Consider the following 54,054-nt stretch of genomic DNA (forward strand, 5'->3'; position numbering starts at 1 on the left):
GACAGAAATTCCACTCAATTGTTGTTGTTTTCATACTATTCTCCTTCCTTTCTCTCTAGAAACTTCATTACTTCTCACATTCGCTATTATTTACTGACTCTTGCATCATCCTCCCATGTTTCTCAATGATTTTACCTACCTGCTTACTGTCATTCTCTTCAAAAGTTCTCCTCTGTTAGTTCTTTGAATTGTCGACAGATGTGTAGACAGTCCTACCAACAGCCTGGCCATTCAGTTCCCTGAACGCTCCTCGTCCTCTGAGGATCTTGAACTCCGCTCTCCTTCAGCCAGTCACTCCTGCAATCACCACGTAGACCTGCACCACGAGTGCAGTAGCCATTAGCCACATACGACTATCGAGCACCTGAAATGTGCTTGGTCCAAATAGAGATGTGAGTGCAGAATATACATCAGATTTCAAAAACCAAGCACTAAAAGAAGAATGGAAAATATCTCCTTAACAATTCTTATATTGATTATAAGTCAAAATAATACTTTTATTTATTTGTTTAAATAAAATCTGCTACTAAAATTAATTTCGCCTATTTCTACTTTTTTGCATCTGCAAGAAAATTGAAAATTACAAGTGTGCCTTGTACTTGTGCCACACCGTAGATTCACTTTAAAATCTTAACCACGAACCTCTAGGGGGCTTTTCACATTGCCAGGAAGCTGCATGAAACATTCCTAGACCATTCATTTTACCACTTTTCGCACCTTCTCCTTTCTCCTCTACCCCTACACTCAGCTGCTGATTTTGATTTGATTCTCATGGAGAAATTTGAAACCATCAGAAGAGTATTTGCATTTTGACTTCCATCACCTCTCGGCATGGGTACATGTACTCCCATGTGCTCTGTGTTTCTGTTCGTTAGCAAAAATGAACTATCCATACCAAACTCTCCATTTGTACATTGCATCATGATCCATCTTGACTCCTCAAGAGGTTTGCTCCAATGGTTATGCCCTCTTCCTCCTACAGATTCACATTTTCACTCTTAAATGCACTGCATTTATAAGGATACAAACATACTATTATTTCTGAAACTTGTGAAAATTTTTATTACTCACATTTTGTGTGCCAGCACTATTTTATTGTTCCACTTAATAGCAAAAATCCTCAAGAGCTGTTTATATACACTATCTCAAACTTCCTTTCTTGAATTCTTTCTTAAACCACGTGAATATTTTCCCCCACCACTCCTCTAATGCTGCCACACTGCTAAATCCAATGGTCAATTTTCAGGCTTCATCCTGCTTGAACCATCAGCGGCATTTGACACAGTTAATTACTCTTCTTCTCTAATTGACTTTCTTCACTTGTACAAGGATATCTCACTTTCTTGATTTTTCTCCTTTCTCACTCTCACTGGTCATTCCATAGAGTCTTCCCTTTTCCTGTAGCTTTTAAAATTGAAGATTCAGAGGTCAGTCCTTGATCATCTTCTCTTCTCTAGCTATACTCCCTGTCTTGGTGACTCATTCTAATAATCTTAAATCCACTTGCTACTGATTCCAAAATGTCTATCTCCAGCTCACACCTCCTTTCTCAACTCCAGACTTTTATCTCCAAGTGCCTACTCGACATCTCTATTTGGATGGCTAATAAACATTGCAAACTCAAAAAAATCTAGAACTGAGCTAATCTTTTCCCTTCCACAAAATCTACTCTACAGAAAACCTTCCTTATTTCATTTAATAGCAATTCCATCTTTCTGGTTAGTGAGATCAAAATCCTACAGTCATCCTTAACTACAAGCTACATATAATCCACTGGAAAATCCTTTTGGCTTTATCTTTAAAAATGTATGAAGAATCCAACAACTTCTTTCAACCTTTCCACCACCCACTCACCTCCCCTCAACACACTATTCTCAATATTTTAAGCAAGAGTAAACGTAAATTGGATTATATCACTCCTCTTTAAACAAACTTTCAAAAATTCTCAATTTTATTAAAATAAAAGACAAAATCCTTACAGGAGTCTACAAACCCAGTATTATACGTCCTCCATTACCTTCTGATCTCTACTCTCTTTCCCTTACTACAGTCCAGCTATACTGGCTTCTTTGCTCCTCCACAAAAGCAAGTAGCTTCTACCTATGACCTTGTCTCTAGCTATGCAGAGTGCCTAGAATGTTCTTCTCCTTTTAAGTAATTCCTTCACCGCTTTCAAAACTATTCAAATTCCACCTATGAAAATGGTGAAAGTATGCCTACACTGACTACCCCATTTCTTACCATAATCCACCCCATCTCTTCAAACTGAAGACTCTTGATCTTTCTTGTCATGTTTTCCTTCTTTTTCTTCTCTAGCACATTTCATCTTCTAACTCTCGGGTAACTTACTTACTGATTAGCTTTATTGTCATCTCCTTTTAAACTAGAAGCTCCATGAAAATATGGATCTTTGCTTTGTTCATTGATGCATCCTGCACAGCTAGAAGTAGCACCTGGACCACATTCTATCTTTGTTGAATGAAGATAATTATCTCTGGGAATTTAGTGCTAAACCCAAGTAGAGTGTAAAAATATTTCTCATCGTTCTTCATTTACTGAAAACATTCCAAAGATTTTGGCCTTAGATTGTGATGTAGATATTCATGAATTATTTTTTACTATTGGAATAATGTTTATCTAAAATCTTCTACGTCTATCCTGGCATTCATCTAGATTGTTCCATTTGCTTTGCCATAGAGCTGCAAGAGTTCCCTCTTACATATAACCTCAGTGGTCACCTTCGAAAGACACAGCAAAACTAGCCTAAATCATCAGTCTTAAAATTCTTGTAGGTGCAAGAGAATCTCACAACTTTTTATGAATCCTCAGTTAAAATCTGATTGCTCTTCAGTGTGTATATTGGTTTCCTAGGATTGCTATAACAAATTACCAAAAGCTTTGTGGCTTAGAACAACAAAAATTTATTCTCTCACAGTTCTCCAGAAGTCCTAAATCAAGGTGCTTCCAGGACCATACTCCCACCAAAGGCTCTAGGGGAGAATTCTTCCTTGCCTCTTCCACCTTCTGGAGACTCCTGGAGTTCCTTGGTTTATAGCTTCCTAACTCCAATCTCTGCCTCTGTCTTCACACGGCCTTCCTCTCTGTATGTCTCCATCTCCAAATCTCCTTCTCTTCTCTATAAAGACAGCAGTCATTGGATTTGGAGCCCACCCTAAATCCAGGATGATTTTATCTTGAGATCCTTAACTAATCACATCTACAAAGACTTTCTTTCCCAATAAAGTCACATTGAAGTTCTGGGTGGACACGAATTTTGGGCACAATATTTATTCCACTGTAGTGTGTAAAAATTTAAAACTTTTTAAATCATTTATATTAATTATCCCTCATGATTTGTGCCTCTTGAATGTTCAGTTTTTAAATTTTGCCATCTTTGAGTTGTTTGTTTTGCTTTCTTTTTTGTAAGACACACTAAGCACATGACTTATAACCCTCCTTTGGAATAGTTCCCAAAGGTATGGAAATAATGACAAATCAATATTTGTGTTCTAAGTAGTTGGAGGCACGTAAGTTTCTCCCAAATGTCCTATTGCACAAAGAGATAAAAGATCAGAGTTGAGAAAACAGGAACATAGAATCGCAAGTAGAATGTTTGGATAATTTGACCCTGTCCAGGTGACCTTGACCCTCAATGTCATGTACGGTATGGACATGTAATTTTGCAACCTGCTGGGCCCTGCAAGTTAAGCATTAGTGGAGTCCTTCCCCTTGCCTTGAGCAATAACAAGAACACTTTCACTACTATGAGGAAAACCACAGAGGTGTTTAAACAGAGGCTGTTCTGATGACGATGTGGCTGCAGCTGAGTGACAAACAGTAACCTCCCACACACTGAGCCAATAGCAGATCACAGCAGCCAACTGTGTATATTACTCCTATGTGTATTACAAAACAGTTACTTCCTAAATTTAAAGATCTAAGGATGAGCATTTCATTCAATCAGTACATGAGAACACAAATTGGAAGAATTCTATTTGGATCATAAGTTCAACAACTTATTAGATATCGTCAGGTAATGAGAAATAGATTAAAGAAATAGAAAATATGTGACTCACTTTTGTTTTGATACAAGAAGTTTGGTGTCTAGTATAGCTGCTAGAAAAGTATAAAATAAATACAGCACAAGTGAATTTTTGAGTTATTTAAAAGGAACTTGCAGAAGTTAGCAATGCTATGTACTGCCTTAGCATTCTTTTCATAACCACCCGAATAACTGAGAACTAAAGTGATCAAGAGCCCTATCTCCTCTTCTACAACTAAGTATTTTGGTGCTTTAAATTGATTAATCTAAGTCTAAAGCATCACGAGTTTTTATTCTCAAATTAGCAATGTTTTTCTACTAAAATATATTTTGAGTCACTAACTTCTAACAGATAATTATGGAAAATGAGATAGCAGTAAGCACAGTAAACTTATTTTAATTAGTCTTTCCAGAAAAGGTGCCAATTTCAAGAATTCCCTAAATGAGTAACCATGGGAATGTTTTACTGTATTTACTTAAAGTAATTCATTAATTTTTTTTTTTTAAAAACAGGGAGATCAGAAGTTACAGCTCTTCTTTACAGAAGAATGCCAACAAAAAAATGAGAAAAATGATAGAAAGGGAATATCATCATTTTGTAAACACCGTGCAATAATTAACTCAGGTAAGATTAATTGATTTATGCTAAACTCATTGCATGAAAGGTTGGGTATAAGATATTCCGATCACAAAGAATTGTTCCCACAGATTGCTTGTTATAGTCATGTGCTGCCTAACAATGTTGTTGTCAATGAAAGAGTGCATATACAACAGTGGTCCCCTAAGATTAGCACCATATAGCCTATGTGTGTAGTAGGCTATACTGTCTAGGTTTGTGTAAGTACACTCTATGATGTTCACACAGCAACAAAATTGCCTAATGATGCATTTCTCAGAACGTATCCCTGTAGTTAATTACAAAAGGGAAAAGGTCCATTTACAAAGGAGAAATATGACAGACACTGCTTTAACCAAGAGATCAAATTTATTGTCACTAATAATAAGAGAACTAAGATCACAAAAATCTTTTGATGCTTTGTGAAGGACATGCATCACCTATGTGGTACTCCAATAACTTTAAATATTTGACCTGAACCTAATCATGAAGAAGAAACTGCACAACCCTGAATTAAGAGGCATTCTTCAAAACATGTGATGTGGCTTCTTCAAAAATAGTAATGCAACAAGAAGATAAAAAAACAAGAACTAAATTAATGGCTAGGGAAATGTTCTTGATTAAAGGAGACTAAAAGGACATGACAACTGAACACAGTCTATGATCTTTGATGGGATTCTGGGTTGGGCAAATAAATCATTATAGGGCTCCTTTTAGGAAGAATTTGGAAATTTTGAATTTGGAATGTATAATAAATAATAGCGCTGTATCAAAGTTAAGTTTCTCTTTCGTTTTTAAAGATTGGTACCTGAGCTAACAACTGTTGCCAATCTTCTTTTTTTTTCCCTGTTTTTTTTTTTTCTCCCCAAATCCCCCGAATACATAATTGCATATTTTAGTTGTGGGTCCTTCTAGTTGTGGCATGTCGGACACAGCCTCAACATGGCCTAATGAGCAGTGCCATGTCCGTGCCCAGGATCCGAACCCTGGGCCGCAGAAGCGCAGCACGCCAACTTAACCGCTGCGCCAACTGGACCGGCCCCCAAACTTAAGTTTCTAGAGTGAGATTTTTATATTGTATTTATGCAGCAGGATATTCTTTTTTTATAAGCATAAGAGGATGGTGCCTTTAGAGGTGAAGATAAAGCAAATGAAGGAAAACATTGAGTCAGTGAACTACAGAAAAGAGTATATAGGTATTTCATTGCAAAATTTTTGCAACTTTATTGTAAGTTTGCACTTTTCAAAATAAAAAGCTGGAAAAAATGCATTTTCTTTAAATGTCATAAGAGTGTGTATAATGAAAAAGTACAAGGCTAGCACAAACTTTTTATTCATTCAACAAATATTTACTCACTGCCTCCTATCTGCTAAACATTTTCCTACCCAGTCGGATGGATCAGCAAATGAATCAGGCGAAGAGCCCTGCCTCGTGGAATTTACATTCTCTCTCCTCAGGTCTGTGCTTCCTCCTCTGTTAAAGGGGTGAGGGCGGTGGATAGCAATAAGAGTTGGGGTTTGTGATTTTGTAAGGTCTCTTTCTACATGAAATGCTATCATTTTAGATGCGTGAATTTCTTTGCTTTGAATAGATATGGTACAGTGGCTAATTTCTTCCACTTAGTGTTTTATAAAAAGAATATATTGTAATGGATACAAAGACACTAACCAACAATGCTTACACACAGGGCATAACAGAAAATAGCAGTATTGGTTCTGCTTTTTATATTATTACAAACCCAAAGCAAGACACCATTGACGTATTTATTTAAAAAATGCTAAATTGTGTGTTTGCTTTGGCTTTTCTTTCCAAGATTATTAAGGAAAAAAATCTAATTTCAATAAAAGAAAAAGTATTCTTTACATTGTCTTCTTTTACAGACCCTGTAGTCTTTATCAAATCTGTCTAAATCAAAAAGAGAAATTGCGTCACTACTAATGGTTATACATTGCCCCAAACAGAAGGTAAAATACCAAGTTTTAATTCAAAGCTAAATTTAAAAATAGTACCCATAGATGACCTTTTTTCATACCTTTACATATATGCCAATACAATAGAATCAAAATTTTTATTAAAAACACATAAGACTTTTTGAAAAGTACAACAAATAGGAAATACTTAAATAAGACACATTTATGTGCCTGCCTAACTGGTACTGAGCCAGAATATACTTCTCTAGGCACTGCATAAAATTCTTAATGTTGCTTATGCTCTGAATTCAAATGTAAGGTCAGATAACAGGGTGTTTTTTTTTTCCTATCCAATCTTTTATTTCATCTTTTGCATTTATCAGCAGTAATGAGTGATTTTTCTGCCACTGATGCTACGTGTGCAAGGGTTTCAGATAACGATAATTCAGAACGCTCTTGATTCTCCTTGGATTTGGTTTTGTCACTTAATTACCCATTTTTATGTTTGTGTGCATGTTGGGATTGGTGATGGAAGGGATTTGTAAATCTATGTTTTGCCAAACGCACTTGCTGTGTGCACCAACTGCAATGAGCTGGGGGAAAGAAGGAAGGAAAGTGAGAGCTTCCGCATTTAGTTTTAAAGAGATACCTTAGAGAGTTAAGAAAGTTGAGGTCACAAAGGGGAAAGAAGAGATGACTGGGACAAGGATGCCAGGCTTTGATTTCAAACAGGGAAGATAAGGGCAAATGGGAGGGAGATTTCCTCACTAGACAGAGAAGATGAAATTCAAATTTACTAAACGTCACTAACAGAATGGAGATGAGAGTGAAATATTTGTAAAACTGAAGAGCAAGGAAGAAAAGGAAACACCATTGGAAAGTTCATTTTAAGCAGAAGAGAGCTGAGAAGTTATGAGATCAGTACAACAAGAGTAAACATATTCAGCACTTTAAAATACCGCAGAGGAGAGGAACAAGCTTGGGCAGCTGAAAATAAGAAGATGTCTTCTTTTCTTTTATCCTTTATCTAGTAAAGGATAGATAAGACAGAGCAAGATCTTGCCTGCGTGCCTTTCTATCTGTTTCGCTCTTTTTTTCTCTAAGGCACGCACAAAGGCACTGTGGGGAAGTCACTAAAGGGTGTGGACAAGGGGAAAGAGGAAGTGAAAACGTCAAATGAACTTTAAGAAAATTTCTAGTTATGCCTGAGCCTTGGTTAAATTATGAAGCAGAGAAACAATGGCTTTGGAAGGTTCTTTGCCTGTTTTTTCTCTTGATTTTTCTTCCTGAACTTCCCCCGACAGGAGCCCCCTCTCCTCACTGTCTTTATCTTGTCCTGTTCCCCCAGCCTGGCCTGGATCCTTCTGCACTAGCCCTACCAGTCTGTCCCCAGACAAATCAGCTAACAACTGACTCTGTCCTTAGAAGCTCTCCCAGCGGAGAACTGATAACTAGGCCTACTTAGCCCACTGAAAGGTAAACTTGTTCATCGTCAGGGCTCCACAAAGCTGTGGAAAGATGGTAGGAGGAAAGAAGGAGGACTAGCAAGGGACGGAAGGGTGAATAGGTATGTTGGCTGGTATTTCTCTCAGAAGAATTTTAAACTAACTGAAATTGTGAATTAACTGAAGTTGCAGTTTCACCCGGAAGAAAAGATCTTTGTTGGAGAGATTCACACATCTTGAGATTGACCCTCTTCTTGAAATTTTTAATTTGGTGATTGGGAAATTATTCCCAGGACTTTTGTTTACGTTGCTTGATATTTCTCAGTTTGCCTCCGTATAAGACTAGTTTCAACTTAGAGTACCGAGTTTCCGAGTTTCCAAGAAAATCTATGTAAAATCTACATGACAATGTTAATGGTTAGTGGTTATTTACTTGTAAAATGTTACCATGGCAATTCTAAGAGGCTCTAAGTAGAGATATATGCAATTTCTCAGTTGTGTCAAGAGATGGTGCCATTTATACACAATAATGCATATTCTCCTTTTTATTATTTAATATAATAAATTCTAATAATTTTTCAAAAGTGTTACTATGAACAAATAATTGGATTTTGTGCTTTATTGAATTTGCATGCTTTCAGTAATCATTTCTTCTTGAGGAGATATTTTGTGGTGTTTTGTTTTGTCATTTTCATTGATTACCATTTCTGTTTAAAACAGCTTCATCTGCTACAAAGAAACTTCATTGGGAAAAGACATCTTTACCCTGCAAATTTCTACATTTTGATCAAAACTTTATAAGAATAGGTAGAAATAAAAGCTAAGGAGACTTTACCTGGTAGGTCCCCAGAGTGTCAACTTGCCTGGTCAGGGCTAACTCTAAAACCACAGATATTTGTAGGAATTGTCCCTTTAATTCTGAAAAAATGATTTCCTAATGATATTTTTTGATTTCACTTTACACTTGCTTCTCAACAGTCCATAAATGCCCATCACTGGTTCTATCAGCGTCTTTGGTTTGGAGATTACGTGCTTCATGAGGCAAAACATGGCAACATAAACATTTAAATTGCCCCGTGTTTTACAACCTCAACTGCTGTATTTTATATAAAGGCCACAAAATGAATAAGGTTTTATTGGTGAAAATTGAATTATACCTCAAGGACTCTTTCTTACTGAATAATGCGAATGGAGAAGGTTGAGACATCAAAAGCACATGCTGAGAAAGGTGGGTAAGGAGTAAAAGCCTCAGAATAGTTACAATTTTCATTTCTAAAGGCTAGAAATTAGCAAACAGAAAAGGGGATTTTTTTTTTCATTTGGGAAAGTTGATTTCTAATATTATTTGTATATAATATAAGTAATACAGTTTTTCTTACTTAGGAAAAGACCAATTTGTATGAGAGAATTGAAAATAGTTTTAAAATATTACTATATGCTAGGAACTGGTCTTTGGTTTTATTTTGTTTTGTTTTTTTGATTTCTGTTTATCATATGCCTAACGTTTTACTTCTAAAATACAGCAAAATTGGTTTGCTCTTCCTCAAAATGCTTCTATAAAGATCAGTATTGAAGGGCCACTTGCCGTAAGTCCATAGCACGTACTCCAGTGCCGTTTCCTTATGGCTCGTGGGTCATTTATTAAGCCCATTGTCATCTTCCTGACAGTAATACACCACCTCATTTCTCACTATTCATCTAAAATAGTATTTTAGGAAAAAACTATTTTGAAACTCTAGCAGGTGGATGATTACTCCAGTAAAGCCAAAGCAATTGTCAAGGAGTAAATTTATATTAAATGGGTTTATTTTTGACAGATAAACTTGAAACATATTTTTCAGGGTAATGCTCGCAACCAGCACTACTTGCTAGGTCAGTGACTGACTACCAGATTATTCTTCCCTTCTGAAAGCTTTGGTCCCTGTAGCAAGACAAGGGCCCAGTGCCCAGAGACGAGCTCCTTCTGTCAGAGTTGCTTCTTCATATGTGTTTGTAACTAACGACTAAATAATATGAGATAGAGCATTATTAAATTTATCTTGCTGATAAGAAATAACAGCAATAGCTTGTCTTATACTTCTGATTTTGCCTTATGACTATGCCAGTTACTTTATACATATGTACATATATATAAATAACCTAATTTGATATTAAAAACAACAGTATGTGGTGCATTTTGTCAAATTTATTCAAAAAATGAGCTAACTAGATTAACACAAACTTTCCTGTTTAGCATACAGTCTCTGTAAAATAATCACAATATAATTTGTAACTGGGTCTTAACATTTTGCAAATGAAATTGACTCCCTTAGAAAACGTTCGTAGGTGCCTTCTATCTATTATTATATACCCCATGACTTAAGCGTAGCTCAATGATTGAAGATTTATGAAGTATTAAATAATGATTTAATGATAAGTTACACTTGAAACCTTTTAGAGGTAAATTAATACTGTTAGTTGACAAAAATAATACTTTTTTGTAATAGTGAGATAAAAGTACTTTAAGGATCATGAATAAAATATATGTATGTACATATTTTTTCTAACGCAAACATTTTTTCACCATTCCCCATGCAAGTGTGTCTAACCATATGGCCACTTGATCTCCATTGATTTCTCAGCTTTATCACGTTCCCATAGCCTCCCACACATCTGGTTCCCCCCCTCAATCTCCACAGATATCCTTACTTCTTGAATACTTCTTGAATTGAAGCAATAAAAGTGGATTCATCTAATTATGAACATTTATGAGGCCAGTGAGAATTCATTTCTTACATGAGAAGTTTAGACAGTGTTCAAAAGTCCCTGAATATTTTACCATTTACCACATCACTACTAAATTGTAGAAAAGCAACAAAAGTAGCTAATATTAATTGAGTTCTTATCAAGGTCCAGGTAATGTGCCAATCTGTCCCCAGGTATTATCTTATTTAACACTCACAACAAACTGAGGAGGCAGAGACTATTGCTCCCATTTGACAAAAGAGGAACAAAGTATTAGAAAGATTAAGAAACTTGCCTAAAAGTCACACAGGTTACAAGATGCAAGGGCTGAACGAGAAGCAATATCTTTTCATTTCAAAGGCCGTCTCATTCTCTGAACTGTATTGTAGCCTTCGCTTGGCAAAGGAATTCTCCATGTCTTCTTCTACAAAAAAAAGAAAACAAATTAAACCCAAAGAGAATTCTGAATATGTTACAGATTGCCATAAAAATTTTAAGGCCACCCCTACTGGTCCTTATCAATCAATATCAATAAACATGATTTGATTGATTATTGATGATCTTAAAAGGGTAAATTTACTTTTGAAAGAGGCAGACAATAGATTACTTAACTAATAATGCAACTTTAAACATTCTGACTAAACACCAACTGCAGTAAAATAGTTGTTTATCAAAGCATATGAAGCTATGAAAGTTACATTCAGCCATAAAATATCCTACCACAAGACTAAGATTAATTCAAGAACAGAGTTCTTTTTAGCCCCACTTATGACTTTCAGAAGAATCAGCCTGATTTTGCTTATGACAGCTACGGAAATTCATGATTCTTCAGGGAAAAAGAGTATTTTAAACATTAGAGTTAATTTTTAAAAGACTGTGAGTTGTTGTAAGCAACTTATTCAAAGTGGGTTCCTTTCAAAATTGGAAGTAACAACATATTAATGTGATTGCACTAATACATTTGCACTAACAAGAGGCACTCTCTACATAGCATTAGCATATTCTCCTTAGATGCATTTAGTCAACAGTTCTATTTCTTGATTCCTGGATAAACCATGCAACTCAAGGTGAATACTGAGTCCTTACGCATGACACATAGAAAGGGAAACCTGTTTATACTTACGTTAGTTGTGTTGTTTACAGACAGCATGGATTTCCTAACTCATTACCTTTTTTGGTTTAATTATATTATGGGCAAAACCTTAAGGACTTTTGGAAAAGATAAAGCTTTGCCTTTCAAAGAAACCGCTGCCATCTCCCACTGACCAAAAGAAGTTTCACCACGATTTTGCCATCTCTACTTCCTTTCATGGGGTACATAATGTTGTACGGAACCGGAGCAAAATTCGCAAGGCGATCTGGTTGATGGTGGTCCTGGGCTCGGTCTTACTCGTGGTGTGGCAGATCTACAGTCGCTTGGTCAACTACTTCACGTGGCCAACCACGACATCTATAGAAGTTCAGTATGTGGAAAAGATAGAGTTCCCGGCTGTGACATTTTGTAATCTGAACAGGTAAGAATTACCCTTTAATAATAATAAGTCTTCATAACTTTGCTCTTATAACCTTCCTCAGATGACTGAAATAGAGTCCTACTGTGCGATAGTTAACATATGTGACACTATCGAAGTTCTTAAATTGTACTTAAAAACACAAATTTGGGGAAGCAAAGAAGCACATTGATTTCTTCTTTCATTTGTTTTCCTTCTGCTTTTCCTTCCTTCCACAATCATATGCCAGGCAACACGTCAATTCCTGTGGTTAAATGGATGTAAAAGTCCTGATCTCTTTACTTAAAACATTTGTTAATTAGCAAAAAAGAGAGAAACATAAAAAATCACAATGTAATGTGTATGGTGATTCTGCAGTACAACAAAGATATATGCAAAGGCTCTGAAAGCACAAAAGACACAGTGACAGTCTCTGTCAGGGTTGCCATGGAAATCTGAGTATTAAGGATGCCCAGGCAGTTTCTAGGTGGAGATATGCAAGAACTGGAAGAGGAAGCTACTGTGCAAAAGTGTGGAGAGATGAAATGCCCTGGTGTGTACCTGACGAGATATTTAATGTAATAGAGGCAGGGCCAGCTTCGTGGATGCATGATGTGTGCAGTCAAACAGGGCCCTGTGCTTAAAAGAGCCTCACACTTGGTTTAATGCTCTGTTGTCACAGTCTTGAGTCTTTGACTACCAATCCCTCCAGAAAACTGCAATTCACTGGCTGTGCACCAAGTTGACTACAGGAATGGCACCTTTCTCTCAGGAGGCCTTCCAGGAAAAGCCTTGTAATTGCCTATTGTCGAGTGTGAAAGATTGCACAAAGGATTTTCACCCTGGATGGGAGTATTGGGGATGGTTTCCTTACGATCCACCACTTATCAGCCATTTGACCATAGACAACCCACTTAACATTCGTAGCTTCAATTTTTATATGTATAAGATGATGAGATATCATCTACTTCGCACATTTGCTGTTACATTAGATGAAGTAATATATACACCATTTGTCTCATTCCTGGGGCATTCCTTGGACGGTGCTCACAATACAGCATATATTATAGCATGTTTCTGCAACTGTTAGATATGCATCAAGGTCCCAAAAAATAAAAGCAAATAACCCTCCCAAAAGATTTTCAATACTATTGCCTTGTACTACTTTAAATGGTATATGTTCTAACAAAAGCAAAAATTGGTTAAAGACATTCTTTGTTAAAAGAAAACATATATCTCATTTCCAGAATGGCAGTATAAGGAGATCCAAAGACCCTTTCCCCAGAGAAATAACTATAACTGCTAAAAATTTATTTTAAGAATTCACCGAGTTAGGGGTTAATCTCCAAAATATGTATGGAACTCCTACCACTCAATAGCAAAAAAACCTAATAACTCAATTAAAAAATATACTAAGGACTTGAGTAGACATTTCTTTAAAGAAGACATACAAATGGTCAAGGTATATAAAAAAAAGCTGTGTCACTAAGCATCAGGGAAGTGTAAATCAACACTACAATTAGATATCACCTCACACCTGTCAGGATGGCTATTATCAAAACAACACAAAACAAAACAAAGGCAACAAGTGTTGGTAAGGATGTGAAGAAATTGAAACCCTTGTACACTGTTAATGGGAATGCAAAATGGTGCTTCTGCTGTGGAAAACAGTATGGAGGTTCCTCAAAAAATTAAAAATAGATCTATCATATCATCTAGCAAGCTTACTCCTAATATTTGTCCAAAAGAATTTAAATCAGGATCTTGAAGAGATATTAGCACTCCCATGTTCATTGCAGCACTCTTCACAATAGCTTAGCTGTGGAAACAAGATAAAGGCGCATGGGTAGACAAATGAATAAAGAAAATGTGTTATAAATCTACAATGGAATATTACTCAGCCTTAAAAAATAAGCAAATTCTGCAACATAAAAGAACGTGAATGAATCTTGAGGATATTATGCGAAGTGAAATAAATCAGTCACAGAAAGGCAACCATTGCATGTTTCCTCTTATATGAAGTATCTGAAAAGTCAAATTTACAGAATCAAAGAGTGGAATGGTAGTTGCCAGGGGCTCAGGGAGGGAGAAATGGGAATGAGGAGTTACTAATCAACAGGCACAAAGTTTCAGCTTTGCAAGATGAATAAGTTCTACAGATCTGCTGCACAGCATAGTACCTACAGTCAACAATACTGTATTGTACACTTAAATTTGTTAAGAGAATAGATCTCATGTTATATTTTCTTACCATATAAAAAATATTTTTAAAAAATTAGCAGAAAATCATTGTATCTACTATAATAAATAGAATACAGCCATGTGCTACTTAATGATAGAGATATATTCTGAGAAATTATCATTAGGTGATTTTGTCATTGTGTGACCATCACAGAATGTACTTACACAAACCTAGATGGTATAGCCTACTACCCACCTAGGCTATATGGTACTAATCTAATGGGACCACCATCTTATATGCCATCCATCACTGACCAAAATATCATTGCGAAGTGCATGACTGTGTAAGAAAATGTACTTAAATATATTTTAAAAAGCAACAATTTAAAGTATCTGGAAATTGTCCTAGGGAATGTAGTGCTTATTCAAGTATTTATTCAAGAAAATCCACTGTTTTAGTAGAAACAGCAAGAATATGTAGAACTTGAGCCAAAAACTACTCTCTCTGTCTCCCTTTCTGTCTCAGCATGACAGAAACTATACTCTATGTGGGTTTGACCAAGAAGACCAGGCTCCTTCTCCTCGCAGTTTCCAGTCAAGGGCTAGAGCATACTCCAGGAGATGCACGCTGCCAACATTTCTCATCCAATCCAGCTCCATGTTGCAGAGACCAAATTTCAGATGAGAACAGTTAAGAGGTTGGCAGTTCCCTTCCTCCGTGTGACCCCCTCTGGAAGCTCTACCTCAGGCATGGTGAGCTGAGATACTCAATTGCCCTCACGCGAGCCTGCTCAAAGATGGAGGTTTCATATTGAGAGAAGAAAGATCAGAAGAACAGAAACCACTGCCCTTCCCAGAATTCTGCTCGTGAAGATTTTGCCCAATGGGAGAGGCAGGCCATAGGCACAAAGAATTCTGAAGCTCTCCTTAATGTAACTCTGCTTGTAACAGTGTGGTGAACTTCAATTTTGCTCGTATCAGGGTATGGTAAAGTTCAAGCCTAAGGATGCTCTCCAAAACAACATAGATTTTGGTGGTAAGCAATTAAGAGGTTAGTAGGTCCATGAGAACAGCAAGCTAGACTGTAGGTCAGCTAGTTTTCCAGTGAGAAATGAATGAAGAAAAATGAACAGAGCCTTAGAGGAATGAGGGGTACTATTAAACATAAAAACATACGGAAAACGGGAGTACCCAAAGAAGAGAGAAAGAAATAGAAAAAACATTTTAAAAATATAATGGCCCCAAACTCCCTAAATATGCAGAAAAGCGTTAATCTACGCATTCAAAATTTCAATAAACTTTAAATAGGACAAATGCAAAGAAATTAACAGCTGGACATATCATAGTGAAGACACTGAGAGCCAAAGAAAAAGAAAAGAAATCTTGAAAGTAGCAAAAGAAAATCAACTCATCACATATAAAGAAATCCAATAAGACTAAGATCTAACTTCTCATTATAAACAATGGAGGCCACAAAGCTGTGGGATGACATATTCAAAGCAATGAAAGAAAAATAACTGCCAACCAAATATCTTAACTCTACTGACAAAAGCTTTTAAATGTGAAAGCAAAATAAAGACATCCAGAGAGAAACAAAAACTGAGAGAATTCATTGCCAGCAGACCCATCATACAAGAAATACTAAAAGGAAGTTCTTCAGGCTGAAAGCAAGTGAACTCAGAGAGTAATTCAAATCCACATGAAAAATCAAAGAGTGTGACTAAAGACAATTTTGTAATTATAAAAGACATTATAGATGCATATTTCTTACTTTTCTTCTCTTACCTGATTTAAAAGGCAATTGTATACTACTTAGGCTTAAAATGCATAGAAATGTAATATACTTAAAAACAGCAAAAAAGATGGAAGCAAAGCTGCATTAGAGTAATGAAATGACACCAGATGGTAACTTAAATCCACAGGAACAAATGAAGAGAACCAGATAAATAAAAAGGTTAATATAACATTGTCTATAAATATATACTTGATTTGTTTTCATCTCTCAACTTCTTTAAAAGACATAAAATTATACAAAACATGGGGCTGGCCCGGTGGGGCAGTGGTTAAGTTTCTACATTCCACTTCAGTGGCCCAGGGTTCACCGGTTTGGATCCTGGGTGCAGACATGGCACTGCTTGGCAAGCCATGCTGTGGTAGGTGTCCCACATATAAAGTAGAGGAAGATGGGCACAGATGTTAGCTCAGGGCCAGTCTTCCTCAGCAAAAAGAGGAGGCTTGGCAGCAGATGTTAGTTCAGGGCTAATCTTCCTCAAAAAAAAAAAAATTATACAAAATAGTGATAAAATATAGTACTTAACACATCTATGTAAATAACACATTTATAACATAAATAGCAAAAAATAGTGAGAAGAAGAAAAGACTGTATAGGAATAATGTCTCTATATCTCACTGGAATCGAATTAGTATAAATCTGAAATTAATTCTGTTAAGTTAATGGTAAGTCCCAGAACAACTACTAAGAAAATAATTTAAAAATGGTATATTGAAAAATTATTAAAGGAATTCAAATTTTACACTAGAAAATAAAGACAATGCAAAAATATCAGTAAATAAAGAATATAGGAACAAAAGACATGAGATATATAGAACAAACAGTAGAAATAGTAGATGTAAATCTAACCATGTTAGTAAGAAAATTAAATTTGAGTAGATTAAACAATAAAATAAAAAGGCAGAGGTTATCAGATTGGATTTAAAAAATACGCATATTAGATTGAAAAATGCAGACAGGGTTAAAGGAAAAGGATGGAAAAAGATATATCATGCAATGAACAATTATCATTAAGCTGGAGTAGATATCCTAATATTAGAAAAAAATTAAAACAAAATATATCACTAGAGATAAAGAGGGTTATTTTATAATGATAAAAGGGGTGGTCTATCAGGAAGGTATAATGCAACATCTATAGTTGGATACTCCAGTACTCCACATTTGGAAATCAGTAGAACAACTGGGTAGAGAATAAACAAAGATGTAAACTTGAATTTAGAAAACTTGAACTTCCATATAAACCAATTAGACTTAAAATATATCTATAGGCCACTCTACCCAACAACAGGGGAATGCACACTCTTCTCATGTGCACGTGGAACATTTTCGAGTACAGCTCATATGCAAGACCATAAAATAAGCTTAAATAAATTTAAAAGATTTGAAATCATTCAGGGTATTTTCATCAATCACAATAGAATGAAATTAGAAATTAATAATAGAAAGAAATTCAGGATATTCACAAATATATGGATATTAAACAGCACTCACCTAAATAACCAACAAGTCAAAGAAGAAATCACAAATGATATTAGACAATACTCTGAGCTGAATGAAAATAAAGACACAACATACCAAAACTTATGGGATGCAGCTGAAGCAAGGTTTATAGGAAATTTATAGCTGTAAACACCTGTATTAAAAATGAAAAAAGCTCTCAAAGAAAATATTTAATACTCTATAATTTAAGTACTTTCATAATTTTTAGTATGAAAATTTTGTTCCTTTTACATAGCTCAAATCTCAAATCAATGGCTTTTGTGCTAGCTGGTATCATTGTGAGCAACTGATAGTGTATCCTAGCTCAGTTAGATACAGTGAATACTCAGATGAAAAAGGGGATTCAATATTCTAGAAACTATAATTGTAGGCTAGAGAAATTCTTAATTATAAGAGCATTATTCTTCCTTAGGTGACAAAGAACTAAGGCATCATTAGTACCGTAGGGGTTAGAGACATCTTCAACTACCAATGTTTAATTTTACAGCTGGATTCTTTCCATATCAGGTCATGAGTATCTTACCCAACAATGTTCAGCAAGTTATTGACAGATCCTGAAAGAACTCAAGCTATCTACTGTCTGGTTCTTCAGATCACGTACTCTATCAGTCTATCTTCAAGTTGCTGATTCTTTCTTCAGCCGGTTCAAATCTATTGTTGAACACCTCTACTGGACCTAGTGAAATTTTAATTTCAGTTGTATTTTCAGCACAAGAATTTCCATTTGGTTCTTTTTTATCATTTTTATGTCCTTATTGACGTTCTTTATTTGATGGGACATTGTCATCATAGCTTCCTTTACGTCTTTAAACATGGTTTCTCATAGTTCGTTGAACATATTTATAATAGCTGCTTTGGTGTCTTTGTCTGATAAGTTTGATATCTGTGCTGGGCAGTTTCTGTTGCCTGCTTTATTTTTTTCTGTGTTGGAGTCATAATTTCTTTTTACTTGATGTATCCTAATTTTTTTGTTGAAAATTTTATATTTTATGTAATATACAGTAGCAAGTCTGGATACCAATTGTTTTAGTTTACTAGGGCTACCATAAAAAAAATTTCCATAAACTTACTGTCTTAAAACAACAGAAATTTGTTCATTCACAGTTCAGTAGGCCAGATGTCTGAAATCAAGGTGTCAGCAGGCCTATGCTCCATCCAAAGTCTCTGGAGAAGCCTTCCTTGCTTTTCCTAGATTCTAGCAACCTCAAATATTCCTCAGTTTGTGGCAGAATAATGCCAAATTCTGCTTTCTCCTTCTGTATCTCTGTGTGTCCTCTCCTCTCCTTATAGGGACACTAGTCATTGGATTTAGGACTCACTCTAATGCAGTATAATCTCATTTTAACTACTTACATCTGCAATGACTTTGTTTTCAAATAAGGTCACTCTGAGTTTCTGAGTAGATATGAAATTTGGCGAGACACTATTCCACCACTATACTAATCCCCTCCTCTGGAATGTTGTTGTTTTTTGATTTTTTAAATTTTCTTAATGACTTGGATGGACTATTCTGGCAAACTCTGTTCGTCTCCTCCACCCACTCCATGTGGTGTGAATTCTCTGATGTCACACCCAGAAGGCACAATCTTGGGCACAAGTACAGTCATCTTTTGATGGTAGTTGTTTTAGCAGGTCTATCTGAATGTCTCTTTCCTAATCTCCCTGTTAGGCCATCTACTTCTGTTGGTATCACATCCAAGTGTTTGGCTCCACTAATTGCTGGTTCAACTATTTTTTATAGGCTTCACTGTTTTTAGAAAAGTTTTAGATTTTACAGCAATTTGAGCAGAAGTTACAAAGATTTCCCATACACTCCCTACTCCCACATGTGCTTAGCATCGCCCATCATCAGCGTCTCCCACCAGAGTGGTACATTCATTATAATTAATGAACCTGAATTGACACATCATCATCCAAAGTCTATAGTTTACATTAGGATTCACTCTTGGTGGTGTACATTCTATGGGTTTCAGCAAATGTGTAATGACTTGTATCCATCATGCTAGTGTCATCAGAGTATTTTCACTGCCTTTAAAAGTCCTCTGTGCACTGCCTATTCATCCCACCGTCTCCCTTAATCCATGGCAACCACTGATCTTTTTACTGTTTTCCTTGTTTTGCCTTTCCCAGAATGTCCTGTAGTTGGAATCATACAGTTAGGAACTGGAACAGAGGTCTGCTGTTAGATCCCAATTCCTATACTCCTTCTGCTAAACTACTTTGTCAGCAGGAGTGGATACCCGAGAAGAGGGAACTTTGTTGAGGGACCTCAGCTTATTAGGAAAGGTTTCCTTTGTATTGTGGGTATCAGGACCTACCCATTGTATACGACAGTAGAGTAGATCATTTTTTAACATTCCCCTCCTCCTTAGGCCAAAATTATTTCTGGTTACAAGTATGAAATTAGACAAATTATAATAATGCCCTATAAGTATTTGTTCCACTAAAATGTAAAATAAATATTAATGAAAATAGGAAAGAAGTAATGCATTAATACTTTTTAACATTAATGTATTTTTGAAATGAAAAGGAAAGACTTTAATTTGGATCTGTTATGATGATGAATAATAGCACTGTCATTTCCATTTTTCAGCCTTTTGTAAATTTGTCAATGGTTTTGTCAAAATTAATCTTTATGTATTTGTGTTTCATAGCACAGCTAGACGGCATCGCTCACAGTTGATTGAAGAATACTTATTAATTTTAATTTTGACAAGTTTCTTTCACATGAAGAAATGGCTATTCAAAGGAAGACAAACTCTTAAGGGTACACTTGACAGAGATTTATAAGAATCATGTCTCACAAGAAATTCTGAGAATTGCAGGACTCTTCATAACTTTGTTTCTTTGGGATCAATCCTAGTGACTTTCAAATATCTCTGTCAAAAATTTCCACTAAAATATCTTCACCATAAAATTCATCATAAATTTCCATTATATTTGGTAAAAACTTCTGAAATTTGTTTTCTTCTACTAAAATCAGAGATAATGGCTGGATATAGTGAGTACTGATATTATTTGATCCATTGTTCTATGGCAACTAACTCCAGTTCTGTTTCTTCATCTTTACAGTAATTACTGTGCTTCTTTGTTTTTTCAAAATCTACTGTTTAAATGCAAAAAAGAAATGTTAAAGGATTTTAAATAAAAGATAAAATCATGACTCATAGAAATATAAAACAAACATTTGTCAAGGATTTTATTAATTAATGAATTGTAAGACATTAAAATTGGTTCATAGGAAAATCCAAAGAGCAGACATTCTGTGCCATTTTCCATCTCCATAAAATGGTCTGTAAAATATACCTTTCTTGTAAATACATGGTAGACTTAGATCTGTTTGGATGGGATTCAATGAAGAGCTGAGTCAGGTGTCAACTTCGGCACCAAATGAAACTTGCTCATTTGGGTCATATAATTTGGGAAAGTGTAGTTAGAGCCATTAATCTACTTAAGGAGGACAGATTTAATAACTGGTTATCGGTTATTAAATTTTTTAAACAAATCAATGTATTTTTATTATCTTCTTTTACTTGTCTCTTACCAGTATATGTTAAATAAAAGAGTAGGGCAAGCTTTAATCAAGCAAGTTTCTGAAAAAAAAAAGAAGGGTTATTGGAAGCGTTTTGAAGTTTGAATTAACCCAGAGCAAAACACTTTGGTTTTATACTGAACAATACGTCTCACAAAATTTGTCACTTCCTTTGTTCCAAATATTGTTAGACTCTATTCATTAAATTTAATTTATCTACCTTAATTACCCTCATGGTCTCAACTATTATTCTTATAATAATAAAAGTTTTAAAAGAATATTTTAAAATGCCCTTCCCTTTAACCTTTTTATCTATTGTATTCAGACCTCCTACACATGTGATAATGTTTCCATTTCTCTGCATAATCATTTTGAGAAGAATCGAGCGAGCATGGTGCGAGGCAGCACTGACTCTGAGTCTGTGTGAGGTCCCAAAGCTGCAGAGTGTTGGAGCAGATCCTTGGCACCCTGTCAGTCATTCAGGGAGTTAGGAAGCTGAAGAAAGTTAAAGATCCATCCTTCAATTTAAGGCTAGCATCATTCTTCTCCCCCAAATCTGCTGCTAATGTAGACTATTAACTCCTCTAAAGATCACTTAAAACACTTTTGACGAAGAAAATGAAGGTCGTTAGATATACTGTAGTTAGTAGAACACACCATGATAAAAAGCTTAATAGTTTCTCTAAAGAAAGGAGCAGTTGAAGGAGGATATTTATATGTTTCTAAAACCTGGGCTCATGGTTTGACGACAGGCCTTGCAAGGCTCAGAGCTGGTTAAGTAAGGTATTATATTAGGAGCTGATCGTGAAAACAGTTTCTCACCTCTGAAAGAGGATATGATGCTGGTTTCGTTTTTTTTTTCTCATTTTTTGTTGTGTGTATGCTCTACCTTGACCCAGAATGGGTTTAATGTGGCTTGTATGAGAAAGAAAATGTACATGAATGATAATATAAAGGAAAGTGAAAATAAAATACAAAATCTGGGACATACAGGAAGTCCAGGAGAGAGGTTATGTACAAACCATGTACCACATGGCCCTGGACACTTACCAAGAGTGGATACACATTTCATTCTATGCTTCATAGCATTCCATTTGAAGAGAGAAAGTTTGTTCAGTCTTAAGGTTTGTAATGTCCAAAATATGAAAATACTAATCACATTTTGAAAGAAACGTAAGGTACGCACATAAAAAGCCATACATAATGCAAGGCAGAGATTGCTCAGCAAAATACAAGAATTACAAAGTACTCACAGTAGTTAGGGCAAATAGATTACTCCTGCTTTGATTGCCAGGAAAATATTCTGACAATAAGGAGGCATTTATTTAATGAATATTTACCTAACACTCACTATATTCCAGGCACCCTTCTAAATGTTTTAGAAAAAATAACTTAATCATCAAAATAACATTTTGAGGTAGGTTATATTAACATTAGCAGTTTTGCAAGTGAGGAAACTTTAGTCACAGGGAGATGAAGAAATTTGCTAAGTGGCACCATTAAGTGGCCATGACATTCAGGGCTCGACTGGAGAAATGGAACCACTGTGAGCGACAGAGAATAAGGGATATATTATAAAGATTGAGCCTCACTAAATTACAGGGGCTGCTTAAGTAGTCTTCGTAAGTCTGTTGCCTCTATTTCTGGTTCTGGGCCTGAAATCAGCAATCAGAAAGGAAGGTGGATTTGAAGTGAAGGAAGCAAATACAAGTGGAAATGTGTGTTTCTCTTTTTCACTTCCACCAATCTTGATGGTGCTGGTGACCTGCAGGGTAAGTTGGACCTTCTCCACGTCGCAGTCTTGCTTGACCCAGTGTTTGAAGGAGATGAAGGAAGGCATTAGACAGGAGCTGGAGGAGCTATAGTCCTGGCTATTGCCCCATACAAAGTTGAGTCAAGAAATCAAGCACAGTGTATGTGAGTGACCATAGCTCTTGTCTTACAATGAACTTCGGATTGTAATCAGATACATACAAGGAAGGAGATGTTGGGAATTATAGTTCCAGCATAACCAGGCAGATGCAGTACAAAGCCACAACAATGGCACAGCTGGGATTTGAACCCAGGAAGTCTGGCTCCTACGTCTATATTCTTAATAACTATGCATTCCCACCTCTATGTTTGGTCTTAAAGATCCATTAAGATGTATCCAGAGCAAGGTCTGGGAGCTATTCTAGATATATGAAACTTATGTACAATTACAAGGTAAATTGCAGGAAGTGACAAAGATCTCTTAGGAATCCAATTTTGCTTTAATGTATTATGAATGAGGGAGAGTATACGAGATGAGCTGGAAAAGCTGAGAGGGTCCAGATGTTTGGTCTCTGACCTCTGGATAATGACAAGTTTTTATTATTCTACAACTACTTTTATTCCTACTAATAGGTTCCAAACAGAGGCTGCAGCCAAATTTGGTGTTATTTTTTTCTTATGGAATGTTGTATCCAAAGTCCTCCATCTTCAGGAAATCAATGCCAATTCCACCGGTTCTAAAGAGGCTATCGATTTTCTTGCAAGTCACCAAAACTTTAGCATTACAGAGTTCGTCAAGAAACATGGTTTTTATCTCAACAACAGCACTTTGTTGGACTGTGACTTTTTTGGAAAGCCATGTGGCCCACAGGTAATGATTTTGATATTTCTTCAAATATCATCAATATAATAAGCTGCTTCATTGTACTGTTTCACACTGAGATAAAATTTACTCTCATGAGGAATCAATCTAAATTTGCTCAAAGATTATATTTCATTAGCTCAGCCTTATAATATCAGAGGTGTGAAATGAGGCATTTTTCCTTTTCAAGTAGTTATATAAGAAAAGACAGAAAATACAAACCTTTGAATATCTTTCTTGCAGGATAATCCTTCCAAAAGAAAAGCTATTTTAACACAACAGGATATTTTGTGTATTTTTTGATGTTTTCCATTCATCAATAAACAGTATATCCCAAGATAGCATTTTTATTATCATTAAGCAGCCAAAATTCTAGTTCTTTGCTTGTGGTATCACATTAGAGGCTACAGAGGATAAGAGGGGCCCAGTATTTGACTATGAAAATTATATATATTTCTCTCATCACTCACAACATCCTGCTTTCATTGTTTATAAAATTAATCCACATTTAAAATAAAGTGTTGGATATATCTGAATCTATTGGTGAAGGAATATGTATTCACCTTGACCTGCTATTTCTTGTCTGAGGAGTTTTTCAGCATATGTGGTTAGGGATTCCAAGTAAACTTCACGAATTCATAGATCTGCGATACAATTCCTTAACATTTTGGTAGCCTCTCTTAGTGCACAGTAAACAGAAAAGAAAAGCCTGAGAGACATGTGACAGAGACGAAGCCCTACTCTAAACTCTTAATTTAGAAAAGATTTTTTATGTCACTTTTTATTGACCTATATATTTAAACTCATCACCAAGAAATTCTGTATTAGATATGAATTTTTCAGTTGCAAATTACAGACACTCAACTTCGGTAAGCTAAAGAGTAAAAGAAATGAATTCGTTCAATTAACGGGGAACTCTAAGAGTAGGACTGGCTCTGAAGCCAGTAGCTCAACCTGAGCCAAAGCTCAACCAAGGAACTCTGAGACCATTATTAATTTTCTGTTTCTCTTTCCATCTCATGACTCAGGTTGGCTTCTTTCTGTATGAGTTCTCCCTACACGGAGCCAACAGGGCTGCTGAGAACCCTAGCCTCTCATTATCACTGGTTAATACTCCAGTATCCACTTAAAAATCCCATGGAAGACTCTGATTAGCTCTACTTGGGACACACATCAATTTCTGAACCAATCACTGAGGAGAGGGAGTAGGGTATTAAGATTGGCCCAGTTTATGTCACATGCACCTCCGTAGTGTGGGTGGTTGGAAGAGAAGGGATAAAGGAGCAAAGTAACGTGACTGGCTGCCCAACGGTGACCATGCAGGGTGGGAAAGGAGTGGCTGCGCAAAGAGAGGATGCTGAGAGAGTTCCCCATACGTAAAAATATATGTTTCCATGAAGCCTTAGTAAGTATAAAATAAATTACTTTTAAAATACTTTAAAAACATGCTTATTTGTACCTTAAAATGTCTCAGTTAGATGATCACATACAAATTGACAAATGCTTATTACAAAAAAATGAAAACTATCATTGAATACAAACCAGAACCACCAGATTTTCTATTCTTTCTGCTATTTATGCATTCTCATTTAGACATCTGTGATTAAAACAAAAAAGTTATAGCAATTTGAACTTCAAAAGTGATTAAAACACCCAACTGATTGTGTTTTATTTGGTTCCTTTTCATACTGGAGGATTTTGCGCATATCTTCACTGAATATGGAAATTGTTTCACTTTTAATCATGGTGAAAATATACAAGCAAAGAACAAAGTGAGTGTCTCTGGAAGAGGCTTAAACTTGCTCTTCAATGTCAATCAGGCATTGAATTTTCTTAAATTTAGACAGGATTCAAGACAAACCAGAATGGGCAGGGTTTTCAAAAGATTTGATTAAAATATTTTGTCCTGTCAAATTGTTCCCTGGCTTTCATGAAGAGAATAAATACAGAAGGCCGTTCATATGTTAGACAGCATCACAGAATGTTAATGTGATTTCCTGTGTTTTGTTTTATTTTTATGATTTAACGTCAATACAGCAACAGAATATAGTGGCAAAGAGGTCAAACTTCAAATTCCACAAATTGGGTATTATTTCGGTTTTTGTCAATTTAGCCTAGAATCTCATGGATGCAACTACTGACTTAGAGATTAAAAAGACAAAATTTAGAGGCATAACCTGGATATTTTTAGCTATCCTACTGACTAACATTATTGTGACTTTGGAAATGTTCATGCCACAAAATGAGGAAACTGGAGGTTTCTAAATCACAATGTATATAGTTAATTTAAGATGACTTTATGTATTTTAAAAATAATTTTTAGATAGATTTTCATGTAAATAAGGCAATATGTTTTAGAAAGAAGCCATACATACACATTTGATAAACCATAGACTCTATAGTCTGAAAAGGTGATTAAAAAAATAAGTGCTGTGTAAAGAACATTGTGTAAAAAGACTTTGCCTAAGACTAGCTTTTGTAAATTTGTAACTAGTCCAAAAAGTCTGTATTTACGTCTGGGAGGAAGATGTTGAGACACCTAAGAAGTGCAAGGGTTGTACCTTCAAGGGTATCTGGTATAGCTCCCACCCGAGGTTAATTCTCATGTCTGTCTTGCACAACTGTTTCTAATATTACACATTTGGAGAGATTCGTCTCAATTATTGTCGTTTTATAAATGAAGATTCTGAAATGCTGATGAATTAAGTATCCAAAACCACACAATCAATGGCAAAATTGAGAAATAAACCTACTCTCCCCAAAGTCTATCAAACTATTCCACCTCCCAATCCAGCTGACTGAGGCCATCGGATATTTCGAAGAATTTCTCTTCAGATGTGTTCCAATATAGCACTGCACAGTGCACTGCTTGTCCCCATGCTTGCATATGTATTCTATAAATATTTTCGAATCATTCAAGTATTAGCCATATGGTCAGCTCAAATATTATATTATGAATTTTACAACCTAGAATTTCCCAAATATTTTTAGAATACAATTAACACCTTCAAATTCAATGCAACATTTCATAAGTAAATGGCACTTAAATATTTCTCCAGACTAACCAGTTAAGTATTTCTTAGAGTCATAATAAATCCAGGAGAAACAGGGTCTTGAGTTACAAGTGGAATATTAAGGATGTTTATTAAATGTAATTACATATGCAGTGGACCCATTCACGGAAAAATTCATCATATTCTGAGTCCATTCCTTCTCCTTATAGCCTGAAATGACAACTAATAACGAAATCACCAGAAGTTTAGTCTTAACTGTCTTCATCTGACATAGATTTATGGAAGAAGAGCGCTGGTGTTAAATAAATAGTGCTTAAGTCTTTACTGTTCTGGGAAAATGAATTTGAATTTTAAATAAGGCTGGAGATTTTAATTGCAAAGAGGAGAAAAGGGCCAAACGATTTTCTAAAACAAGTGAAGCAAAGAGAACAGCCAAGGAGGAAGCAACTAGAAGGTAAGGAGAGAGCCAGATGATATCGACTGATTAACAGTCATAACACGTACTACGGCCTTCGTGTAAGGCGCAGTGATCTCCAGAAAACTGCCAAGGCCTTCAAATGTGATTCAACCGTGGCAAGTATGTCTTAGGTGTTTAATTTTCACAGCATTTATATAAAAAGGGATTGAATACTGATATGAAATATTTGACTTTAAGTAAGTCAAGTGCTGTCATGAGATGAAATGAAATCTTAAACGTGCAGAATTATCTATTTGTAATTTGGTAAAAATGGGATTTTTGTTACAGGCGAAATTCACTGATGACCCAGCCCTTGGTTTTGTTGATGCTGGGGTCGTCTTTGTCATCCATTCACCAAAGAAGGTGCCACAGTTTGATGGTTTAGGCTTGTTGTCCCCTGTGGGAATGCATGCACGGGTAGCAATCCGCCAAGTGAAGGTAAATATTGGCAAAATGTAGAGTGAGGGAATTCGGTGGGGTAGTAAATGGATTTATACGTAAATAATACTTTTCACTAGAAACTTCTTTCTCCCATGCCCTTAGAACATCCCGGGCATTCCGCAGTTTCATTTCAGATTCTTCTCCTTTACTAGGATGCATATATTTAGTAAAAACAGTGAATTCACACATACAATGTAACTGAAAGTTGGCAAGCCTAGCAAATCCAAGGTAACTTTAAGTGCCTTAGAGTTGGGAAGTGTCAACAAGTATGAGGAGACACAATTGTATGTTTTCTCTACGGGATGTTCCAGAGAGGGGAAAAATAAGTGGGGAGAGTAGGAATCTTGGAATTAGACGTGTCTGGCAGACTTCCATTTGCCAGCCACTTGCTCTGCAATTTTCTTAGTTAGCTTGCTAAGTTCCCATCTCCTCTCTGCACTGAGGGAGAGGGATAATATTTCTTTTTCACAGTTATTATGACGTTTAAGTGAAATAATATAAAGAAAGCACTTATCATATTGCCTGGCACATAATCGTTGCTCAATAAAGAGTCTTTTTTGGTGATTTTAGTTGCTGTTTTGTGAGTGGGCTGATTGATATGCTAACACGTTTCCATAAATCATATTATTTTTCCTCAGATCAGTTAATTTTCAGAGCACTTTGTCTGATTTTATTGATTCACTACAGGTACAGAGCATTGGGACATATATTAAAGGACCACTATAATAGAGATTTTCAGAGATTTTCAGGTCAATAGAGTAGGCAAAATAAGCAAGTGTAGTCAACTAAAAAAAAAAAAAAAGAATCCAAGAGCTCTCAGAGAAAAGTAAAATCATCTACCAGCCTCTCTTTTGGGGGTAGATTGACTCAGATAAATCTCCTGAACCCAGCGTTTATTTTATCTTAAGAGAGTTCATCAAGAATACCCTTGGGGAGAATGCAACCCTAACATGAAGCTGCAGAATTTTAGTACCTACAGCACGTCTGGTTGCTTGAAGGAATGCAAAGCACAGCACATAGAAAAGCAATGTGGATGTTTACCTTTTCTTCTTCCTGGTAAATAAAGAATGACAGCTTTCCCCTCATTTAGTTATATTTACTTAATTTGAAACATAGGAAATCAGCATATCATAAAATTGTTTTCCATTCCTATCAAATTCCCCGTAGGAAAGTCAACCACTAGACAAACACAATCTCGACTGATAGATATCAAATCATGGAATCATGTCAGAGATTTCTGGAAAGGAAAATAAAACTGTGTTCTCAGGGCTAGTCCCCAATTCTTATTTTCAAAATGTAAAATTGCGTGCTCTCAAATATCTAAACCTGTTCATCGTGGTTTTCTAATTTGAAACAAAAATTAGACCATCTATACAAATCTGACTATGTAGATTTCATTATTTGGAAATTCTTTGCTTTGTGGCTAGAAATGAGACTCCAGGCTCCCTTTCCACACAACTCGAATCATTTCCAGAGCCGGGGGTAGCTGAGACAAACATGAAAGGAGGCAGCACAGCAGGGTGGGTAAAAGCCGGACGCTGACCCAGGCTGCTCGTCTCAGCTCCACAATTTCTCGTCTATGTGGCCTTGGACTTAACCTCTCTGTACCTCCTGTGGAACGGGGAGAATAGTGTACTACCTTATGGGGTTGTCACCAGGATGAAAGGAGCAAGTGGTTTAAAAAGTGCCTGGGGCCGGCCCATGGCGGAGTGGTTCAAGTTCCCTGTGCTCGCTCTCGGGTGGCCTGGGTTCATGGGCACAGTTCCCTAGAGTGGACCTACTCCACTCATCAGCCGTGCTGCGCAGGCATCCCCCATACAAAATAGACGAAGATTAGCAATAGATGTTAGCTCAGGATGAACCTTCCTCACCACAAAAAAAAAAGTACCTGGGGCAAAATACATAAAATATTTTCTAAGTGTTGGATATTTTTATTCAGATTTCCTTCATTCCCTCTTCTCCAGCATATTTATAAAGAAATGTAGAGTGTATTAAAGGCAAACCAGTTTGGCTGTGTAAATTTGCCACTATGGTCCCTTGCACACAACACTACACTACCTTTCACACATAGATATACTAATGCTACCTCTGCCTTTATAACAACTCTCTCTACTTGGCAAACTATGTCTCAGGAATTTTGAGAATCATCACTTTTTTCTTTCTAGAATTCTGATTATTGGTCTCTGGCCCCTCCAAAGCTGCCATTCTGTAAAGCTACTATCTCTGGGTCTGATTTGTCCTTCCTCATTATCTTTCCAAAGTTACTGGAAAAAAGTCTGAATTGATAGATGGAAAATAATGTTTATAATTTAAAAATGTATTACTTCTTACAACTGAATAACTAATATGGACCAGAAACCAGGTAAGATGAAATATAAAAGACAAACCATGACATGTGCATGAATTTCAGGCTGGAAGTGCCTTCAGGATCATGTCTTACTTGGTTTGATACTCACATATCCCTCTAAGTCTGCTCAGAGGTGAGGAAAGTGAGATCTGGAGACACTAAGGGAAGGAGCTAAAGTGCCTCCACTAACAATTTTACAGAGGCAATCCCCCAAATCAGCTTTGCAGATAGGAACTCTTTCCAAAATTTTATTGTTCTTTGTAATGGGAAAAATATCATTGCACCAAGTAAGGCACGCTTTAGAAAAGACAGGCTGTTTGTTCATTTAACGTTGGAGGAGGATTTTTTTTTCTTTTTTTGCTTCTTTCAGTCGCTTCACAAAGAGCATTCCCTCCTAGTTAGCCAAACTTTTCCACAAATTGTAAAGGGACATTCTCTTTTGGTTATTTTCAGGACCATTGACTAAACATTGAGGCAAATCCCAGGATCCCATGGGTTATAGCAACAGACCAATACTGTATTAAGGTGCAGAGGCTAATGCTTTCGAATCAGCCTGGGATTAACACCAGCTCTGTTAAATATTGATCCTAAATTTGTCTGAAGGTCCATAGCGAGTGCTTAACGAATCTTGGTGCTTACCTGCCCCATCCTACTGTTAGAAAGGGCAGCCCACCAGGTGTGTGAGGGTGTGAATATATCTATGTGTTTAAAGCAATGGATAGAGAGAGGAGGATAGAAAGTGAACAGAATGAGCCGAGGCCTCCCAAACTGCTCCAGCAAGCCACTTTCTGAGCCTCAATTTCTTCATTTGTAAACTGACGATTCCCACATCACAGGATTAGGGTAGGAACAAATGAGGTGATAAATATGAAAGTAATTTTAAATTTCAAAAGATAACAACATTTTAAAATTGTTATTACCACTTAAAAGATTTTAGAATGATATAGACAGATATAAATAAACAAAAACATTATTATTCTTCCTCCTAACGTATATTTTCATTGGGGAATAGCATGTTTTCATACGGTTTTTGCAAAAGAATAAATGTACAGACAGATGGATGATTGTAATAAAGGTATTTTTGTGAGTGTGTCACATTTCATTCATGTAAAATCTCTATATTTACACTTATTATTTTTAAGGAAATGGGACAGAGTGTAACCTACAAAAGTTTTACAACTGTGTTTCTCCTACACTTGGTAAGTGGCTTAATTTATTTCCTTATTTTCAGGATTTATATGAAAGTTGCTCAAAGTAATACAAGACATTAAACCATATTATGGAGAGTCCAGAAATGAAACAGAATAGAGACTATAAGAGGAAGTTTTTCAATGTTTTTAAAATTAAGAACAGTAGCTTACATAGACATAGACAGTAAAACAAAAACTCCTTTAATTTCAAGATGCATCTGAATTAAACATATGCAGTGACAAAGTAACAGCAAGAAAGGTCTGGGTTTTATTTCTAAATTTTTATGTTTTTTAAAAAAAACTTTTATACATTTTTTACAATCAAAATAGCTTTGTTGTTTTTTCGTATACATAAAGCATGCTTGTGATTAGTTCAAACATCACAGAATAGAAAAGAATCATTGGAAAGTCAGCAGAAGTTTCATCACTTTGAGAGTTACTGTCATGATTTAGGTGGCCATCCTTTCATTCATTCGTTTCATTATACATATACTATATATAAATACAGATATAAAATTTTTACAGAAATAGAATCACAGTCATACATGCTATATTTACTGGGGACACTTCTTAAACAGCATTTTTTTTGCTTACTTATCTCTTGTCTTAACCCCCAACCAACGTTAGCAATCTAGTATATTCTACAATCATTTTCTCCACATATATAGCTTCATAGTCATGACTTTAAGTCACCTATTGTTATTAAAATGGCATCACATTATATACCCTTCTATGAAACTTGCTTTTCTAACCCATTCTGGAACTATCTCCAGGACAGCAGGAGTAGATTTAACAGTTTCTTTATAATGGTTGTAAAATATTTCATGGTCTGGGTATGGGTAGAAGAGATCTTATATTTTTTTAATAGCTTACAAGCTGAATACAGGCATACCTTGTTTTATTGTGCTTCACTTTATTGCATTTCACAGAAATTGCGTCTTTTACAAATTGAAGGTTTGTGGCAACCTTGAGTCAAGCAAGACTATCAGTGCCATCTTTCCAACAACATTTGCATTTTTTAGCAGTAAAGTATTTTTAAATGAAGATATGTACATCGTTTTTTTTCGACATAATGCTATTGCACACTTAATAGACATCCAGTATACTGTAAACAAACGTGTGTGCACTGAGAAACCGAAAAAATTCACGTAAATCGCTTTATTGCGATACTCTCTTTATTGCAGTGGTCTGGAACCAAACCCACAATATCTCTGAGGTATGCCTTGTGCAGAGGTCTCATTACTGACCATTGGAGTTGCAGTTATGTTGCCGAATTTCTTGTGGTTTTCTATCCTTGATGGGGGCTGGGGGGAGCTTGGGGAAGTGAATCATGCATGCAGTTCTTCAAGGACTGTTGTGGGATAAGGGGTCAGAAGTGTGTTTGTTGTGGGTGTGTGTATGGGAATGTGTAAGTGTGTGAGTGTGTGAATATAAAAGAGTGTATGTGTGTGAGTGTACACGTATGTGTGAGTATAAGGCAAGTGTGGTGTTTATTGCCAGTAGTCTTAAAGAACTAAGGGATGTGTGCTGAAGTCACGCCCTGAGAAGTAGCAAAGTTAGTCTGGAAAACAAGCCCAAAGTTAGTCATTATTAGTGGGTCTTGGTGAACAAAGGGTCACAAGAGCAAAGAGTTTCAGGAACAAAATCGTGGGGAAAGCAAGAACCAGAATATCTACCCAGAGTGAGGAGCGCTGAGATCAGACACTGGGAGATGGTCCAAAGGAAAGCTGGAAGCACATGTCACCTCCTGCAGGGACTTCTCCAGGACGCATTTGCATGGAGAGCCCGGTTGCTCTACAGGGGCCAAGAGAGAACAGGGGACAGGACTAGGAGGCTGATTTAGAAGTCCCTGGGGTCCAGGGAAATAAAACGCTCTAAACTTCCAGCAGCATGTTTCACACCTTTATAAACTGAGATAACCCCAAGGATACGTTTAGTTTAAACTTGAGTCATTGGCTTTCAGGATTACATTTAAAAGTTCCTCTCAAAGTGACACAAGGTCACACGAACAACTTTGCATCTTTCTTCTGCCCAAATGTCTGATAGTTTTTGGAAATAGGCCCAGAGACTCTCTGGAAAGAATTTCTTATTTCCAACAAAGATCTGAATCCAGTGACTCAATGAATGCAGCATAGCAACTATGTTTTATATTCTGTCTCCTTTGCTGTACTTATACTAAAATAGAAATAAAATATAATCACCACTTGTTAAGAAAGTAGTGATAGAACTTGTTAACCACTTTTTTTAGCCCTGAAAGCAAAATGATAAAATTTTAAAGAGCTCTGTCCTTCCCACTGTGAAATAGTCCTCTTGTCTGAGTCTCCTGTCCTGCTTTTCGTTCCAGACCACATTGAAGTTCAGGGACTGTGTACAATGGGGACACATAATTCTAGCTGCCCTGTTCCCTGTGAAGAGACAGGATACCCTGCTACTATTTCTTATTCCACTTTTCCAAGTCTAAAAGCTTTGAAATATCTTTCCAAGAAGTTGAATCGAAGCCCGAAATATATCAGGTAATCTTTTTAGTCGTGTAAATTCTTTGTAATTAATGTGAATATTGTCTTTACTCAAAACTTTTGAAGACTCAGGAAATAAAATTCTGATCAAAGGAAGCAAGGGCTTACGTCACTGAATTAACAATGAAAGCCTAGAGTTTAAAAAGTAGATAAAATCACCTCTTTCGATCCCTTAATTGAATTGTGTGAAAAGTAGAATGAGGCCTGCTTGACAATTTGCTCACAATCTTACCTTTATTGGCCTAACTGGGGAGAACAATAATGCTGACTAATATCTGTTAATGCTTTAAAATATGACAATTCCTTACTCGCACAGTATATAGTTTGAGTGTCCTAACAACTGTATAAGGTAGATCGAGCACAAGTTATTATTCTTATTTTACAGATGAGGGAACTGAAGCACACTGTATTTCAAGTAACTGTCCTATGAACATAGTCAGAGGCACAGAGAGAACTCATGCGCAAGACCCATGACTCTGGTCTCCATGTGTTAACCAGGGAGACATACAATTCCAATTCTGATTAACTGAGGGTTAGATTAGGTCTCTTTCTGCTTCACCATACTGCACAAATCAAACTTCTAAAGAGTTCTCTCTTTTGAAATCAGGGAGCAACCTTAGCATTTCTCTTTGTTTTTGATTCATGTTTTCAAGCGAAGGATCTGAAACAGCAGTACATAATATAAATATCTTGACTAATTAAAAGCTGATTTACTTTGGAACAACCAAGTAGGTAACTTTGAAAGCAGGTTTTGATTCCAGGGTTAGCTTGGTGTTTATTTTAATGAAGTGAAAAAATGCTCTCCGCATATAAATGCCTAGATAATAAAATGATCTTTACAAATCAAGAAGAAAAAGGATTTTCATCCAGGAAGGGTTGCTAGGATATGATTTCAAACACTTAGCAGATAAAAAAATAGAAAGCTAGAAAATTTGCAATCATAGCTTTGTTAACACTTCTGTCTCCAGTGCAGACATCAATTTGGATTCCATTTTAATATGCGAAGCTGATTGACTTATAATATTATTCCTGTTCTACTTAAATATGACTGAGAAGAACACCCTGTGTGACTTTGACTAAAAGGGAACTCCTGAGTTTTATAATTATTTAATATGCAGAGAATGTAGGCATGATTTTGGAGACATATTGGCAAATGAGAAAAGAAACCCATGTATAAAATAAGATGACTGTGGAGAGCATTGGTTGTTTTGGTAAAGCTTATATTTTTATAAATAGCTCTCCAATTAATCTTCTCACGTAATCGATTTGTAGGGACTTTACATGGTTGTAAATCGTAGAGGCCGTTACCGGAAGGACTAAGGCGAATAGCTGAATGAATGCCGCTGGGCTCAGGGGTGTCCAAATCCTGGCTAGAGCCGGGGGTTAGAAGGCGCACATACAATTAAGCAACTGGTTTGTGCACATGTGCCAGAAATCAAAGAGAAGTCAATCAGAAAACACAAACGCAGTTTGTCAGGAGAGCAGATGTGAAAACCTGCTAGCAGTCAGATTTAAAACAAAGAAACCCCTAACTTAATTATCAAGCTTGTATTTGTTTCTTCCTGGGGTGCAAACCAACCCCAGACTATGACCAATGCAGGGCCTCATGTGGCAGCTGCTGAATCCCCTGATGAAGATGATAAGAAGCTTAGCTTGCTAGAAGCAGGCAGTGTGGAGGTGAAGATAGGGGTCAATTGTGGTTGAATTGAGGTCGATTTCACTAGTAAAACAAGTGGATTTTTTTTTAAGGTATGCTTTTTGGTGAAGAAGATTGGCCCTGAGCTATCATCTGCTGCCAGCCTTCTTTTTTTTCCCTCCCCAAAGTCCCAGTGCATAGTTGTATCTTCTAGTTGTAAGTCCTTCTGGTTTCTCTGTGTGGGACACTGCCACAGCATGGCTTGATGAGCAGTGTGTAGGTCCACACTTAGGATCCGAACTGGCCAACCCTAGGCCACCAAAGTGGAGCGCATGAACTGAACCACTTGGCCATGGGGCCAGCCCCACAAATAAATTTTTTAAATTGTTGTTTTAATTTAATAAATGTTCAAGTAAAAGTTGGATAAATTGTTGGCTTTCGGCAAAACCAGTTCATTCCCCTAATGCAATACTCATACTCAAGCACCTGGAAGCATTTCCTTAGTCTTTTGTACATGTAATAAACACAATTTTTCTTTGATCTCCTTACCCTTATTAAAATCTAGATTTTATTTAATAATCATGCCTCTCCTGATACAAACAAATATTCTTGGCCCTAAATCCTGAACAATGGCCACTATTAGCCTGAGGCACAGATTCAGTGAGACTCAAATTACTGGGCAAGTCACCTGCCTCAGAGAAGTTGAGTAAATATGACAGTATTTTTGTGAAGGATGAATTTATCTTCTCTCAAAAACAGATGGATAATGCTTGGAAATGGTTATGAGTTTTGTGCTTTGGAAGTTAAACAGTATTATCAGCGCTCACGTAAATTAGATGCACAATGGAGGATAAAATGATTGCAATATTATTAAAATTTCTGGACTTCCAAGACAACTTTAGTATTTCCTTCACTTTGGCAACTGTTTTATTATTTGTAAATATTGCTCTATTCCCTGATTATTTACTTAAACACAATACATTCTCCTGTTACCCAGCGTTAAACCAATGAAAATTAAGTAAATATATTAATGATATATTTTGAATTAAGTGTATTTGGGAAGATTGATTTCTAAAACTGTAAACAATAAAGAAAGCAATTTACAGCCATGTTCCTTAGATATATTAAAGAACACCACATAATTCCAGGAAACTTTGCTAATAGAAGCCATTCTTTTTTTTCCTAATTGATGTATAATTGACATACGACATTATATTAATTTCAGGTATACAGCATAATGGTTTGATATTTGTATATATTGTGAAACAATCACCACAATAAGTCTAGTTAACATCCATCACCATGCATAGTTACAGAATTTTTTTTCTAGTGATGAGAAATTTTAAGATCTACTATTTTAACAACTTTCAAATCTGTGATACAGTATTATTAACTATAATTGTTATGCTGTACATTACATCTCCATGACTTATTTTATAACCAGAAGTTTGTCCCTTTTGACTCCCTTCACCCATTTTGCCCACCTCTTCACCCATTTCAAACCACCAACCTGTTCTCTGTATTTGTGAGCTTGGTTTTGTTTTGTAGATTCCACATATAAGTGAAATCATGTGGTGTTTATCTTTCTCTGTCTGACTTATTTCACTTAGCATAATGCCCTCAATGTCCATCCATGTTGTTGCCAATGGCAAGAATTTTTTCTTTTTTATGGCTGAGTAGTATTCCATTGTGTATGTGTGTGTGCATCTATAAACTGTATTTTCTTTATCCATTCATCTGTTGATGGACACATAGATTGTTCCCATATCTTCACTATTGTAAATAATGCTGGAATGGATATGAGGGTACATGTATCTTTTTGAGTCAGTGTTTTCATTTTCTTCAGATAAATACCTAGAAGTGGAATTGCTGGATCATATGGCAGGTCTATTTTTAATTTTTTGAGGAAATGCCATACTATTTTCTATAGTGGCTTCACCAGTTTACCCTCCCACCAACAATGCACAGAGGTTTCCTTTTCTCCACATCCTGGCCAACACTTGTTTTTTCTTCTCTTTTTGAAGAATCCATTCTTAGAGACAATTATTATTGCCATCTGCAAATCATCAGGTGCTTGGTTTGCACCTAGGCTTATAAGACAGAAAGGTTAACATTTATCATTCATTCATTGGTTTCATCTTAATTTGTTCCCTTATTTGTCCATTTTACAGATACACAGTGAGCACCTATTCTGAGTCAAGATTTGGGGCTACTAAGCAGTAGGGAGCCCAGTGTGCAAAGACAAAAACCCTGCCTCCTGCACTTATTTCCCTTGATGTGGAGATGGAGAATAAATACATATCATCATGTCAGATGGTGTGAAGTGCTGTGGAGGGGAAGGAAGCAGAAAAATGGCCTGGGGAAGCCAGAGTCAAGGAAGGTGTTCCCAGGGTTGTGTATAGTGACCAGGTTAGATCTTCCTGAGAAGGTGACAACTGAGTAGAGACCTAAAGCAGAGTTTCTCAAGCTTTTTGGTCTCAAGTTCCCTTTGCACTCTTAAAAATTACTGAGGAGTCCATTGAGCTTTTCTTTTTGTGAGTTGTAAGTATCAATGTTTGCCATATTAGAAATTTAAACTGTGAAAATTTTTATTCGTTAATTCAATTAAAACAGCAATAATAAATTTATTGTATGGTATCATAAATAAGAGCTTTTTACAAACAGTAACTATTTTCCAAAACAAAAAAATTTAGGACCAAGAGTGATATTGTCTTAGAGTTTTGTAAATTTTCTTTTGTGTCTGAGTTAAAAGAAGACAGATTCTCATTTTTACATTTAGTCTGTTGCTTTATGTGTTTTTGGTTGAAAACTGTAAAGAAAATCTTGCATCAAACAGATATGCAGTTGGAAAGGGAGGCATATTTTAATAGGCTTTATAGATAATTGTGGAATTTTTCTTCAATAACATATCAAATCTCAACAAGTGGTAGTTCCTGAAATGTTGATTGTAATATGTGTCTTGTGATTGCCCTGCAGGGAGTGTGGTCAACTCCTCACTCCAAATTCGATTTGGATGTTGAGATATAAGATGCCGCAGATGCATCAAGAGGGCACGATGAAAATTTACTCCTCACATGATGAGACTGTCTGGGGAGAGTAGGGCAGGCTCTTGAGCAGATACCCTCTTGACTTGTGAGTACAAGGAGAGGCAATCAGCTTTGCCTTTCATTGTGGTTATGCGGTGGGACTTGGATGAGAGATCTCAAATATGGGCCAGAGGTTGTGTGGTTTAAACTTCCCCGGTGTAAAGGAGGAAGTGTGTAGGCTTTCTTATCAGTTTACCTCTTTGGGGCAAGAAGAGGGAAGGGTGGCATTTGAAAGCTGTCAGCAATGAAATATCAAAAACATGTCAATGAATTTTTTATACTCAATTATATTAATATCCATTGATCTTGCACTTTGAGTGGATAGTTTACCCATGCATGATTTTGAACATCATTTGATGGTCATTAGAAAAATTTGCTGCATTATGCAGATTCGCCAAATACTGATATATTTTGTTATACAATATACATTTCATTTTGGTATCAATTTTTAATTAAATACCATTAATATCACTATCATAGTTTGTCAATCATTCTTTCGAGTAAAAGTCATGTTCCATGTAAAAAGTGGCTGGTGCAGCTTTTCTTGAAATAACAATCGTAGTGAAAATGTCAAATAATATGTTAGTCTATTATGAAAATAATTTAGATCTCATGAACCTCCAAAAAAGATACTGGGGAACCCCTAGGGGTCTATCACCACACTTTGTAAACTGCTTTCCTAAAAGAGATATAAGAACTAGCCTCCATAGTATATGTAGGAAGAACATTCCAGAAGGAGGGAAAATCAAATGCAGAGGAAGATTCTAAGCCAACAGCGTGCCTTGTGTATGGATAGACTAGAATGGAGGCTGGTGTGTCAGGAAGAAGAGTAATCAATGGCCAAGAATGGCAGGGCATGAGTTGAAGAAGGTCGAAATGAAGAGGTGGGTGGCAGAAATCTTATAGGGCCATGGAGGAGTTTTACTTAGAGTATACCGCGGGGTTTTTAGCAGAAGAGTGATATGATTTGCAAGTTGCAGAAGTATTCTTTTAGTGATTGTGTGAAGAACAGAGAGTGTGTATCTGTTGAAGTGAAGTACCTTAGTAGGAAGCAGAAAGACCAGTCAGGAAGCCATTGGGAAAATCCAGGTGAGAGATGGTGGAATCTTAGGCACAGGTGGCAGCAGTGAATGGGGTGAGAGGTTGGATTCTGGATATGTTTTGAAGGTATAACAAATATTTCCTGATAGGTTGGCTGTGCAGTGTTATAAAACTAAAAATGGAGAAATATCAAGAGTTAGAATTAGAATATATCAGTTTGAAATACCTATTGAATATCCAAGTAGAAATACAAAGAGGCGATTGGATGTATTATTGGAGTTCACAGTCTCTACTGGGCTGGAGATAGAGAGTGTGAGGGTGTCCAAGGCTATATAAAGAGCTATCATTTTAAAATACTGTTTGGCCGCTCAGGTCACATATAAAGATTTCTAGAAGACATTAAGAAAACAGAGTCTCTGTTCTAATATATTAATGATGTAAAGTTAATGACTGCCATTTATTGAACACCAATATATGCCAGGTTTTGCGGCAATCCTTTGTATACATTATTTAATTTCTCCTCCTCACAACTTTTAAATCCCAACTCTAAAATCCTGATTACAGAGGAGGAAACCAAGACTCAGGAAAACCGCGTGGTTTCTCCGGGCTCATATACGTAACAAAGGACAGGACTAAGATTTGAATTAAAACTAGACACACACTTAAATGTTTGCATCTACTCTGTAGATATTTACATTTAACATCTTTCTCCAGTTTCTTAGGAATGAGATATAAAAAAATTATTGGGTCAGAGAAAACATTCTTTTCTCTAAATACCAACATGACAACAGTGCCCTCCAAATGAAGCTATTGTGGTTAGTATTGAATCCAATGGTGTATCTAATTCAACGTTAAAAAACACCTGAACCAAAAAAGGATATCACTGTACTTTGTCAAATAGGAATTAAAAATAGTGCTGACAATCTTAAGCTAGCTTAACTCTGTTTTTATCCCCAGGGAGAATCTTGTGAACATTGAAATAAACTATAGTGACTTAAACTATAAGATAACCCAGCAGCAAAAAGCAGTGAGTGTGTCTGAATTACTTGGTAAGTGTTCTTTCTCTGTTCCTCAATATTAAAAAAATTGCCTATTAGGTTATTTTTCCTTTCATGTTTAAGATTTAGCTTATCGACGGAGAAAAAAAAATCAACAGGGCCTGACATTAGCCTGCCATTAGCCTGCCATTTAAATCTAACACTTTTTCACTACCAAGGCACATCTCCAGGAAACCTCACATGGGCTTTCACAAAGAAAAGGCTGGTGTTCATCATCCCATACTCACACTCAGCATCTTGCTTTCCCCTCAGACATCCCCCGTCAGCAAGTGATTATTGTGTGGTGTTTCGGCAATGCCACATCTGGGTGGAATGTCAGCCACCTCAGACTTTCACACACAACTGCACCCAGAGTGGGCTGCAGAGAAGATCCTGAGCAAGCAAAATTTGGCATTTAAGGTATAACCACTGTATGCTCACACTCTGTCATCCTATAGTCCTTAATAAACTTAATTGCTCATTTTCTGTATCTTACTGCACGTAGAGGAAGACACGTAGGAGACAGAAGAGGGTATCAGTTTCAGGCAAAAAGACAGCAGACAGACGCTGGCAGCTGAGTTCTTGAATAGGGAGGAAATATACCAATTCCTCAAAGTTCTTGGGAAAGCTATGCTTGATTACCACACTTTACAAAAATAGCGTGATCCGAAGAATGGCCCGGGGCAATGAGAAAAAGATTAATAATGTAATCTATTTCACAAGGCAGTGCTAGAGTAGTCAAATTCGTACAGTCAAAAAGTGGGATGGTGACGCCAGGGGTTAAGGGGAGGGGGCGGTGGGGAATTATTGCTTAATGGGCACAGAGTTTCAGTTGGGGAATATGAGAAAGTTCCCGAGATGGATGGTGGTGATGATTGTACAACAATGCAAATATGTTTAATGCCACAGAATTGTACACTTACAAATGGTTAAGTAAATTTTATGTTGTATACATTTTACCACAATAAAAAAAGCACAAACAATAAAGACATATGTCGATTTTAAAATTTTCTTCAGAAGAAGGCAGTACTGTGTTAATATATTTGAGTTTAGTGAAATGTTACAAGTGTTTAAAAAGAAATAGTTTGGACACTTGAAGGCCCAAACTGCTTGGAAATGTATGTTTCTGGGAAACATCATCGCCCAATAATGCCGTGTGAATCCTGCATTTCTGTTCTTCATTCAACACATGAAAATGAATTTGTAGTTATTAAGGATGTTTAATAAATTTTCCTAGATTTAATAGCCTCCAAAGACTTTGAGTTATACTTTTGAAAACAGATTTTATGTTTGCTTTTTCTCTCTCCTTTTTGAGATGATTTATATGAATATTATTTCAAGCTATTATTAATTGCTATTCCTTTGTTTAAACCCAACTGAAAATAATACAATTAACTGATCTTTATATAATAACATTTATGATTAACTTATTAACTTCAAATAATTTAAATTCTAGTAGTGTTTAATTTGCTTTTGTGAAAAAACGTGATTTATTCAATTTCTTTTATTGGCTTTATTACAGCAGATGTTGGCGGTCAACTGGGCCTCTTTTGTGGGGCCAGTGTGATTACAATTATAGAAATTATTGAATATTTATTCACCAGTTTCTACTGGATATGCATTTTGTTCTTGCTCAAGATACCTGAAATGACTCATGGGGCTCCTCCACCACAGAATCAGCTGAGGGATGAAAATGGTGTTGAGGAATGCTGATGCTCCCCGAGGACAAAAGTCTGCGCTTTCCTCTCCACAATACCTTCAGATTTATTCCTGACTAACTCATTGTTATGTAACATTATGTTATAGTTTTGGGGACTCAACACAATCCATTGTAGATATCTATCTCTTTATACATATCTTTATCTTTGTCTGCATTTATGGATGTATATTCCTTATTTATAAAAAGAAACAGGCATACATGAATTCCCAGCACCTAGAACAGTAGACACTGTGTAGTAGGCATTTCATAAATATCGTTTTAATGAATGAATATTTGAATAATGGAAAAAACATTCCTTATGACTAAATACGTAAATCAGATCTGATAAACAACCTGTATGTGAGGAGATGAGATACTTCATTTAGGAAATGATATAGGCAATCTGTACTTTATAAAATCTCTGAGAATTTTTACTTTCACTAAAATTCAACATAATTTTATATTCTTTTGCCTGGAGTGTTCTATTGTGTAATTGATTTTTGGAGTGAAAAGCTATATATCTATTTCCTATACAAGCAGATGTTTAAATCTATTTGAAAATAAAGTTAAATCTGTAGTATATTGGAAGTACACAGTGTTTTATAATTTTCTCCAAGAACCTATATGTACTTATTTATTCTAGAGAGGAAATTCAAAAGTCGTAGTTTTCTCATTACCCCTCAGGCAGTCAACAACTTTCAGCCTCTCAAAATATTCAATCAGTGCTGAATTGTCCAGAAGCCTTATCAAGCACTGTCAACAAATCATCATCAAGTCATAGAATTCTAAACCCAAATTCATTCTGTCTAGTATTTCTGGGTCTCATTTTCTTTCCAGCCACACAGGAACAATTTCTGAAAATCTTAATATGTTGTTTTCAAGTTTAATTGTGTGCTAGTGGTATGGGAACGAGGCCAGTGCAATCTGAGAGTACTTACTCACATTAGGAATATGTATATCTCAGGACCCAGAAATCCCAGTCGCGGATAAATAGTCCAGAGAAATTCTCCCACAGAGATATGACATACTAAGATGTTCATCTTCTATGTATTCATCAATGGGGAAGTCACTGTCAGCGGTGTGAGTGCCTGCTATGGAAGACCAGCAGCAGAGAGACACTATGGATTAACCATGCCCCCAAAATATTGCTAAATCTTAAAAATAAAGTGATAGGTAGAAAAAATGTTTTAAGAAACCCCACACACACAATACAGCTATAATACAATAACTTATGTAAATTGAATATGCATGCACACAGAACAAGTACATCCATCTTAAAAGAACATATATTTAAAAGGTATATAAATATAATATTAAACATTTATGTAACAAACACATTAGAAAGATTGCCTATAGTGGAAATGGAAATGGGAAGTGGGAAAACAGGATAAAATGGAACAAATAAAATGAATAAATGAATAAACTAGAAATATAAGACTATCGATGATAGTGCAATGTGAGAATTCATGTCTCCGAAGAGAAAACTCATTTCTCTGCCCTGTGGCCCCAAAATGAAATAAAATATTTGCCTGCAAAGCCATGTTTCTCTTGACAGTTGAGAAGAATCATTTGTTGTGCTAATATTAGTATGACTGATTCTCAGGCTTAGTGCAAAGAAGCTTCTTGTTTCCTATATAGCAATTCTTTTCTCCTCTACTTGTCCAAATATGTTAGGCTAAACCAAGGAGATACTATTCTTTCTATTTTATTGCCATATTGAAAATTCTTTCAACAATTTGTATTGTGAGTGATTCATTGACAAGGGACTCTTCTAATTTTGTTGTATGCCCTACATGAAATGGGCAAGTAGCAGAATGTAATTGGGATGACTTTCCTATTTTTTGGACTTGATGAATCCCAAATTACAAGAAATTTAAGATATTTCGTATGACTCAATTTATCTTCCTATGCTCTAAAAATTACAAATATATATATTTTCTTCAAAAGAGATTAAATAAGGATTGATGTAATGAAAGAGCTAGCTAATTAAGAATGGAGATTCTTAGAATTTAAGCTTCACGTCCCTTAATCCAGACCCAAGACCCTACACCCTAGATCCTAGACTGGTAATGCCAGTCCAGAGCAATACAAGGAATGACTTTTGGACCCTCAAATCAATGTATCAGAAGCATTTGGGGAAAAAAATGAGTATTGAGGATTTTATGAGATTTTGATGCCAAACAATTGTCATCCTACCCTTGGTTTAAAGTAGCCAAAGCTCTAAAGCAGATTCCCAGGGACCAATCTTAGCCATAGACTTTGGCTGATACAGCTTTGACCCCTAAAACATTGGCGAAGTGGATTGAAATCAAGAAGCTGAATGAGGGGGGAAATGCTAGAAATAGGAGACTCCTGTTTCTGCTAATCAGTCTTATGAAAGTGAAATCACTGACAGGGAAGGGAAAGATAATAAAACACAAAACAAGAAAAAATGAGACTGATGTATGAAACAAACAAACAAAAGTGCCTCGTTGTTTGCCCAAAGGTCTACCGGGAACTTGGAAAGATAGAATGTTTCCTCCTGAGGCTATTTCCTTACGACTCTTCGTGACTAAATGCACTATCTAAATACCATATGGTAACAGACAGGTCAGGGGTTGGGCCACTTGGCTGAAAAGTACCATCAGTTGCCTATGAATCTTTGCTATCTTCATTTCTTTGCTTAAATGATCAAGCGGCAAATAATCGATGGTAAACACAACGGAATGGAGGAGACTGTTCTAGATGAGTATTAATCTTTGTTTGGTTGCCATGTTCAGTCCAAACAATTCCCCAGAATTTTAAGTGCACAAATGTTACCTCTTTTGACATTGATGGAGGTGGGAACACAGAGGGTTTGTGCGTTGAGAGTCAAAGTTGCAACTCTGTCACGTACTGCAAAATGGAACAGTCCTTCTGAAGCATTTGAAATATTGTGGATACAGCAACTTCAGGTTTATGAGATGATAACCTGTAATGAGCCAGCCTCAAGTGATATAACCCTGAAGCAAATAATGGTGGATGTTAGTAAAGGTTTAGTGCCCTTATATAAGGGCACTGTTATGAAAGGACAAAGCCATAAAAGAACCTGAAGCTGTGGAGGGCAGTGTCCAAAAGCTGAAAGCACAACTTGGAGGGCCCAGGGCTACTGCAGTGGAAGGCATTAGAGTTACCAAGGAATTGCAGATTGGAGAGAAAGAAAGAAAAAGACATCTTGTGGCATCACTTACACCCGAGCCCATAATCGGAATGCATTTATTATATAAAATAGAGGGCTTTGCCATTACTGAATTCTAGATTAAATACGTCAGTTTCACCTTTCGCTCAATTTTAATTTGTCATGCTAAATGAAAACCTTCAGAATTGCCAGATTTCCATCCATAGTGAATATATCAACTTTAATTAAAATAAAAATCATTTTGGATGCATCACCAAATGGGTGTATGCAAATTAGAGTTTCTGCTAATATTGCATCTCAGCATAAAATGCTGGAACTTTAGAATTGTAAGTCACTAGATGCAGCAACTACGCATAATTCTTTCAGGAGTCAATTGTCGATCTATTGTTACTGGGCTCTGGTGGGGACAGATCCTGCCACTGAGACATCAAATAATTCTAAGCCCCCAAATAGCTGCAATATCAGAGAGACCTTCCAATAAAGACAGAGCAACTCAGCAGAATTTCCTGATAAAATGGAAATGGTGCTTACAGGAGCATACTTGATGGCAGCTCTGGAGGAGGGGAAGGGAGGGAGAATATCGTATTCAAGAACAGGTTGTAGCTATGCAGTTAGGGCCAATGATGAAATCCCTCAAAAGGCCAGCGCCGATTGCTGAATGCTTAAACATCATGATTCTCTCTTTCCTATAGCAAAGAAAGCTGCCTGATGTTCTGATCATTCACTGAAATTGTAAGTCAGTTTGGAAACCAGCCACCGTTTACCCTGAGAATGGTAAAACCTTGGTTGAAGAAGGCAAGGCTAAATCCACACAATGGGCATAATAGAAGGCGCTATATTTGGGAATACCGAAACTTGGTACTCCCACCCTAGAATAGTGTTTGGGTGTTAATAGACTAATGGGATTGCTCAATTGCCTTGCTGTTTGGCCAATCAAATGGGCCTTCAATAACTGGATGATTAAGAATATCTTTCTGGGGGGAATACAATTTTAGAAATCTCTGTAGGAATTCTCAAGAAGAATCAAAATGGGTCATGTAGATGCCCACTTGGAAAACCACCTGGCTGACTCAAAAGCAGTCTGGAACACAAGGATTGAGGCTTGTTCTGGCCCCTGGAGCTAGTTACTTGGTATATGAAATCAGAGCATAGCGGTGTTAGAAAGATGACACATTTCTTCCTCATTTGGTAAAACATTGCCCAGAAGGCCAAGAGGAAAGGAATTGCTTTAAGAGTCTTTAGGCAAGATCCTCAAGGGCAAGAGCTAGCAGGTAGGTTAGTAGAACCCTAACCGATAACTCCAGGTGGCTTCAAATGGGTTTTGACTAGAATAAGCATGATTTCTACTTCGAGCTTTATTACCCTTTGACTGAAGCCAATACTCTCAAGGGTTTGAAACAACAGATTGTGTTTCTGTTTGATTCTACCAACTACACTTCATAGACCAAGATGACATGTCACTGCTGTTAATATATCAAAATGGGGTAAAAAGTTTAACATTGTATGGACTTAGTATAAGTCCTACCACTCCCAATCCGGAATCAAAGCTCCTTTACTAAAAATGGGGAGACTGTGTTAGAGGTATGAAGAGGAGATCTGACTCGTGGGCAAATACATACTTTATCTGAATATGAGAGATCATGCAGGAGGAAGATCTTTGAAAAACTTTCTTTTGGGGGAATGAAAGGATGAGAGTCAAGGAAATGAGAATGAAGGTTGGAGAATGATACAATCACACACTATCTGACTTTCTCACCTCAAAAACATTCCCTCATTTTAGTGGGCCTAGTTGTCCCAGGTCAAGGATTGCACTTGTGTGTCCTTGAAGAGGGAAAAATCCCCATGCAAATATTTGACACCATAATGTCAATTTCTCTGAAAGTGTAAATATGCCCGAGGGAACAAATGCCCTGAGTGAAAATTCCACATTATGTGGCTCACCTGCGATTGACTGGAAGTACTGGTCCACAGCCTATGGTAACGATAGTCCCATAACTTTTACCTTTCCAATGGCACTCCCTCCTGGGAATGGACAAAAGGAACATTCTAGAAAGGCTATTTTTGCTACTTGCCTGTGAGTGGGCAGTGTGGCTGAATCCACAACTCTCACCTGGCAAGGCCAAGTCTGAGTTAAGACACGTAAAAAATGGACAGAAAGAAACTGTGTAAGATGGGAAGGGGGCACATAAATGACAACATAGGAAGAGGATACTATCATCCTTTTCCTGAGAGAGGGCTTCAGAACAAGAGAATCAATACTCTTAATTCTCTCAGGTGTGGTGATAGGTCATGATCCATGCTGAGAAGTCTCCTGGATTTGCTTTTCTTCCGAGATGGAAAAGTGACCTGAAGCCAAACTATAAAGTTAACCCAACAATGTTACTTGAGTTATTTGAAGAAAAGATATTGATTGGCATCCTTTGAGGACCAGCCTGAAAAAAGAGCAGGTGGCACAGTTGGGGGATGCTGCCAGGTGGCGTAGTGGTAAAGTTTGTGTGCTCAGTTTAGGCGGCATGGGGTTTGCAGGTTCACATCCTGGGTGTGGACCTAGCACAGCTTGTCAAGCTACACTGTGGCGGCATCCTACATAAAATAGAGGAAGATTGACACAGATGTTAGCTCAATGACAATCTTCCACAAGCAAAAAGAGGAAGGTTGGCAATAGATGTTAGCTCAGGACCAACCTTTCTCACACACACACAAAAAAAAGAGTAGGTGGGAAACATCATATGGGTTTTGTTTTTCAAACTATGTTCATCATATGTTTACTTTTGTATAGACTTATGATTCACTCACAGAACCTTCAGAAAAGACTGTACCTAGAAGCTGAATATTTTCAACTCCCAATCTCCCAATCTCTGAGGGACACTACTCATGTGTATGCATAAAATACAACAAGTAAAGGGGCCAGACTGGTGGCATCGTAGTTAAGTTTGCACTCTCTGCTTCCATGGCCAGGGGACGCACCACTTATCAAGGTATGCTGGCAGGCGTCCCACATATAAAATAGAGGAACATGGGCACAGATGTCAGTTCAGGGCCAATCTTCCTCAGCAAAAAGAGGAGGATTGGCAGGATTGGTGGCGGATGTTAGCTCAGGGCTAATCTTCCTAAAAACAAAAACAAAAACAATCCAACAACAACCAGTAAAAGTGGCAACAGCACTTATGGGGCTTAGCCAATGATGGTCTACACATTCTAAGAGAGACTAGGTGCCAGGGAGACAAGACCTGGTGTGTTGAGCCAAGTGGTTCAGACATTACCGGAGGCTGCCTGGAAGGATAATGCATAGATATGACAGACTATAGATATTTCTAACCTGATGGTGCCTCATACTTGCCGACCAGTTTGGAAAGAGCTTGTATCCTGAATCAGGAAGGATTTACTGATAGCTTGATTGTAATAACATCTGGTGTATTAAAAGTGCAGTGGCATAGAAAGAAGTAAGCTATCAAGTCATGAAAAGACATGGTGGAACTTTAAATGCATATTATTAAGTGAGAGGAGCCAATCTGAAAAGACAAGATACTGTATGATTCCAACTATATGACATTCTAGAAAAAAAAAACTGTGGAGACAGTAAAAAGAAAAATCAGTGGTTGAGAGGGGCTCAGAGGAGGGAAGGGAGAATGAGTAGATGAAGCACAGGAGATTTTTAGGATCATGAAACTAACTATTCAACATGATGCTGTAATGGTGGACACATATTATTAGACATTTGTCAAAATTCATAGAATTGGTGCTATTCCTGGCACTCACGAGACCTCTCCAATGCTGTAGGCATGAACTCTCAGTTGTTGCAGAGTGTGCATTCCTCTTCTAATCACAAAATCCTGTCATTTATCCTTGGACATTTTCTGTCATTTCTCATTTCCTCTCATTTCCCACTGTCACCATCCTAATCTACGCCTTTATGACAGGAATTTGACAACAGTCTCCTGGAACTCGATATCTCCTTTCAACAGTTTGCTATATGATAATATTGCAAGAATAGTTTCTTAAATCTTTCTTTTGTTGTGGCATTCTCTTATCCCAAATAATTTGTAGTTTCCCATTTTTTCTCACCCTTTATAAGCTAACCATGTTATGTATTCAGTATCATTTTTTAACTTCTTCCTTGACATGCTTGTCTAGGGCAGTTCTTTCTATGTCCCACAAGTTTATCATGATGATTTATTCCTCAATAACTCTCCTCACTTTCTCCTCTTTTACAGCAATACTCTTCCCTTTCATGGAAATTCCAAAATCTTTCCCATTCTTTTTTTGCTGGGAAAAATACTGCCTGAGATAACATCTGTTACCAGTTGTTCTCTTTTTTTTTCCTCCCCAAGGCTCCAGTGCACAGTTTCATATCCTAGTCATAAGTGCTTGTAGTTCTTCTATGTGAGCCTCTGCCTCCGCACGTCAACTGATAGATGGGTGGTTTGGTTCTGCTACCAGGAAACAAGCCCAGGCTGCCAAAGGACTGAGAGCACTAAGCTTTAACCACTAGGCCACCAGGGCTGGCTCTCTTACCCGTTCTTGTTGGGTTTTTTGGGTTTTTTTTTTTTGAGGAAGATTAACCCTGAGCTAACTGCTGCCAATCCTCCTCTTTTTGCTGAGGAAGACTGGCCCTGAGCTTACATCCATGCCCGTCTTCCTCTGCTTTATAGGTAGGATGCCTACCACAGCATGGCTTGCCAAGCAGTGCCATGTCAGCACCGGGTATCCAAACCGGCGAACCCCGGGCTGGCGAAGCAGAACGTGGGCACTTAACTGCTGTGCCACCAGGCTGGCCCCCTCTCTTTCCCATTCTTTAAGGTTATATTTTCTCTGTTTTCCCTCAGCTCCTTCAATCTCTTTTGGCTTCTTTTTGTCTAAATATGGTAAAGCATTTATTCAGTATAGCATTTTTTCTTAATGTTACTTAAATATTATAATAAATAAGTAGTTAAATAAGATAATTGAACACTTTATATCGAAAATACACAAAATTGGATACATGTAGTTCATACTTTTCTTTTTGATTATTAAGCATCATCAAAGATTGGAAAATTTAAGAAAATAAAATGAAGAGCCAGGTACCTACCAATCAGATTTAACTAATATTATAATTTGCCGTATTTTCTTCAGACTTTAGATGTATTGAATTATGCTATGTATATTAGTCTGAAACCTGCTTTTTCATTTCACATGTTTACTGTGTATTTGGGCTAACACATGAAGATCTAGTTTATTTGATTATTGCACACGTTACATCAATGAACATACCATGATTTATTTATTCATTTTCCCCCAACTAATTCATATTTACATAGTTTAAATATTTTATGTATAGGAAAGATATTGCAATGAAACTCTGTGCACATTTCCTTTTGATTATATTCCTAAAAATGAAATTGCTGGAATTTTTTGATATATGCCTCTTCACCTTGACTATATATTGCCCAATTGTTGTATAACTTAACTGCACCAATTTATACAGCCAACAGTAGCATATGAGAATTCACAGTTCCCATTGTAATTTATTCCCCATTAAATTATAATGGGAGACTTTTAAGAGTTTGAGGCGTTTTTGTTTTTTTTTGTTTTTTCTTATCCATTTGATGTGTATGCACAGGTATCTTATTTTTGCTGTAAGAATCCAGCGGACCTTAAGGGGCAGGATGAAAGTTGAGATGACCTAGAGGAAAAGAAATTACGGAAAAATAAGGAGAAGCTGTAGCAGAAATATAACCAGGTATCTGTGTAGCTTTGATTGGACTCAGAAAACAGTAAAGCTGCTGGGGAGATTGTGATGCCAAAAGAGTCAGGGGGGGAGTACTACTTATACTCCGTGCCCTGTAACATGGTGGAGCATGTATTAAATGGCCCTTACATAGCCTAAAATCAATACAGGTGTTGGCCAACTTCTCAGGTTCTTTTGCTGTGGTGTGAGGAAAGTAATCAGGGTGAACGTGATGCTTACTGGAGGACAGAGCATTCTAAGTGGGAATTTACTCCAGAAAATTATTGGTCAATGTATTATGTTCTGACTGGCCTTCTGTGAGTAGTCATCCTCCAAAATTTATTACAATTTTTCCTCTCATGAAGAAAGAAGAATGAGAAACCATGTTCAGAAAAAGAAACAGTTATTTAAAATCATTCAGAAACTCAATAAATTTATTTACTCGGTAAGAAATGAAAGATTGGCTTTGAAAATGGTATCTAATGTAGGGACTGTTCCATCTTCTTTGTTACTTATTTTACTAAGTCATCTCATTACTAAAATTCTGAAAGTCTGCCAGAGCGTCGCTCTTCACCTGAAGGCACAGTGAAAGTTGGCATATGAAGAATTACTTTTAGATTTAAGGTGATAGGAAGCTTTCCTCTAAGATTTAGCAAGAATGAAAATGATCTCGTTGGAACGCTTATATACAAAATCAGAATAAAGGATAGAAATGGCGAGAACACAAATCAGATGCGACAGGATTTAAATCTACAAGTCCAATTAGAATCGGTTGAGACAGATTTTCCAAGAGCTAGGGGTTATGAATAAAAAGAAATTAAAATTAATACATAACAAAGAAACATAGTATTTTACAATGTGTAGAAAGTACTGGCTAATTCAATGAGTCACTGAAAAATAATTTTCAGATACAACAATTAAAAAGAAGAAAAAACCCAGTATTACATGTAAAGGTAATAATTGCCCACATAGAAATACCAAAAGAATCAAGCAAAAATTATGAAAACTAAAAATACAGAATACATAGGAACTAACAAGAAATATTCAAGATTTTTACAAAGAAAGCTGTAAAATTTTACTGAAAGATATAAAATAAGCAAATATTGGATGAGACACAAAGGACTCAAAGACTGAATTTTGCTAAATTGTAAGTTTCCCAAACTTTTAAATAAGTTTATTATTCTAACCTAAACTCAATTGAGATGGGGTTTTTTTTAGAAGTTAATAATACTAAGATTTACTATCGTTTAATGATATAAATTTAGTTATATTTCAGAGAAAAAAAGCAATAATTGTTGGGGCAAAGGGTGGGGGTCTTTTTTACCATATATTTACAGGTATTATAAAGAATATATTATAACAACAAATTCTACAGTACTAAGTCAAGAGATGACTAATAGGTACATGGCACAACTATATAACCCTAAAATAAACCCTGGCGTATGTAAAAGCTCAATACTTAATAAAGGAGGCATTACGAAGAGTTAGGTGAAAGAAGGGTAATCGGAATTGAAGGCTGCTGTTTGGATTTAAGTTCCATTTTTATTTCTTATCATATACCATCATAAATTTAATGTGAATTAAGATGAGTACAAGAGCAGTAGAATGTAAAAGACAATATAGGAAACTATGTATACAGTCTTCAGATGGTTAAAATGCTTTCTACATATAGAGGCAAAGAAAATTCATAGAGGTAAAGATGGTATATTTAGCAACATAAAACTCTGTATAGCAAAAATTTAATAAAGAGTATTCAATAACAACCAAGAACCTGGAAAAAATATTTGCAACAAACATGACAAAGAGGTCAATGATTTATAAGCAAGGATATCACTGTAGCATTATTTACAATAATGGAAAATTGGAATTAATCCAAACATCCAAGAAGAGAAAAATTATGTGTAAATTGTGAATCAGCTATATAACGAAATAATAATTAATTGTTAAAAACCATGACCAGGAGATAAGAAGCAGACTGTTGCAAAAAGCATACAAAGCTTTCATGCTTGAGGGTGGCAATGCATGCTGGGTACTTTCAATATCTATCTATTACATTGGATCAAAGGATGATTATGCACTAACTCAGATTCCCTGAGACATACATTTTCTTTCTTATAGCTAAAGAAACTAGACAGTGCTGGAAGGCCTGATTGCTCCAGGTACACTATCCTTTTGGTTTCTGGAACACATGTCTCTTGAAACTGCCATGGGTCCAAGCACTGTAGGTGCCCTCCCTGGGCTGCTCTTCCTTCAAACATTTGCACTAATTACCTCACACGTTTGGAGTATTTGCTCATTTGCCTCTCATTGTGGGCAACCTCAACTCCCATTTTCAAATTACAAGCAGCCTCACCCCAATACCTGCACTCCTGATCCCCCTTATTATGTTCTTTATCTTTTTCCCCTAGATAGCATCACCCCCATCATTTAATTTACTTTTATATTAAGTTTATGGTTTATTATCTGTCTCCCTCAGCTAGAATGTAGGCTCCCAGGAGCAAGGAAACTTGCCCATTTTCTGTTGATCCATCCCATGCTCTTAGACGAGAATCTCTGAAGAAACCCAATCCTTTCTTCTCTTGGAGACTGATGTACACCTAAGAGTGAATATTTTATATTTCAGTGTCATGGAGAGTCTGGCACATCATGGGAGCTCGATTACGATGTGCTGAATGAATGAGTAGGCCCCACTTCACTGTGGTAGGGCTGCACAGGTAAGTAACTGACACACACCAGAAAAATGGGCTGGATCTCACTCCTCCCTCTGCCCCCAACTTCTAACTGAGTGCTGATGCCTGCCTATGTTACTCTGGTTGAAGAAATCATGGTCCAGCCGCAGATGAAATTTTATGAAAACATTACATATTCACTCTACAAAA

General features: G+C 36.5%; 1 protein-coding gene across 1 annotated transcript; it reads left to right on the forward strand.

The window, feature by feature from the left end:
- Positions 1-3,914: 3,914 nt before the first annotated feature.
- ASIC5 (acid sensing ion channel subunit family member 5) lies at positions 3,915-42,891 on the forward strand. Its single transcript, XM_008537730.2, has 13 exons — positions 3,915-4,033; positions 4,556-4,667; positions 6,049-6,116; positions 8,993-9,242; positions 11,946-12,252; positions 23,619-23,856; positions 25,542-25,667; positions 27,607-27,756; positions 28,668-28,815; positions 31,249-31,305; positions 33,641-33,809; positions 40,533-40,624; positions 42,135-42,891. The coding sequence occupies exons 4-13, from the start codon at positions 9,197-9,199 to the stop codon at positions 42,323-42,325; spliced, it is 1,524 nt and encodes a 507-aa protein (XP_008535952.2). The 5' UTR covers positions 3,915-4,033; positions 4,556-4,667; positions 6,049-6,116; positions 8,993-9,196; the 3' UTR covers positions 42,326-42,891.
- Positions 42,892-54,054: the final 11,163 nt, after the last annotated feature.

Source organism: Equus przewalskii, chromosome 2, assembly GCF_037783145.1.
Source record: "Equus przewalskii isolate Varuska chromosome 2, EquPr2, whole genome shotgun sequence".
NCBI lineage: Eukaryota > Metazoa > Chordata > Mammalia > Perissodactyla > Equidae > Equus > Equus przewalskii.

Bases quoted from the DNA above. Each gene is read 5' to 3' on its own strand.
- ASIC5 (XM_008537730.2), top strand. From the start codon at position 9,197: ATGCGAATGGAGAAGGTTGAGACATCAAAAGCACATGCTGAGAAAG. The intron at 23,857-25,541 runs GTAATGATTTTG...TTCATACTGGAG, and splicing joins GAAAGCCATGTGGCCCACAG to GATTTTGCGCATATCTTCAC. The intron at 33,810-40,532 runs GTAATCTTTTTA...TTTTATCCCCAG, and splicing joins CGAAGCCCGAAATATATCAG to GGAGAATCTTGTGAACATTG.